This window comes from Tursiops truncatus, chromosome 2 (assembly GCF_011762595.2).
Source record: "Tursiops truncatus isolate mTurTru1 chromosome 2, mTurTru1.mat.Y, whole genome shotgun sequence".
NCBI classification, from domain to species: domain Eukaryota; kingdom Metazoa; phylum Chordata; class Mammalia; order Artiodactyla; family Delphinidae; genus Tursiops; species Tursiops truncatus.
Window position 1 is genome coordinate 1,115,562 of NC_047035.1, and position 55,517 is coordinate 1,171,078.

Genomic DNA, 55,517 nt, shown 5'->3' on the forward strand with positions numbered 1-55,517 from the left:
CCACCCGTTGGGTGCCCTCTGCTCTAAGGGGCCTCTCGCTCTCAGAAATACTCCGGGGAGTGGGCACTGTGTCCCGGAGTGCGGCCCGCCTTCAGGGAGGGTAAACCCAGCCCCCGCGGCTGGCTCTGCTCCGACGGGGTGGGTGCCGGAGGACTCCGCCGCTGGAGCGAGATGCCCATCTGTCGTGCGGGCACTTTGGACCGTGGAGCCCTCGCCAGGCCCTCGCCTTGCTCCAGGGCTGATGGGAAGCAGGGGCGCTGCCTCTGCCTGGACGCTGTGCGGCTCCCCCCCTACCCCATCTTCTCCGGGCTCAGGCAGGACAGGTCAGGGGTGGGGGCACGTGGCAGGAGGCCGGCGGCCCTGGGTGGCAGCTCTCAGCAGAACTTGTTTTGAAAGCGCAGGGAGGGGAGTCTGGGTCAGCTGCTCCAGCTCTCCTCAGGGTGTGGGGGCCTCACTGCTAACAGCAGACGCCACCACTCATACCTGGTTACACGTCCATCCGCGGCCCCCGCTCCACTCACCCGGTCACTGTTGCTCGGACGATGGGCTGGGGTCCTCACCTGCTGTATGCGTGTCCTGGGGCTGCTGTAACAAGGCACCACAAATCGGGGGCTTAACAGCAGTTTATTCTCTCTGCTGAAGGCCAGAAGTCCAACGTCAAGGTGTGGGCAGCGCCGTGCTCCCTCTGAAGGCTCTAGGGGAGCGTCCTCCCCGCCTCCTGCAGCTGCTGGGGCCGCTGTCAGCCTGGCCTTCCAGGGCTCGAAGCCGCAGCCCCTCCACGTCTGCCTCTGCCGTCACATGGCCTTCTCCCCTGGGGTCTGTGTCCAAATTTCCCTCATCTTATAAGGACACCAGCATATCGGATTGAGGCCCACCCTAGTAACGTCATCGTAACTTGACTACATCTGTAAAGGCCCTATTTCCAAATAAGGTCCCATTCGCAGGTACCGGGGGTTGGGACTTCAGCATAGCGTCTGGGGAGACACAATCCACCCCATAACAGTTGTGGATAAAGGAATCCACTCTAGCTTGTTTAAGCAGATATGGATTTATAAGGGGCTGTGAGAGGGCTCGAGGATCTAGCTAAGCTTCCAGGAACAGTACCCAAAACCCCTGCCAGGACTGGTCTGGGTTCAGGCTCTGCTGCCTCCACCACGCCCAGAGCTGCTGTGTCGGCAGCAGCAAGAAGCTGACACCACCCCCCGCCCCAGAAATAAGCTGCCTTTGCTGGGACCAGTCCAGCAAAACGGTCGCCCCAGCAGCCCACTGGGGTCCTGGTGCAGCCGCCCTCTCCCAGGTCAAGTCAGACATCTGCCCCTAGTGGTGAGGGGAGACTGACCAACGAAATTCTTCTGGATTCTAAGTGGGAGAGAAAGAATTCACGATGTGGGAACTACCAAACTGCAGAGAGGATATTCAAAATATGCTGGGCGGTCGCAATGCCAGACGTCCGCCACAGTCATAACTCCACGCTCTTCTCCCCTTCTCTCTTCCACTATAGACACCGGAAAAGCTTAGTGCCCCCTCCCCCAGCTGTGCTGCAGTAGCGCTGGTCATGGGACACAGTTCTGGCCGGTGAGATGTCACCGCCGGAAGCGGAATTTTGTTTCCATGATAAAAGAGATAGACATCCCTTTCACTATCCTTTCCCCTCTTTGTCCAGCCTGGGACATGGATGCGGTGTCTGGAGCTGTGGCAACCCTCTGTGAGCACAAAGGAAGCCTGGTATGATTGCAGAGATGCTGGTCTGACATGACTGGGCTGCTGAACTAACGCAGACTTTCCTGTCTCCAGGATTCTTGTTATGGGAGAAAAATAAACCCCTATTGGTTCAAACCACTGCACTTGTCATAATCTCTGCTACTTGAAGTTAAAAGTGCTTCTAACTGATATACTAGCCACCCATTCATCCCACGATCCATCCATGTATCTGTGAAAATTAATAATGGGAAGCCTCACTCAAATGGAATCAGGAGGCCAGAAAGAGGAGCTCACACACAGGTACTACTCAATACATGTACCACATCAACACAGATTCGGACAGGAAGAGCGGTACCTTCATCCCCAGCAGGAAGTGACACTGCTTTACCACTAGCAGAGGAAGGAAGATTTTTCTCCTTGCCTGGCAACAGCTCAGCCAATGAGAGACAGTCACAATCTGGCCAATGAAAACCCACCATACTCTGATCTCCCAGTTTCCTCCAACAGACTTTTTTTTTTTCTAACAGCCCATCCCAACTTCCCCTTCTCTAGAAAAGAGTGTCCTCTCCTTTGCCTTGCCAGACTTTCGTGTGGTTTGCCATAGTCGCAAGTCCTGAATTTCAATTCTTTACTGCTCCAGAATAAACTTGTTTTTCCGGTAAAGATAACTGGCTCTTTTGTTTTTGGTTAACATAGCCAACCATCCATCCATCCACCTAGAGTTAACAATGGTTTTAAGGAAATGAGGGACATCTGCTTAAATTTACTTGAGAGACTTGGAGGAGACAGGAGGCATAGAAACCAACCGGAAGTTAGAAGTGGGCATGGAGTAGGAGTTCATGCCAGGGATGTCCTCTGTAGCAAGTTGTTTACTGTCAGAGGTAAGATTAGGGAAATGGAAAGTTTTGAAGAATTCCTAGATTTGTACAAAACCAAGCTCTCCAATGGGGATACCACTTGCACTATAGCCGTCTAAAGTAGTGGAGGTTCTTCTCCTAGAGCTCACTTATCTCAGGCTTCGGAGATGGGTCAGAATTCCCCTCCATCCCATCGCGGCCTCTAACATTCTTTTGCCTCCTGGAGAGAAATCCACGCTCCACCGCAGCTTCCTGCAAGCTGGTTCCATCACCCAACCGCCCTGGTGAGCTCTCGGTGAGCCCAGCTGGGGACAAAACCAAGATGTCTCCCCAAAGCCGGGCCCAGTCAGGCCGTGGAAGGGTTCCCATTTGGAGACTTGGACTTGGAAGTAAGAAATGCAGACTGCCTTGCTGAGAGTCAGAACAGAGCTGCCCTGCCCCTGTGCCCCAGGGCTGAGCAAGGACCAGCAGGACCACACGGTCGCTACTCATCTGTAGGGTTGGAGCTGCACACGGGAAGCAGGAGGGCTCAACAGGGGGTGCGAGGCCTGAACAAAGCCCTAGACTCAGCAGATCCCATCCGTGGGTAGGCTTTCGGTCTCTCCTCCAGTCACCCAGGACAGGCATTGGCCTGTCCCTTGCTGTCCTGCTGTCCCACGGGATGGCCCATCTACCATGCCCCTTATTCACGCCTCCAACATGAAGTGACCGTGCCGGACACTGACGGACAGGCCGGACAAGGCCGGCCACCGCCCGGTCAGTCGGTCAGCGAACGACTGAGCCTTCACTCCTGCAGCCGCCCACACTTAGCTTGCAGGACGTGCCGGGCACGGCGGGAGCCCAGCGGACGGTGGCGCTCAGACCACACACCGCGGCACACAGCGCCGTGGACGGGCCATGAACAACACGTTACCCACCGCCCACTGCCGCCGGCCGGAACCCGCCGCCCAGCGGCTCGCGTTTCCGGGGGAACTTCCCGGTGCGACTCGCGCGCCGTCCCACGTGACGCGCGAGCGCGCCGGGGGAGGGAGCGAGCATGCGCGGCCTGCGCCGGTCACTTCCGGGCGAGCTGCGGGCGGGGGTGCCTGATCGCTGCTTCCCGGGGCCTGCCAGGCCCACTGCCCGCCCCGCCCGCCCCGGCTGCTCCCTGCTGTTCTTATTTGGACTTGTCAGGGCGGCTTCTCCAGCCGCCCGCCTTTCGTCGCCACCCGTCTGGCTACAGGGTCAACTCGGGGAGGGGGGCGTGGCGAGTTGTCCCCTCTCGAACCTCCGCAGGTGGCACCAGAGGACAGGCAGGTCGTTCGTAATAGTGAGGAGGCAGCGGGTAACGTGGGACCTGGGGGGCGAGAAGGAGCGGGGTCCGCGGGCCCTCGAGCCCCAGCCCCCGGACCCCGGATCCCAGACCCTGGACCCCAGACCCCCGGTCCCGAATCCCAGTCCTCGGACCCTGGATCCCAGACCGCGGACCCCAGCCCCCACCCCGGCCACCCGTGAGCCGCTGCTAGGACAGCCATCCCCGCCAGAAAAAAACCCAGCCTGGCAGGAAAGCACCCAGCACGCTTAGGACCTGGGCCTGGGCTGTGACGCCAGGCCTCAGAGAGGAAAGGCTCCGGACGATGCTGGGAAATGAGGTCAGAGGGAGGGCAGGGGCTTGGTCACTCGGGGAGGAAGGAGATAGAATGTCTTTGCCAGTGCGGTGAGGAACCAGCGGGGGATTCTAAGCCACGGGGGGGAGTGTGTGGCGGATGTTTGCGCTTGGAGTAGGGTGTTGGCAGTGGAGGAGAGAGATTGGACCTCTGTTCTGCGGACAGGCTTCAGAAATCGCCTGGGCCGGGGGGAGTGAGGCGGAGGAGGGACCCAGGGGTGACATCCAGGCTCTCAGCTTGAACAGCAGGCTCGCTGATGCCCTCATTTACCGAATGGGGGCAGCCGGGTGAAGAGTGGGTTTGTGGGGGGAAGTACAGGTTTCACTTTGTGTTCCTGGAAGGCACTCAGGAGTTGTGTGGGTGTTGCATACGTGACTGGGCTCAGAGGGGAGCTCGTGACAGGCAGCGTCAGTTTAGGAGGCCCCAGCAAGACATGGCCTCCCGCAGGATGGGAAAGGATGAGATTCCCTAGGGAGGGGGCACTAACCGTGGCGGGGCCAGGGGTGGTGCCTAGGAGGGCTGCTGAGGAGAGCCAGCACGTACAGAGAGGGGACGGGGTGGAGAGCAGCCAGGGAGGTAGAGAGAAAACTGGGAGATGCTGTGGAGGAGCGTTTGAGGGGGGTGGTCAGCTGAGCCACGTGCTGCTGAGAAATTGGTACAGGGCACAATGACAGCAGGGCCTCTGACCTGGTGACCTGGAGTTTCGGTGGTGTGTTGGGAGAGAAGCTGCTTGGAGAGGATTACAGAATAAACAGCAGCTCTTCTCCCTGAACTAGATGAGCTGACTTGAGAGTTCAGTGGGAAATGAACAGGCAAAAATAGCCCCCTCCCCCCAAAAAAACAGAAAAAAAGAGAGATTGGAGCCGCTCGCCGTGCCAGATATCAGAACACGTGATGAGGCCCATTCAGTCCAGCCCTGGAGCTCGGCTGCGGGGACTGTGGGGTGGGAGAGCAGCGGGAGGGGCCAGACCTGGACGCGCCTGGGGATTTGTGGCGGGGCCGCTCTCCAGTCAGCGAAGGGGAAGGTGGACACTGCAGTAAAGTGTTGCTCGTGTGAAGAGTGAGAAAGTTAGACCCTCAGCTTGAGCATGTACCGTTAAAACGAAAATATTGATCAAAGATATAAATGTAAAAGAAGGGAAACCGTAGAAATGCTAGAAAGGACCGGGTGAATTCCTTAGCCTTGGGGTAGAAATGCCTGTGGGAACGTGGGCAGAGGGCTGAGCACAGGAAAGCAGGGAACCTCACACGTAACAAGAGACACGCAAATAAAACGAGTCCGAGAGGCTGCTTTTCACCTGTCAGATATTTTTAAATCCCAAAGTTTGAGACCACACTGGGCTGGCAAGGTGGTAGGGGAGCAGGTGCAGGGGGTGAAGGTAGGTGCGACCTCCACGGAGGCAGTTTGGCCCCTGATGGGACCATAGGTGCTTTCACCTACTGGGAGTGTACTCCGAATACCCCCTGTGCAGAAGGGTGCACGGTCAAGGTTATGAGCCGAAGCACTGCTGTGACACCGAAAGCATGGAGACCACCCAGGTGTCCATCTCTAGGCGACCAAATAATACAATAGTACAGCCCCACCAGGGGGCACCGAGCAGCCACTGACAAATAAAAGGGTCAAGGAAATTTTTGTGTGCTGACCCGGGAAGGTCTCTATGGTCCTTTTTTAAGTGAGAAAAGAAAACAAAAGCAACGTGCAGAACAGCATACATAGTATGCCACTTTTGGGGGGTGATAAAGAATATTTGCCTGTATTTACAAAAGAAACAATGGAGAATACACACAAGAAGTCCCCTGCCCCTGGACATTTAAGCCGTTCCCAGTGTTTTGCTACATTGAACAACGCTCGGATAAATACTCTTATACATAAGTCGTCGGCACATATGTGAGCCTATCTGTAGGACAGCTTCCTAGAACTTCTGGGTCCAAGCATTCATTGCCATTGTGACGTGGACAGTAGTTGTCAAGTCGCCCTCCACAGCAGACACGTGCCAGCCTGCACCCTGCCTGTCATGCCCACAGCCTCCCCAAGAAAGGGTGGTACCAGGCTGTTATCTTCGGCAGGCGGATGCAAAATGTATCTCTGTATTTTTTTTACTCTGAACATGTATTACGGGGGACTTCCCTGGTGGCGCAGTGGTTAAGAATCCGCCTGCCAATGCAGGGGACACAGTTTCAAGCCCTGGTCCGGGAAGATACCACATGCCGCGGAGCAGCTAAGCCTGTGCGCCACAACTAATGAGCCTGCGCTCTAGAGCCCGCGAGCCACAACTACTGAGCCCGCATGCTGCAACTACTGAAGCCTGCACACCTAGAGCCCGTGCTCCACAACAAGAGAAGCCACCTCAATGAGAAGCCCGTGCACCACAAGGAAGAGTAGCCCCCGCTCACCGCAACTAGAGAAAGCTCGCACACGGCAACGAAGACCCAAGGCAGCCAAAAATAAAATAAATTAAAAATTTTGAAAATAAACGTATTACGGAAAGTTTCAAATACACAAGTGTCTTTTAAGTACAATAAACTCCCTGTACCCGTCAACCAGTTTCAGCGACCACCCTCTTTCTGCCATTCTAGTTGTGTCTAGACCTTCACCTGCTCTTGTCCTCCTGCAACTGTTTTAGTCTTGACAGTACATGCGTTGAAATGCACAAAGCTTAATTGTAACTCTTGACAAACGCTACACCTGCACAGCACACCCCCAATAAGCTCTAGAAGTGTCCGTCGCCCCAGAAGGTTGCTTACATCCTGCCCAGTCCGTCCTTCCCCTCCGCCCAGACCCCCTTGGACAGCTGTTCCTGCCCTCAAGCTTCCTGCCGTCAGTGTGCGTGGCCGGCCGCCTTCTCCCCTCCGAACGGTGACGTTCACCCACATGGTGCCTTGCTCGCTGGTCCCCTTCGGGTCCGTCCTATGCCGTGGTGTGAGGGCGCTGCCATCACATTCCCAGGCATTTGGGCTGTTTCTAGCTTCCAGGTAATGGGGAAAAGCCACTGTGAACATCGGAGTCGGGCCCCTTCGTGCTCACGGGTGTCAGTTCTCCTGGGCTGCGCCCCGGAGCAGAGCTGACCTTGGTGAGAAACGCGATCCCTTTTGCACGCAGTGTGGGAGCATTCCGGAGGCTCCAAGTCCCCCACCCACGCTTGGTGGTGTCGGTCGTTGAGGTTCAGGATGGACGTGTGGTGACGGCTCGCTGTGGTTTTATTTCACACTCTTCCACGTGCCTCTCAGCCACTTATGTGTGTAACTTCCCTTGGGACGTGTCTAGACCCTGCGGCTACGAACGCACGCGTCTGGCTGGTTGCAGCTTCTGTTTTTCAAGGATGGGCTCCTGTCCAGTTTCTGCCTGCTTCTCTCGCTCTCCAGTGCCTTCAAGGTGTTATTTAAAACATATATTTCTGTCCAGCATTTCTGACTGTCATCTGTGGGGGTGGGCGGCAGTCCAGCCATGGTCCGCCAGCATCGCAGACGCTGTGAGATTCATCTGCATGTCTCTCTGTTACGATACCGTTATGAAGGAGGTCAGGCAGAGCCATCAGGCCTGCCTTTTCCCTGGACTCCACAGCGAAGGGAATGTTTACAGCCGACCAGGTTCTGGTTTTGCCCAGGAGTCTGACAGAAAAAGAGGGCCAGTGACTCAAGGTCTGGGCAGGGGGAGTGAGTAAAGAGGGCGGCAGGGTGGGAGACGTGGTGAGAAGATGGCAAGGTCAGGGGGTTCACAACCACGAGGCAGAAGAATTATTACAGAGAAGCTTGATCAGGTCAACGGGGAGCAAGGGAGTCTGAGGTTCAGATCCCAGAGCAGATGCTGTTGCTGGTGGCGACAGAGCCAGGAGTGGCCTGGGGGGCGATGGAATAGGCCCGGGAGCCCAGGGAAGGCACTGCGTTTCCTGCACAGGGTTGAATCTCAGAGGCCTTGGCAACGGGAGAGGGAGATGGCGGAGGGGAGACAGGCAGAGGTCCCAGAGGGGCAAGGATGGCACGAGCCTCCAGAGGGCTGGGGTCTTGTGAAGGGCGATGGGGACACATGTGCTTCCCTTCCTGGCCCGGCTGCTGGGGGCTGATGGGAGAAAAGGCTCGTCCGTGCCCCCTGAAGGAAAGCAGAGTCTGCGCGGGATGCTCAGGTGGGACCGGGCAAGGGGCCGCCCTGGGGAGGAGGAGTGCCCTGCGACGGAACGGGGGCGATGGCGGCCCCTGGAGGGGGTGTGGGCAGAATGGTGTCAGGCCTGCAGGCTCTTAGGAGGGCGATGTCCCCAAAGCTGTGGCTCTGAGTGCCGGGCGGCCCACAGCCCATGGGTTGGAGGGCAGAAATGGAAACATCAACACATGTCACTGACAAAAAACTGCAGTGACTCGTCTGGATCTGGGCAGAGCCAGGCTGGGATCTGGGCCTCCCGGCTCCTAGGCCAGGGTCCTCCGGCCTCCATGCCCTTCTGAAACACCAAAGGTGCGGGTTGGACTTTGTGCCCCAACTTCACATGTAGAAGCCCTGACCCCCGGGACCTCAGAACGTAACTGCATTTGGAGATGGGGTCTTTACAAAGGTAATCAAGTTAAACTGGGGTCACTAGGGTGGGCCCTAATCCAGTCTGACTCACAACCTTATAAGAGGAAGAGATGAGGTCAGAGACACGCACAGAGGGACGACCACGTGAGGACACGGAGAAGACAGCGTCTATGCGGCACGGAGCCAGGCCTCGGGAGAAGCCAGCCCTAAACCTCCAGGATCTGGGATTCCAGCCTCCAGGGTATCAGACAGTGATGCCTGTTGTCTAAGCCCCTGCCTGTGGTGCTGTGTGACAGCAGCCCTAGCAAACTAGCACCACCAGTGAAGAAGCCAATGACAAGCTATGATATTATGATTTATAATAAGAAATACAGGGAATTCCCTGGCTGTCCAGTCGTTAGGACTCTGCACTTTCACTGCCGAGGGCCCGGGTTCAATCCCTGGTTGGGGAACTAAGACCCCCCAAGCCACGCAGCGAGCGCAGCCAGAAAAAAAAAAGAAATACATATTTGGTCTTCGTCCCTGTTTCTGGCACAGAGCCCCTCAAACCCTCGGCATTTCCTAGGTGAAGAGAGTCGTCAAGGTGTCTTCTGTTGTGCGAATGAGGTGACTTTGGAAGCACCTGAGGGTGGGGACTGGTTGCCAGGAGAACCAGCCACGTGATGACAGGGGTGGAACTGCCAGTCCCCACCCCCCCACCCCCCATCCCTGACCTCCGGGGAGGGGAGAGGGGCTGGAGGTGGAATCAACGGTCAATGGCCAGGGACTTCCCTGGTGGCGCAGTGGGTAAGACTCTACGCTCCCAACGCAGGGGGCGGGCTCGGGTGAGATCTCTGGTCAGGGAACTAGCTCCCAAATGCATGCCACAACTAAGGAGCCTGCGAGCTGCAACTAAGACCCGGTGCAACCAAATAAATAAATATAAAAAAAAATCGATAGCCAATGTTTTCATCAATCATGCCCACACATGCAGCCTCCACGATACCCCAGAAGGGCTTCCTGGCTGGTGAGCCCGTGGAGAATAGGGGAGAGTGGCTCATTCAGGGGGAGCCTGGAGGCTCACACCTTTCCCCACACCTCGTCCCGGCACCTCTTCCGTCTGGCTCTCCCTGAGTTGTATTCTTTTATAATAAGCCGGTGATCTAGTGAGGAAGCTTCTCTGGAGTTCTGGAGCTGCCCTAGCAAATCAATCAAACCCAGCGAGGGGTCGTGGGAACCTCTGCTCTATAGCCCGAGGGTTAGAAGCACAGGTGACGACCTGCGTCTCAAGTGGGTGGGCGGTCTGGTAGGGCTGAACCCTTAGCTGTGGGATCCGGCTTTACCTGGATAGATAGTGTCGGAATGGAGTTGAATTGCAGGACGCCCAGCCGGTGTTAGAGAATTGCTTGCTGGAGGAGTGCGAACGCCCCCCCCAACACACACACACACACACACACACACACACACACACACACACACACACACACACACACACACACACACACACACACACACACACACACACACACACACACACACACACACACACACACACACACACACACACACACACACACACACACACACACACACACACACACACACACACACACGGAATGGAGTTGGGTCCAGAACCTAACGTTCAAGGCCTCAGCTGTCTGCTCAAGGAGGCAAGGGAACAGGTTTCTCTTTACACAGATTTCTGTTCAAATTGGTGAAAACAAACCCATCTGGGTCCAACTCAGGGAGGCGAGGCCCTGCCCCCGGATTTCGCGAGATCCCTCAGGTCACTGACTTCTCTGCGGGGCTACCCGCTAGCCTGGCCGGAGCCGGGGTCAGGGGGCCTGGACACTGTCAGCCCAGCCGGTTTCCTCTCTGAACAGCCCCTGCCCGGCCCCCGCCCTCCTGCCAGCTGTCCTGGACTCCTCGGTCCGCGTCGCCCCCGACTCCAGAGCCCTCCGGGGGCCGGGCAGGGACAGCTGCGGGGGGAGCATGCAGGGTGGCCCAGGAGGCCTGGGGCCAATGGCGACGCTCCTCCAACTGCCCTCCCGTCACACTACGACGACCCAGCCTGGCCAGCACTCCAGGGACTGGCTTGCCTGCTCCGTGGGGCGCTGTGGCCAAGCCCTCCACCCTCTGCCCTGGGTGGCATTGTCAGCAGCAACGCTGCCCGTGTGCCCATCGGACGGTGCCCCAGTCTCCCCTCAGCAGCTGTCTGCCACGCCTCGGTGCCTGTTCTACAAGTGAGGACACGGAGAGGGGGAGAGGAAGGGACCCGGGGACAGGGACCGAGGAGGGCTTCTCTCCGTGCTGGTGCTGGGAGGCCAGGTGGCCTGCGTCGGGTGGGGAAGGCACAGACATCTTCCTTTCTGAGAGGGGGGTGGGGGGGGGAAGGGACTGAGAAGGTCCTGGAACTTGAGGGCGCAGGAAGCGGGGCGCAGATGCTGCAGCGCCACTGGGAGGACGTCACCGTCTCCGCCACTTCTCGACTTGCAGATATCGAGCACCGGGCCCTCAGCTTGGAAACTGGCCTAGATGAGGGGTCAGTTTCCGTGGGGACCCGCCACAAAGGCAGTGGTGGAGGTGACGGTGGACGTAGGGGAGGAGCGGGAGGGGAGGTATAGTGACCCTGACAATGACAATGGCCGTGCAGGGTCGGGCGTTGAGAAATGAACCACGCGGCTGAGGTGGGAAGAGGAGTGCCAGGGGCCCAGCGGAAGCTGGGAAGCAGGGCTGGAGCCGCGTCCGAAGCCTGTGCGTCTGTCCTCGGCTGTCTGAGGATGAACCTCCCTCAGCAGCGGGGATGAACCCAGGGAGGGGCGAGACCAGGTGTGGGGGAGTGGGCAGCTGGCTGAGCCCCCTGCGCGGGATGGAGGAAACTGGGGAGGGAGGCCTGAGGCTGGCCCAAGCTGCCCTGGCCTCTCCCTGCCTCAAAGCCGGTGGCTTCCCCGGAGCGCCCCGGCCGTCACAGCCCTGTGCCCGCTCGCACACGACCCCTCGCTCCGACGCCCCTGCAGCGGCGGCCCTCGGCCTGGAGCACCCATCTCCGCGTCCACCTGGAGCGTCCTGAGCGCTCACCCTGCCAGGGGGCCTTGGGGAGCCCCTCTTGCCCCGGAGTCCGACCCTCTGCACTCTCCGTGGGCTCCTCCGTACCGGGGGCCGCGTCCAGCACCGCCGGTGTTCCCGAAGTTTGTGCAAAGAGGGCCTGGCTTCGGGACTGCGGGCCAGCGGGCCCCTCCACGAGCCTCCCAGGGGCCAGGCTGGATGCCCTCCCCCCACCCCAGGAGCGGGGCAACAGCTTCGGGGGTGGGCGTGTCAGTGCGCAGAGTGCGAACGCAGCTGGCGCGGGGCTCTGAGAAGGCCTGGGCTGAGTCATGGGCCCAACTGGGAACATGACAGGGCCTCCCTGCAGGACAGTGGCTTAGGTCCAGGAGGGAGACTCCTAGGAGCCAGGCTGGGCCAGGGAGGGAAGGTGCCAGGTACAGCCTCCCAGAAGCAAGGCCTTGCACTTGGGGTCAGGACTGGGGAGGCCTCGAAGCTTGGCCCAAGAACCAGCAGCCCTTCTGGCACCAGCTCAGCTCGGGGCAACCTCTGGGGACCTCTAGGCAAGCAAGGTCCCCCCGCCCTGCCCTTGGGGTCTGTCTCAGCTCTTCCTGGAGGGTGTTTGGCCAGGACTAGGCCTGGGACACACGTAAGGCCATCTGCCATCTGTCCCGGGCCTGGTGAGGGAGGCACGGCTCCCAGGAGGCTCAGGGAAGCACCAACTTCACGCCCCTCCGTGAAGCCGCGGGGTGGGGGGTGGTGGGCCCTGGAACACCCGTACACACCTGCCCATCAGCCCGGGCACCAGCTGGGCTGGCTCGGGGATCCTGGAACCACCAAGGGGCCAGGCCCGCCCAGCCACCCAGCCAGCCTGACCCCCCGGCCCTCTCGACATCAAGCTGGGCTCCACGGGGTGGGGATGGGGGGCAGCAGGCAGACAGCCCCCTCCCAGGCCTGCCCACCTCTCGTGAGGACCCATCCCGCCCAGAGGGAGGGAGAGGCACAAATGAGGTGTGGAGGGAGGGGAGGGGGGGGAGGGGGGAGGGGGGAAGGGGAGGGGAGGGGGGGAGGGGGGAGGGGGGAAGGGGAGGGGAGGGGGGAGGGGGGGAGGGGAGGGGGAGAGGGCACAGGGTGGGCTTGGGGAGGGGAGGGGGGGAGGGCACAGGGTGGGCTTGGGGAGGGGAGGGGGGAGGGCACAGGGTGGGCTTGGGGAGGGGAGGGGGGGGAGAGGGCACAGGGTGGGCTTGGGGAGGGGGGGGGGGGGAGAGGGCACAGGGTGGGCTTGGGGAGGGGAGGGGGGGAGGGCACAGGGTGGGCTTGGGGAGGGGAGGGGGGAGGGCACAGGGTGGGCTTGGGGAGGGGAGGGGGGGAGAGGGCACAGGGTGGGCTTGGGGAGGGGGAGGGGGGGAGAGGGCACAGGGTGGGCTTGGGGAGGGGAGGGGGGAGGGCACAGGGTGGGCTTGGGGAGGGGGGGGAGAGGGCACAGGGTGGGCTTGGGGAGGGGAGGGAGGGGAGAGGGCAGGGGAGCTGGGGCTGCCTCTGGATGCAGGGGGACAGGAAGATCCAGAACCACAGGACTGGGAGCCTCAGATCTGAGTCCCAGGGCCTGCGGGTGCTCAGAAGTCACCCCAAGCGAGAAGCCACGAGGCCTCTCACCAGGTCCCAAGCCGCACCCTGCTCCCCGGGACTCCCCTCCCCCAATTCAGGGTTAACGGGGTACAAATCTGGGGAGAGAGTGTCTGTCACCTGTCCACGCCCTGCCCCAGTCCACTCCACCCATGAGACACAGCAGGTAGCATCTGGGACGGGGTGCCCAGACTGCCCACCACCCCCACCTGGGTCCCCCGCAAGACCGGCAGTGCCCCCAATTCCCACACGCACTCCTGTCCCCAGGAATAATCACGGCCATCTCCACCTGGGGTGGGCTTTATTACCACTGTCACTGAGACGATGATGAGAACATGGGAAGACAGCACTGATTTCCAGACCTTCACAGCAGGCGGGCACGTGCACACAAAACCCCCCGCGGAACGCTAAGCATCAACTGTCCCCCGGGCACCAGAGCCACCCCCAGGGGCAGGACAGCAGTGACCGAGGGGCAGGAGGCCGGGCCGCCCAGGAGGACCCCACACGGCAGGCTCCACCCGAAGTGCATTTACACACGTCTGTGCTACACGATGGCACACGATTAGCGTCTTAAATATACTTGTGTGTGTGTGTACATCTATTTTATCTGAACCGCGGCAGCTATTAAATGTAAAACTGACCACTTCTCTGTACGTTAACTTCACAGTAACTGTTTGCAAAAGACAATGAATCCAGTGTTGATAACTCAGGGCAGGCTTCCTGCCCCAGGAAAATAAATTTCTTCCCCGGTGGAAACTCCTTGGGGAAAACCAGGCCCGACGCTCACCTCCCCGCTGCCTGCTGGGGTGGGTGCGCGGCTGCTGGTCCGGCTCAGGCCCCGCCTTTGCTGGACACAGGTGCCCACACAGGCAGACTCACACTCACACACACACACACACACACACACACACACACACACACGGAAATCCGATCATGAAGCACATCACGCCAAGTGTGAGGTCCCACCAGCCCTTCCAGAGGTGGGGGGGGCAGGACAGTCAGAAGCGGAGGTCCCCTTCCCCCAGCTCTCTCTCTGGTCCGCAGGCCAGTTGCCCACACACCGGGAGAGCCGAGGGCTTGCAGGGAGACGGTCCCCGCCTGTCCACCTGCTGCAAAGGCCAATGGTCTTCTCACTCCAGACCAGGCAAACAAATAAATACGACATCAAGTGTTGTCAGGGGCCGAGAAGATCACTTAAACTTGAACTCTGACCTCAGCGCCACTTCCAGTCACAGCAGAAAGAGCCCATGCAGTCTGGGGAAACCAGGAGCCCAGGTGGCTCTGCCACCTGCGGGACCCCCAGAAGCTGGGGCAGCCCCACCCCTGCCCACCCCCTCGGGTTCCAGCAGCGAGCCCTGCTGGGTGAGCAGGCAGGCAGGGCGGGGTGCTCCGCCCCGAGCACGAATGTGGTGGCCTTTTGCGTTTTAGGAGCTTCAGCCCAGAGGCCCCCCGCCGCCCCTCCTCGCGAGACGGCTGCTCTCACCCAGGCCCCGCCGTAGGGAAGGGAATCGCTGCAAACACGGCTCCTGGTAAAGACAGCAGCCTTCGGCCCCCCTGCTCAGTGCTCTGGAAATGACCAGCAGCTCCAGGGAGACCCTGAGCAGGCGAAGTGACCTTCGAGGTCAGGCCTACCGCTGACCTGCGGTACTCAAGGCGGGCAGCTGCGTTCCCAGCCCCCTCAGTCCCGCCCTGGGGAGACTCAGAGGCACCCTGGATCCTGTGCTCAGGCAGGGGAGCGGCATGGCCCATCACCCACGGGCAGACATCTGGCAACCTCCGGGGCTCCTTCTGCATCTAGAGAGAATCGTTTCCAAGTCCCCACTTTCTCTGCCCTGTGACACGCTGCAGTCAGGGCCGAAAGCTCTGGAGGGCCGACCTGCCACCCCAGCGCCGGTAACGCGCAGCTTCTGCTGCCCTGGGGACCCTGCTGGGGCCTGCACCCCCGTCACGCCAGCTGCGCCCGGCTGGCTCTCACGGTGCCCGGGGCCTCCCTCACAGGGGCTTCCACTGCCACCCACCAGGAGTAGCCGGTTCCATCAGAGCTCCCTGTCGGGGCCTCCCACTGGCAGCAGCTGTGAGTGTGCATCCGTCACCGAGCGTGGTGCCAGGCTCGCAGGGTACCCCTGAGCCTGCTGGGGAGCTGGTCAGGAAAGGCCCGGGTGGAGGGCCAACGGGCCTGCTCGAGCTGGGGACACTCCTCGGGACTGGCTGAGGGGACGGAGAGGAGGACGGTGTCTGGTCAGGGCACGGCCGGGAGCAGAAGTGAGTTGGCGGAGGCACAAGGCTGGAGAAGGGCTGTCCGTGGGGCTCCCAGTCGGCCCAAGTCTGAGGCCGCGCTCCCAGGGAAGCAGGGTTCTTTACCCCTGGCGGGCCCAGCCTCAGGGGCTTCACCTGCTGAGCTCCGGTCCCTCACACTCCATCCTCACGCCTGCAGCGAAGGTCACACCAGCAGGGACTTGACCAGGCCACAGTGGAACTTGCGGACGTGGCGGTAGAGGTCCCCCGACTGCGTGAAGCGGCGCTCGCACCAGCGGCAGGCGTGGGGTTTCTCGCGCGTGTGCACCACGGCGTGGCGGCTCAGGTTATGCGAGTACTGGAAGCTCTTGCCGCACTGCACACACGTGTAGGGCTTCTCGCCCGAGTGCGTGCGCTCGTGCCTCTTCAGCGTGTAAGTGCAGGAGAAGGTCTTCCTGCAGAGCGGGCAGGTGGGCACTGCGCCGTCGGGCGAGAGCCGGGCGCGGCCGCCGTCCCGCTCGCGGAAGTGGGCGCTGAGGTGCAGCTGCAGCACGTGGGCGCTGGGGAACAGCTTGCCACACAGCGGGCAGAGGCAGAGGCGCCCGGCCGGCCGCAGCACATCCTCGATCGCCCCCCGCTCTGCCTCCAGCTCCAGTTCCCCACTGCCCACTTCGCTGACCGGCAGCGGCTCCAAGCCTCCGGCCAGGCGCGGGGCTGCAGGAACACAGGGCGGCTGCAGGGGGCTGTGGGGGCACCGAGGGCTTCTGCTGTCCCCTTGCTCGGACAGTGAGTCTGACTCGTCCTTCACGATCGGCTGGGCCCCTGGCTGCATCTGGCTGCAAGGGGGTGTCTGGAGGACGCAGGGTGGGTGGATTGGCTCCCGCCTCGGGCCAGGCTTCAGCGACAGGTCCAGGGCCCGGTCTAACTCTCCAGGAGCCTGCCAGGGGGGAGGCCCCCGTGCCAGTGGAGGGCGCGTGGCCTTGACCCCAGCGGGAGGGAGCCTGGCCTTCTGGGCGGCTGGACAGAGTGCAGGGGACCAGGCAGACAAGGGCCCTGGGGGCTGGCCAGGCAGCTCTGCCCCAGGGGCAGGCGTCTCCAGGGGCAGTGCGCGCTCCTTCTCCCGGAGCCTGTTCTTGCAGACCTTGACGATGTCGTACATGTGCAGGTAGCTGGCCGCAGCCAGGACGTCCTCGATGGGCAGGCTGCGCAGGTCCAGGCGGCCCTCGTACATGAAGTCCAGCAGACGGCCGAAGGCGGGCGCCGTGACGATGTCGCCGTTGAGCCGCACCGTGTCGCGGCTGCCCGCGGGCCGGTCCCTGTAGAAGAGATGGAAGTAGACGCTGCACGCGGCCAGCACGGCGCGGTGGGCCGGGAAGCGCGCGTCGCCCACCAGCACGGTGCAGTCGCACAGGAAGCCCAGCTCACGCTGCTGCCTCAGGCGGCCCAGCAGCCGCCCGCCGTGCTCCGGGAACTCCATGCCGCCGCGGTCATCACCTGGGCACAAACGGGACTCCCGTGAGCGCGCCTGGAGACGCCGCGGCCGCCGCTCACCCCCAGTCTCCCGACCAGCCCCCAGCCCTTCCCAGGTGCGGGCAGCGCGGGGAGAGGGGCGCGGGGCTCCGCGCGCAACTGCCCGCCTGGAGCCGCCCTGGGCACCTGCCCGGAGCAGGAAAAACTCGATCGAAAGTAAACAGGAGCCGCTCCGCCGCGGGGGCGGGTCCCGGGACGCGGGCGGAGGGGGCCGGAGTCGCGCGAACCTGCGCGCGTCCCCGCCAGGAGTGCCCCTCCCCGCCAGGGCGCCTCTGAACTTCACTCCCGGGCGGCCGCCTGCCGCGTCCCCCGACGCCAGAGTCGCCGCGCCACCGCCACCCCCGGCCCGCGCCCCCGCGCCGCCTCCAGCTGCTGCCCGGCCCGCCAGATGCAGCCGCCGCCGCCGTGGGCCCCATTTATGGCAGCGCGGCCGCGGGGAGCGGGCCGGCGGGCGGGGCGGGCAGAGCCGGGCGCCCGCCCCCCGCGCTCACCTCCGCCGCCCCGAGCTTCTCTCCGGCCGCTGCCCGCGCCGCACGCCCTCCCCGGTGCCGCCCCGGCGCGCGCGGAGCTGCGGGCAGCGCGCCCCGGCGGGGAGGGCGCGGGGACGGGGAGGGCGCCGGGCGGGGCGCGCTCCAACTTGGCTGGCCGGGCAGCACCCGCCGCTCGCCCCGCCCCGGAGAGAGCGAAACTCGGGGCGGGGGCTGGAGGGGGCGGGCCGAGGCGACTTCCCGGAGCGGCGGAACCGCTGAGGTCACCCACGCCACCCCTTCCCTGTCCGCCCCGCCCGGCCGGGCCCCGCGCGCCGCCATCTGGGGCGCTGGGGTGGGAGGGGACGCGGGGCGCGGCGCGGGGGGGCGGGAGGGGGCTCTCTCGCGATACTTGCCGTCTCGTCCTCAGGGTACCCCCCCCGCATGGGGTCCCAACTGCGCCCGTCTGTTAAGGGACCCCTTCCGAGGACCGGCTCCTCTCCCGGCCAGCGCTGAAGCAAATCACCCGAAGGCACAGACGGGACACGGCCTCCTGCCACCTCGCGGGGCGCCTGCCCTGGGATGGAGCAGGGAGGAGTGGGGGGTCGTAAATATGGAAAAGCTGACACCCCCTTTTCGTTGAAAGCCTCGTTTTGAATTCAGGTTAATTTAGCTGGGACCCTCTTCCAAACAGCCGGGTTCTCGACCTTGGAGTCTTGAACAGAGAACTCTCATCTTGTCAGCCCACCCAGCAAAGCGTCTGCTGGGAGCCAGGCGCTGAGTGGTGTACTGGGAAAGCATTGGGGGCTGGGCACGTCCCAGAAGAAGTGATGGGGGTGAGGGGACCATCGCGGTGATGGAGACAGAGGAATGTGCACCCCGACCCCAGAGCCAGCGGGAAAGCGTTCAGGGAGAGGAGACGCCTTGGAGGGGCTGGGTTGGCGCCCCCCGGGGCTTGGCGATTCAGGCGCAAGGGCACCGTGAAGGTGTGAGGGGACACCCAGATCTGCTGCGTGAAGGAAAGAGCCCGAGAAAAATAGAAGTGACTTTGGAGAGGTTGGGGCCCCTGGGACGGGGTGTGCTGTTGGTGGGGGTCTTTTCCCAGCCACCCTGCGCAGAGCAGGACTGAGGCACTGCGGACCATTGCTCAGCTCTTCACAGCAATCCTGCTAGTCAGGTACTCTGCTTATGACACCTGTTTAGGTGGAGGTTCGCTAAGGTGCCCAGGGCCACGCAGCAGGCAGTGAGTTGTTGAACCAGGATTCAGAGCTGGCAGTGTCCTCAATTCTCACCTGCACAGCCCAGCAGCCGGGGAGGAGTAGAAAGGGGGCCTTGACCAGAAGTGGGCGTGGTGTTGGGGGAGGGGCTGGATTACAAAGGCCGGGACCCCACTGGCCAGGTATGCCAGGGCAGAGGAAGCGGCAAGAGGTGTGGGAGCCCTCCAGCCACACTCCTGCAAGGCTGGGACCCCTGGGAGGAGGGGGTTCCCGGCTGTGAGGTGGGGTGGGAGCCCCCAGGGATCCTATTCAAACCCTGGTGGGCTGGGGGCCTGAGGCGTGGCCAGAGGCCCCAGGGCCCACCGCAGTTAGGACCAAAAGTCTGAGGGAAGGAAAGCCACGTTCTTATACTAAAATACTGTTCCTTATCTACCTGAAATTCAAACTTGACCGGACAGCTTGCATTTTTATTTCCTAGGTTCGGCAGTCTCAGCTTGGAACCCTGGACTCACACTGTGCTCAGAGCCACAGAGACTGCCCTGGCTCCCACGGCCCAGGCGCTCTGGGGGTCCCTTCCTGAGGAGGGCCAACCTCCTCCCCCACACCCACGCCCCCCCACCCCAGCGGGGGGAGCTGATTTCAAGTCAGCTCAGAGTGAACCTGGAGGGGACTGCCTCCTGGGGTCTTGCCTGCATCAGAGCCCTGCCCCTGCCCCCTCCCAGCCTTGGGCATGACCCTTAACCTCTTCGAACCTTAATATTCTCACCTGCAGAATGGGTAGATTAACTGCGGGGCCTGGCACACAGCAAGACTCCAGGCCCTTTCACGGCCAGTCCTCAGGTTCCACACTTTTCTCCCCGGAGAGCCCTTCCCGGCTCCTCCCCAGTCCTGTCTCTGCACCAGCATCACCCCCTGGGAGTGGTCCTTCCTGATCACCCCCGCTCAGGTCCCCCCAAACCCACAATCTCCTCTGTGGCCTTAGCCTTCTCCAGAGTGCTCCCCATGTCAATGTGACCTTGGCACCCCCCACTCCCCGCTGTATCCTTGCTGCTGAGAAGTTGGCGTGGCACAAAGTGCGGGTGCCGTTGTGTCTCTTGAGTGAAAGCGGGGCAGAGGCATCTGTGCGGGATGCCCACGGGTGCTGCCAACCTAACCCCGGCTGCCCCGTCGTGCCCACCTCCCCAGCCAGGCGAGGAGTGAGGCCCTGGGGCGGGCAGGGTGTCCTGGCCTGCCCTGCTTGGCTGGTGGGACAGAGGGCTCCTTGGGGCCCTGACAGAGGTTGTGGGGCATGGACAGGGATCGCAGCAGCAGCAGCAGGGGACGCTGCCAGCAAGAGGCTGGGGTTGTGCTGGGTAGGGATGGCTAAAGGAGGAGAAACCTCACTGGGAGGAGGGGATGGGGGAGAGAGGCCCCTGCCTTTTTCTGGTCGGAGGGTCTTAAGTCTTCCTGGAGTTAAGTCTTCCTTAAGGCCCAGGAGGGGCCGTCCCAGGCAGCCCCGAGATGGCACTCGGCAGCGAGCAGCCCCCGGCTCCCAGATCCCCTCTTTGGCCTGGTACGGTCTCGGGTACCAGGATGACAGGAGGCTGTCGCAGTGGTGCGGGCACAGCTTCCCTGAACGCAGCCAGCCAGGCGGCCATCTGGCCCGGGAGCTGCCTGGAGGCCCCGCCCTGCAGCTGCTGCTGAGACTAGGCAGCCCGGGGCTCCGGCCCCCGAGTCCTGCCCGATGGCCGGCAGCTGCGGAAGGTGACAGGGCCGGAGGACCCTGTGCTCTAGGAGGGGGCAGGTGGCCTTCCTCCCCAGGGGCCGGTGCAGCAGTTTTTGTTGCAAACATCTGTCTAATGGGCTCCTCCGTGGCCTGAGCCTCAGCCAGGGTGGCCGGTGGGTCTGGGTCCGCTCCTTGACATTCTGTCTGGGGGGGGCGGGCAGGAGGTGTTCTAGAGAGGGACTCTGCTTTACCTCCGGAGGCCAGAGGAGGGCGCTGGCCCTGCCCGAAGAGATGCCCCAGCCACAGGGCAGGTTCATGTAGGCGCTGCACGGAATGGGGTGTGGGGCTCACTGCAGGTCACGGGCCCTTGGTGGGCGCACCAGGCAGGGAGGCCTCCTGGAGATGGGCCAGCGGTGAGGAAGCCTGGAGGTTTTGCACCACCGTGATGACACCTCTGGCCAAGATGCTGTCTTCAAATGGCCAGCAGGCCCGAGGACAGCCTAGGGAGTCGCCACGTTATCCACGAGAGGGCGCCCTCCCGGGGCCCCCAGTGGCCCTCGAGGCCACCGGGCCTCCTCTGCCTTCCCCTCAGCGTTGCCAGCGCAGGATGGGTGGTGGGTGCGGAAACCCCTCCTGGGAGAACGGTGGGTGGGTGGGATGGCCCCAGAAGGGGGTGAGCGACGGCCAGGTGCCCCAGCAGCACGCGCCAGTCGGGCCTCTCCCCTGGCCCCTGGAGGCGGGGCCTGGGGGTGCACATTCAGAGCCCACGCAGCTGGCTGGGGTGGGAGGGCGGGGTGCCAAGGGGAGAGGCCCAGAACTGGGTGTCCTCCCCCGGAGGAGCGAGTGTCCCCCCGAGCAGGGGAGGCAGTCCTTCCCTCAGGAGCGGCCTTCTCTCGGTCAGCCCCAAGAGGAAGGGACGGCGGAGCCCCAGTGCCGGCTGCGGACGCTGTCCTGGGTGCTCAGCTGCTCCTACCTCTGACCCAGATGAAGTGTCTATACCCCCCAGGCTGAACTCTGACCCTGGACGAGGGACAAAAATGTCCTCCTCCCCCCAAATACATACCAACCCCAGAAAGGTAGCCCACAAGTCTTCCTTTTACAAAAGGCTTACCATCAACTTGGAGGCCTCAGGGTTGGGGGGAGGGGCAGCTGTTGGAGAAACTTGCGATCGACAGGGCCCAGGGAGGGGTCAGGGTGGGGAGTTGTCTGCAGTGTCCTGCTGGCCCCTTAGCTGTCCCCCAGTGGACCGTGAGTGCCTGGGGCCCAACCAGACATTAGGGAGGATCCTGGGCTGCCTCAGCCGTGACCGCTCTTCTCTGGAGTCTGCCCCCTCCAGCAGCCCGTCTGGGTGTCTGTGCCCGACTCGGGGCGGCCACTCCAGGCCAGCGGTGCTGGATGAAGCGGTGCCAGTTGGACGCCCGTCCACTGGCCCCTGTGGCCCTCTTCTCCCTCTGTCACCACATGAAGTCCCCGTCCACTTTCGTAGCTGCCAGGTGTCAGTATTTTCCTTTCGGGGAAGGCGAGCTCCTGGCAGACCCCAACCAGGGAGCAGGCCTCGCACTGCCGGTCACTCCAGGGCGAGACCCACAGTAGGCCTTCGGCACACAGACAGATGACCGATCGCCCACCTTCCAGCCAGCCTCCTGCACGACCCCCAGGGGACCTGCACTAGTTAGGGTCCTTGGATTGGGTCTTTTAGGACCATCCCGGCCCCTGCAGCCCTCAGCTCCCGAGCTTCAACTACCCACTTGGGGCACATTCTAAAAGTCACACTAACCTACACCCCAACCCCATCCCCGCCCGACGGAGGCAGAAGCCCAGGATTTGTCCCAGACTGGCCCTTTTAACAGAGTCGGGGCAGTACTGGGCCGAGAAGTGCGGGCTCACCGGACAAACTGGGAAACCAAGGCCAGAGAGGACGTGGCCTGGGGACAGGCCCCGCGGAGGAGCGCAGCGGTCCCCGTCCCCGAGGGCCGCCCGCTGCGCGCTCCCGCTCCCGGCGCCGCGCCCTCGCTCGGCCCACGGTGGGGCCGCCCCGAGCGGCGGAGGCGGATGTGGGCGGGCGGCCGGGCGGGGCGGGCGCGGGGCGGGGAGAGGGCGAGCCGGCGGGACCGAGCGCGGCGGGCGGGCGGCCGGCCCAGCGCAGCAGCGCAGCCAGCGCAGCCCGGAGGAGCCAGCCGGCGGCCGCGCACGAGCTCCGGGTCCGGCGGCGCGCGAGGCCCGCCCGAGCAGCGCCCGCCGCGGCCTCCAGCCCGGCCCCGCCCGGCCGGCCCGCGGGGATGCGGAGCGGCGGGCGCCGGAGGCCGCGGCCCGGCTAGGCCCGCGCTCGCGCCGGACGCGGCGCCCGGTGAGTCCCCGCCCGCCCGCCGCCCGCCGCCCGCCGCCGGGGCCCGGATTTCCTCCCTGCGGCCCGGCCGCTTTGTTCGCGGCCGCCGGGGCCGGGGCCAGGGCCGCGCGCGGCTGGAATGGAGGAGCGGGAGCAGGAAGTGGCCGAGCGCGGCCTGGGCGGGGAGGGCGCGGGCCGCGCCGGCGCTGGGGGTGCGTGCCTCCGGCCCCGGCCTCCCGCATGACCTTGGGGAAGCGGCTCCGCCGGGCGACGCCCGGGCCGGAGCGGAGGGGTGCGGTCGCGCGCGGGGGGCCCGGGCGCCCGGCCAGGGGGGCCCCGGCGCACAGTAGGTGCTCAGGGGGCCGAGGAAAAGGCTCGCCCCGGCCCTTGTTGAAGTTTGTGGGTGGGCCCTTGGAAGGGACCTCATTTTCCCATAGACAAAAAGTTGTCCATGGTGGCTGGGTGCCCAGGCCCTCCCACAAAGGACTGCAGCCCTCCTGGGCCCTGAGACTTGTTCCTGAGCTGGGTGGGTTCTGGAGGTGCTGCCCACCCAACCCAGAGGCCCGGGGCAGCTGATGAACTTGGTGGGTGGGATTGGTTCCCGAGTATTGGCGCGGTGGACAGAGTTGGGGCCCTGGGCCTGTGCTCTGTGGCCAGAGGGCCCCCGACATTCACTCCTGGCCCTCTCCCACCTTGCTCAGGCCACCCCTAACTGCTGTGAGCTCTGGTCCAGGTGAAGGGTGGGGTACACTTGTGGGGCTTGGTTCCCTGCCCCCCAGCTGAGCATCCGGTTCATAAACCAGTGTTCTGGACGCAGGGGGAGGGGGCCCTTCAGAGCACAAATTATTATTTTTTTAAGGTTGTGACTTAATAATAGCAGTAATTCACCTTTGTGGTGAAGTCACTCACAGGACAGAAGCGGCGGGAAGCAGAGGTCCCATCCGTGCCGCCCACCCTGTGCCCAGAGCAGCCCAGGCCTTGGCTCGGTGTGTGTGTTTCTGTGCACATGCACACCACCCTGTGTATGTGCAGATATATTTTTACATACGGGGCCGTCGGCAGCTGTCTGACTCTGTCAGCACCCGGCCCTGCTCAGGCCCGGGTGGGGGTAGGGGCACATCCAGAGGTCTTTGAGTCCAGCCCTCTGCCTCCAGGCCACGCCTACTCAAGTGTCACCAGAGCCCCCTGTGCCTGCCAGGTGGGGCTCAGAGCCCTGTCCTTGGTGGTACCTCTTCCAGTCTTACTTGCCATCCCTGCCTGTGGGCTTGCTGAGTGTGTTGGGCAAGGAGCGTCTTCCCTGTCCCAGACACAAGGCAGTGAGTGGGTCTTCCTGTCCTTCCAAATTTAGCCCAAGACAGTCAGTGCACAGCGGCCTTCTCTTGGTGCTTAGCCCATGCCTCAGGAGGCCAGTAAAGGGGGCTGCGGGAGAGTGTCTAGGTGGCTGTAGGAAGACCCATGTTGGAGGTACTCAGGGCCTCTGCCCGGCCTGGGTGTCCCCGAGAGGAGTCTTTCCTGGCCTGCCCTCATGAGTGCCCAACTGGAAGGGTAGCAGAGGACTGCTCATGGGGAGAGTGCTCTTTCCCAGGATGCTCGGAACCGGTGATGTGAGAACGGGGTTTTGAGGGATGCCTAGGAGTTCATCCAGCAGGGGAGCAATGGGGTGGGCCACAAAGGATCAATGGCCAAAGTGTCTGCTCAAGAGAAGGCTGCTGGTGGGCCTCCAAAGGGCGGGTGCCAGTGCCTCTGAGTTTGCACAGTCCTCCCCATTTGTTACCTCCTGGAAGCTGTAATTACGGGTCTGTAACCACCCTGGACTGGGTACTCCTTACAGACGGGACTCGTCGGAACCTCTCTTTGTCCCCAGTGCCCAGCGCTGAGCCTGGCAAAACCAGAGATGCCCGGCACATATTGGCCGAATGAATGAACCAGATTCAGACCGGCGGGGGCGCTGTGGTTTAGGAGGGGTTCGGCGTTTCTGTGGGATGGGTGTGTGTAGGGGGTTTTCGTGTCACCCTGGAGGGCTCTGGGCTCTCCTTTGTACCAATTACCTGCACTCCTGCCCCTGCCTTCTTGAGACGTCACGCTTGAATTTCTCTCCTTTCCCAGTCTGGGGCAGGGAAGAGGAGCTCTGGACTCTGCCTGGGAACCCCAGCCTCTGGGCAGGAACACCATGGACAGGGAGAACTGGGCACCCTCACCAGGGGATTGGGGAGGCTGAGTGGTGTGGGCTGAAGCAGTCAGAGGGGCTGCCTGGAAGAGGTGGCCTCCGCTGGGCCGGCAGGTTAGGGAGGCTGGGATATACCAGGAGGGCCTTTTGGGGACAGGAGTGATTTGTACAAAGGTCAGGGGAGGTGGGAATGGGTCGGTAAGGGGGGCAGTGAGCTCTGCGGGCTTGGGGTTCCAGGAGGGGTGGTGGCAGGGGCTTGAAGCCCAGGGGGAGGGGAGGCCTGGGCCCAGGGAGCAGTGTGAGTGACTTTGTATCAGGTGCCGTGGCGGGAAGGCAGAGCGGGGGCCAGCGGGGGCTCTGGATGCTAAGCGGGCACAGGTCGTGTGGGAAGGCACACCCAGGCTGAGTCCCCAGGCGCTACGGGCCTCCTGGGCTCACCTCGAGGTCCGAGGAGTGTCCCCAAGCCCAACACAGCCTCACACTTCCCTCTTCTTCCAGAGGCTGTTGACAGCCCGCTGGGCTCTGGGAGGACCCTGCTAGAGGCGTGTGAGCGAGGTCTGGGCCACGCAGGCCTGCGGGAGCCCCGGCACCATGAACGACGTGGCCATCGTGAAGGAGGGCTGGCTGCACAAACGAGGTCAGTGCCCGCGGGGCCGGCCGGGGGTGAGGGTCCCAAGTGGGCCTGCGGCTCCTCAGTGGCTGGGGGCGGCCTGGGCCGTGGCTGCCGGGCGAGCGAGGCCTCCCTGGGCTCCTGGACCCTCCTGGACCGGCCCGGGTGCGCTTTGGGGCCCAGTGTCCCCACGGCCGGGAGGGCATGGCCTCGTGGGACCTCCCGGGCGGGGACGTGTGCCCTGGGCCGGCGTGCAGCCCGTGAGTGGCTGCCTGGCTGGGGCCGTGGGCGGGAAGAGCCACCCGCTTTCCTGGAAGGCAGTGAGGACGCTGGGGCCGGTCCAAGGCCTGGCGCATTAGTGGCCCGGGGCGCTGCCCGAGGGCTCCTGAGGGCAGGGCAGGGCTGCTTGGCCTGGCTGTAGGCGGGAGGGGGCTCCGTGCCACCCAGTGGCCCAGCTCGGGGCGGGTTTACACTGGAGCTGCTGAGCCAGCTGGCCTGGAGCCCCCTCAGCCTCCCCTGTGCTCACTCATATGGCCCTGTGCCCAGGGAGGGGCTCAGTGAGGAGCTGCTGGGACGGGAGCTTGGGCCTGGGCCCCTCACCTTCTGGCCCTGCCTGCCCCACGGCCCTCTGTTGCTTAGCGGCCGGTGGTTGGGGGCTGGACAGGCCTCCTGTCCAGGTGCCTGAGTAAGTCACTCCCTCCTGCTCCAGGGCGGGGATTGGCCAGTCACCACCTGCTCCCCCAACTTGCTCTTCCTCCAGACCTGTTCCCTCCCAAAGCTCTGGCGATCCCATGCTAGCTAGCCACTAGCCACGCCACTCTTCATGCACACCCTCTGGTGAGGGTGTCCCCGTCCCCACCTCGGGATCCCACGGGCTGTTGGGAGGGGGAGCCTCAGACATAGGTGGAGCACACAGGGAGGCACGGCAAAAGTGGGTGTCACGAGACTGGGTTTTGTGGGATGCATAGGCGCCTCCCGGCAGAGCAGGCTGGGAAGCTGCAGGAGCTGCGGTGGGCAGCACAGGAGGGATGGAGCTGAGACCTCAAGGGGCTGCAGAGGGCGCGAAGCAGGGGATCAAGGATGTGGTCTGCTGTGTGTTTTTAGAGCTCACTTAGGCGGCTGCAGGGAGGACAGTGCACTGGGCCTCGAGACGGAGGTGAGGTGGCCGCAGGGGCCTGTGGTCCGTGGCGAGCCCCTCCAAGGTTTCCTGCACCCAGCGGCCTTCTGGATCCCCTCCCCCAATGTTTACCCCTTCCTGACCCCCAGGAGTACCACTTCTTGTGCCTGGAGCCTCCCACCCCTGCTCCCCATCGGGTCCTACTCTGTCTGCCTCACCTCAGCCCTCTTTGGTGGCAAGGATGCCCTCTCTGACCCTGGTCTCCGTCCTCCCCTGTGTGCCTGGTGGCAGCACAAGAGCACACGGGGACCGGTACCCCTTAATCCTTGGCTACTGTTAACTGACTGTTCGATTAAGGACTGACCTAGGAGATACCTAGGCCTCAGGGCTGCCAGGGCTCCTGTCCCAGTTACTGGGGCATCCGCTGGCCAGCCAGGCTCGGGTGGGAGTGCCCCTCTCACGCTGGGTGATGTTTAGACTGCCGCCCTGGGTTGTGCGCTGGGGGCTCGGGGTGTCGGGCCCAGCGGGGCATCCAGGGAGCTGGGCTTTGACCTGACTCGGCTGCCCCATCCCTGTGTCCTTCTCCAAGGGCAAGTCTGTTGACTCCGTGGGCCTTGGTTTCCCTACGGGTGCAGTGGGTGTGGTGGTGGGCAAGGGCCTGGTGGGGTCTGCCCTGGGGCAGAGTGCAGCCAGACTTGGGCCGGGACAGAGGGTCCTACGTGCCCACATGCCTCCACTCTTCTTTCTCCAGCCCACGTGCCAGCCCAGGCGGTGTGTGGGGCGGCGATGTGGCCCTGGCCCTCTTGTAGCCCGGGAGGGGCTGTGCCGTGTCCCACCTCCACTGCCTGCCCTCCGCTCCCCGTTCCCAGTGACCCCGTGGGAACCTCTGTGTGTTGCAGGCTCATTCCACTGCCCCCCACTGCTGTCTCGTTTTCTCTGTCCTCTTGTCCGTCTTTTACGAATCTGTGCTTTCCCACAAACGTGGGCTCTTCCTGTGTGCTGAACTTTGGGGTGACTGGGTGAAAGGAACAGGGGTCATGTGGCCGAGGGGTGGGAAATGGGTGGGCTTGGGTTAGATGTTGGGGGATCGAGGAGGACCCCGATTTGGGGCTGGAGGTACGCAGCGGTGCCGTTTCCTGAGACTGGGGTGGGGGGGCTCGCGTACCCTTCCTGGGTGTGGATAGCGTCCTGGCCTTGGTCGTGGGCGGGCGGACGTGCAGGCTGAACCCCGCGTCACGGGCAGGAGGGTGGACGGTTTGAAGATGCTTCTGTGTGCGTGCTCCGCTCCCAGAACCCTCCCTCACCTGCAGCGTCACGCCCACCCCCGGCCCTGCCCCCCGCCTCTCAGGACTGGCTGGAAGAGGGAGCCAGGCCTCCTGTGGGGTGGCTCTGGGTAGAGCTGGGGGGTCCCTGGGCTGGGAGCGGGCGGAGGGCTCCTGCAGCAGTGGTGTGAGGTGCCACCGCCGCCCTGCCCCCTTCCCCCGCCGGGGGTCTGATCCCCAGGGGGGTTTGGGGAGCTCCGGCTGTCCTCCAGCTCCTCGCAGACCCGAGGCCCCCCACGCTGTTGCTTCTTGTTACGTAGGTTGGGGGGCTGTTGTGGGATGAGGGCCTGCCTTGCCCACCGTGCTGTGTCTGCCCTGCGTCCAGCCCAGGCCCTGCACGTGAGGGGCGAAGGAACCTTCGGGGCTGAGTGGGTGTTGAGAGCTGACCCAACGGCCTGTTGGCCAGGGTCGGGGCAGGACAGACCCCCGGCCCCCAGCTCCTTCTCCCGCCCCTCAGGGACATGGGCTCCCTCCCTCCCATCTCTGGGGAGGGCCCGGGGCTGCGGCCCTGGTGTCCTGATGCGTGTACTCTGGGCCAGAGCCGCCGAGGGGCAGAGGAGAGCCCGGGCTGGCGGCTGACGCCGCAGCTCGAGTCCCAGCGCTGTGCTGCCCTGCGGCACCCAGCAGGCCCTCTGGGCCTCGGTGTCCCCGGCTGTCCCCAGGAGAGAGGGGTCCAGCTGCCCAAGGCTCAGAAGGTGGTGAGGAGGGCTGAGCCGGGTGGGGCCGCAGGGACCGTGTGCAGATGTCCCGCGAGACGGGTGGACAGCCCGAGCTATGGGTGGGTGTCCCCAGAGGTGGGCAGCCTTCCTGATAAAGCGGGACGTTCTGAGTGACAGGCAGGCATCCCGAGTGACGGGCAGACCCCCCAGGCTGTGGGTGGACAGCCCGAGCGGTGGGCAGCTGCCGTGCAGCTCCAGCCGCTGGTGCTGGGGGCCGGTGGGCTCGGTGTGGCTCAGAAAGTCGCCTTTCCAAAGGTTTGGTCTATTATGTGCACTCTCCTGATGTCTGAAGGTTGACAGTTTAAAAACCGTGTCCTCCTTCAGGATGCAGGTCTGGCTGGACTTGGCCTGCGGCCTCCAGTTTTGTCTTTAGGCTGTGTGCGGTGCGCGAGGCCACGGGCCTGAGTCCGTGCAGCTGCTCTGGGACGTGTCCCCAGGGCCCCGTCGTCCCTGCCCACTTGCCCTGGTGCCCGCCGGGCCGTGCACCACCTCGGCTGCAGCCCAGCCCCACGGAGAGCTGCCCCAGCAGAGCCCCACCTGCGGGTCCCACCCTTGGAGCCCGTGGAGGGCGCAGGGTCTGTGGGCGTCCTAGTCGTCTCCAGCCCATGGACGCGCCAGCTGGGCCACACGGGCCGGGAGAAGGGAGGACGGCAGCGAGAAGCTGTCCACGGGGTGAAGGAAGGGGCTGAGGGTCTGGGTGGGGGTGGGGCACCGGCCTCGGGGACCCCTGGGCTCATGTGGGCCAGCTGCTGGCCTGGCCAGGAGGGCCCGTTAGGGCAGCCACCACGCCGCAGCCCGGCAGGTGGGGGCTGAGGGGCGGGGTGCAGGAGAGCGGGCCTGTGGGCACGGGGTCCCCCGTCCAGGACCCTCCCTGGACGTGACCCCAAGTGAGGTCTGCCCGGTGCGCACACACGTGGGAGGCTAGCATCTGTGCGTCAGCTTAACTCCCCCCACCCCAGGAGCGGCAGGCCTGGTGGCGCCGTGTGTTCACGGGGCTCGGTGGGGCTGGTCCCTGGCACGTCTCAGGCCTGGCTGCCCCCCCCCCCCCCGCAGCCCATTTCTGGCCCAGACCCTCCCCCGGTTCCAGGCCCTTACCATCCTGCTGTGTGGGTCCCAGGCATCCTGGTGGGGGGCGGGCTTCCGGACTGCGGTGGCCCCTCCCCCCTACCCTCCCTTGGTCCTGGCCAGGTCCTGCTTCTGGCTGCGGCCCTGGGCTTCACCTGCCCCCCAGGTGGCTCTAAGCTGCTGACACAGACTCCCCCCATCCCCAGTCCTGGGCTTCCCATGGGGCGGGGCCGTGGAGGGGGCGCGGCTCTGCTGAGCCGACAGCAGGGGCCAAGGCCTGCAGGGGCCTGTTGAACCCACTTCTGAGCACACCTGCCTGGGGGCCCGTCGTTGGGAATCATCTGTGTGCACGGCCCCGGGCCACTCTGCCGGGCAAGGGGCTCACGGGACCGTCAGGGGAGGCAGGCTGCTCCCTTCGCCCGGTGCCCCAGGCTGGAGGTTGGAGCTGTCCTGGGCCCTCCTCCCCCTGCACCTCAGCGTCCCTGGCTCAGGCGAGGGATGCCCAGGTCCCCTCCATGTCTCGCTGCAGCGGCCGTGGCTTTGGTCCAGGGGGTCCCCTTGGTCCACTGAGGCAGGTGCGTGCAGGCGGCCGGCCCAAGGGTGGGGGCAGGTGCGGGGGCCTCTGCTCCGTAGGACGGTGCCTGGGAGGGGGGCACGTTCCTGGAGGGGTGCCCCTGAGCCCGCGGGCGGTGGCACGAGGCTGAGGCCGAGGCCTGCCGGCCTGTGTGGGACCAAGTTTCCTGTTTTGTGAGCCGGTTGAGTTTTCCCTTCAAAACAAACAACGAAAGAGGAAGCTCGGGCGTCCTTGCGCTGGGGGATGAGGGGTCACCGCTGCCCCGGGCCTGAGGGGCCCTGAGCGGGCCGTGTTCCTGTCTGCTTCCTGGTCCTGTGGTGGCGAGGAGGGGGCCTCTACCGGCCGCCCAGCCGCCCCAGGGAGCTGAGTGTGCGCCCTGTGCGTGGAGGGGAGGGGGCCCTGGGTCCGGGCCCTGCCCACTGCCAGCCCTCAGGAGGGGCCTGGGCCGGGTCGCGTCAGGCCAGTTCCTAGAAGTGCCCTGGGAGGGTGGGGGCGGGGGCGCCGGCGCGGCTGGCATCCCCTCTGCCCGGGCGCACCCGGCCAGCCTCGCTGCCAGCGCCCTCCCCGCGGGCCCTCCCGTAACTGCGGCCGCCTGCCGCCTCTGCACCCCCGCCCACTCACCCCCACGGGTAGGCCCCCAGCCCGGCCCCGACCTGGCCCCCAGCAGCTTGGCAGAGGGCCTCGTGCGCTCCCCCGGCCACGCCCACCCGGCCACGCCCCTGCTGCCTTTCTTCCTGCGTCACGCGGGGCTCCTTAACCGTCCGAAATAACGCTCGTGTTTCAGGAATGTTGGCATTGATGGGGGGTTGTCTGGTGCCTCTTCTGCCACCCCTGGGGGCCTTGGGGTGCGGTCCCCCTGGGCACTTGGTTTGGGCGCACAGATCCCAGAGCAGGCCCAGGACCACAGACCCCCGGCCCCCAGCCTCCTCCCGGCTGGTTTCGCCGGCCCAGAGGCCTCAGCCGGCTGTTCCTGGCAGGGGTGGGGGCCCCATGCTGGCGCTCCACCCCGGGCTGGGGGGCGGGGTATGCTGTGAGCTGGAGTTTGGGGGCTGTGATGAGCTCGATCGGGGCTGGGGCCAGGGTGGGTGTGGCCGGGAGCATGAGGTGACAGGGCTGGCAGCTGGGAGGATGCAGCCTGCCACCATGTCCCCATGTCCCCACCACGTCCCTAGCCAGGTCTCGCTGTCCTCACGGCTGTCGCACCACGACGTGGCTCCCAGTTAGGGAATAAGTAAATAAGAGCTGGGCGGCTGGGAGGTGGAAGGCCCTTTCTCTGGAGGGTCCCCCCGACCTGTCCCTCATTCCCTTGCCCCCTCCCCTGTGTAGGTGGTGCTTTTTCCTGGGGGAGGTGGAGTTGGTGCTTGGAGCCCCTCGTGCCCCGGGGAGGGCCCTGGCTCACGGAGGCTGGGGGTCACTTAGACGCCAGGGTCTTGCTCTGCCTCTTCTGAGGGTCTGCAGGGAGGGGGGTCTGGGCAGGGCCGGTGCCCACGGGGCTCTCCTTTCCTGCAGCTGTGTCTGCAGGGAGGGCTCTGCTGCCACCCCACCTGCTCTCCCGGGAGCCCGTGCTGCCCGTCTGTTCACTCTCACCACCCCCCTCTCCTCCTTGCCTCTGCCTTGCCCGGGGAGCCCCGACACCTCCCTTGGTTTCATTGGGTTTATCCTGGGCTCTCAGCACAGGAGTGAGAGGCATGTCCCTAGGGAAACATTCTGGAAACCTAGAACTTAAGTGCCGTGTGGCTTTGGGCAGACGCTGCCTGAGGGCCTGGGCCAGGACCGGTGGTGGCCAGAGTCCCCTCTGCCAGGGCCTGTGACCCAAGGGGCCAGCAGATGGGGGGAAGCTGGTGGACTGACAGGCCTGGGGGCTGCCTGCCCTGCCTCCCAGGCCCACCCGGCCTGGAAAGTGTAGGCCTCAGGTGCCCCTGCAGGCAGAGGTATGGCTGTGGCTGCCCTGAGCCCTGGGCCCAGCCCAGCTCTTTCCACGCAGCCCCCCTGAACCCTGCAGTGGTGAGGCCAGGTCACATCAGGCAGAGAGCGCGGGGGAGGCGGGTGGCGGGGCGGGCTGGGGTCGGGGTGGCCCCTTTTTCTGGCCTGTGCAGCAGGTGATGTGTGGTGCCCGAGGAGGAGGGTTTCCGAGGACGGCCAGGAGGGTGGGACGTCCAGGCCCAGGTGACATGCGGGCAGCTGCAGCGAGAGGGGCTGTTGGTCGTCGCTGGTGAGAGGCCTGAAAGCTGGCGCCGTCCTGGGGCAGCAGGAAGGGGCGGGGAGACCCCAGAGCTGTCTGCTGCACCGTGACGGTGGGGGGCGGGGCACAGCGCTGCTCCCTGACTGCATCCCTCCCTCCCACCCCGCCTCCCCACGTTCCTCTTGAGTCTGTGTGCCTTGGGCTGAGGCCTTGGGCCCCTGCCTGCCCGACGGCAGAACCAACGACCTGCGAAGAGTTCTCGGTTTGTGTCGAGGAGTGAGCCCCGCCTGGGCAGCCGGACCTGGGACTCTGGCCACCATCTGCCTCTCCGTGACCTTGAGAGCCCTCTCCCTTGGGCCTCGTTTTCCCCCGGGAGTGACTGGTCATAATGATCCCACCTTCTCGGCTTGCCAGGCAGCTTGGGGGCGGCCCAGCTGGGCTCGGGGGGCTGTGCCGGGGGAACCCCCGTCCTCCACCTGTCCCCCCGCTGCTGGGCCGGGAGTGGCCACCTCTCCTCTCCGTTGTCCACACTGGCCGTTCGTGCCCCCGTGAGGACCCCGAGAGAGCTGCCCTGGGAAAGCGTCCCCAGGAGCAGGCGGCGTGGCTCACCCGCCCGGCCTGGGCTCCGCTGAGTGGGGCGCGCCCCCTCCCTGGCACCGGTTCTCAGGCTTTTGCTGACTGTCCGTGGTCTGGTGTCCTGCCGGTGGGACGGGGGCACAGGGACGTGGGGACACGCGATGAGCCAGGCCCGCGCCCGCCCCGCGGCGCCGGGGAGGGGGGTGATGGCGTGCGGCAGCTGTCCATGAGCGACGGATGTGGCGGTGGCGGGGGACCGCGTGGTGGCCGCCGTCAGCTGGCACCCGCTCCCCCGGCCTGCTGGGGCTCCCTTCGCTGTGGAGAAACAGCTCAGCGCCGCCTGCCACCGCTGCGGCAAAGCGTGTATCCAGCAGTTTCCCCGGGAGCTGGGGACTCAGACCGTCCACGGAGCTCAGGGTGTGGCAGCCGCGGCCTGCGCTGGGGGCTTAGAGGGGCTGAGGTGCCAGGCAGGGGAGGACTCGCGGGTGGCAGGCCTGGGGTGCGGGGAGCCTGCGCGCTGCGCCCCTGGGGCCCCCAGCGGCTCGGGTCCTGGCCTCCGCGTCTCCTGCCGGGGGTGCCCTGACCCACAGCGCGGCCTGGGACCCGGGCTGGGAGGTGTAGAGGTGCAGGCTGTCAGCCGGCACCCTTCCTGTCCCTGATCCTGGCTGTGTGGCCCCGTCAGGGTGACTTGGGCTGTGGGAGGCACGTGATGCTGGCGAGGAATCCCCCTTCCTTGAGGGTCCTGCAGCCCCTTCCTGGGGATGAGCTGGGATGGCGGAAGGGCCCTCCCGCTGGACGACACACGGGGACGCTGAGGGGGCCGGGGCTGGGGTCTGGGAGTCCCAGGGGGGCAGGAGGAGGAGGGAAGCCCTGCCCTGGGCACAGGAGCCCGGCTGACCTGGGCGCCCCCCAACGCCCACCCCACCCAGGGCAGTTGCCTCCTCATCTGGAGCCTGGGAGGCAGGTGGCCAGGCCTGGGCATTCGGGGTTCAGGGGGCGTGGGTCCCCTTCGCTGGTGGCTGGGTGGGGCGCCAGTGTCTGGGAGGGGTGGGTGTGGTGCTGTAGGGCCCCTCCCCTGCCCTGGCCCAGGGCTGGGCTTCTGAAAGAGCCCCCCACCTCCGGGGGGGGGGGCTGAGGATGGACCCTCCAGGTGGGGGTGGGCGCCAGACCACGCGTGCCTCCAAGTGCCCACCCCCAGCTCCGGTCTCCCGACCGCGGTGCTGTCCTGCCCTGCACGGAGGGGAGCTGGGCCAGCTGTGATGTGGGGCTCCAGGGCCCCGGTCTGAAGCATTCGCTCAGGTGGGATGGGGTGGGTGGGAGTCCTGGGCTTGGGCGGGAGTGGCAGGGACGAGGGGACCCGACCTGGGCCCAGGTCCAGGCCAGTCCCTGCTGACCCCTGGTGTGGCCGCTGCTGGGAGGCCACCCGGTGGTGGGCGGTCATCTGGCCCCAGAGACCAGGGCCCCCCCCCACCCGCCAGTTTACGGCGCGGCATCTGAAGAGCAGACTGGGGCCTTCTCGCCTGTTCCCAGCAGGAGCCGTTTGTGTCTGTGCTGCCTCCTCCCCCTCGCTGGCCCACAGGTGTTACTGCCGCGAGGACAGAGCACAGCCGTGGCCAGGCACAGGGCGGCCACCTCCTCCCCTCGCCCCTCCTGTGTCCCCCCCGTCCCTGGACCGGCCACCCACCGGCGTCCTGTCCGCACTGAACTCGTTCAGATGCAGGCCACGGCCCAGGTTGCGGCTGGCGGCCACTTGGGGGCCTGGCTGGATGTCTGCAGGCGGGAGTGCCCCAGAGGCTGAAGAAAGGGGTCTGTGGGTCTCAGCGCCGTGGCCCTGGCCCCCCGGCCTCCCCCGCCCGTCCCCCCGCCCGTTCCCCCCGCCCCCGCCGCGGTCCTGGCTTCTCCTCCGGGGGTCTGGATGCCGGCTGCTGAGGGCCAGGGCCCGAGTGGGGCTGCCTCCCCGCCTGTCGCTTCCACCCGTGTGTTGCCCAGCTCCCGTCGCCTGGCCCCCCTTCAGCGCCCTGGGTGGGCTTGTGGGGTGAAAGCTGGAGGGCGGGTGCAGGGTCACGTGGCTGGGGGCGGGTCCCCCTCCCAGGGCCTCAGCCACAGTGGGGTCCGAGGCCCAGGCCGGGGCGTGCGGGTCCTGCCGAGCGCGGACGCCTCTGTGGGCACACACGCGCCGACTGCCCGCGTGGGGTGCGGCGCTGGGGGGCCGCCATGCTGGGCACGGTGGGGGCCGCCAGCAGTTGGTGATCAAGATGGATTCTCAGGGCTGCACGGATGAGGCACTCATCACTCTCCCCGCGCACTTAGCGTCCCGGGGAGCGGCAGCTGGCGGGATGGGAGGCACTCCATCAGGGGCCGACAGCTCCAGACGAGCGCAGGCGGGTGGGAGTGAGCAGCGGGCGCCCGGGATGGAGCGGGGTGGGCCGCCTTCAGCCCCCGGAACCAGCTCTGCTCCACCCTGCGCCGGGCGGGGAGGCTGGCTGGGACCAGTGGCCAGGGGGCGGTCCCCGGGCCCGGGACGGGAGGCAGCATTCAAGGGTGGCCTCACCACCTTCCCAGCCCACGTCCCCAGGGGTCTGGGGGGCTCAGACCTGGGTGGAGACCCCGCTAAATGCTGTCGGGGTGAGGGCAGGTTACCGGCCGACGCTCGGGTCCTCCCTGGCCCAGTGGTGTCTGGCCCGGTGGGGACCCCTGCCTGGGCTCCCTGGGGAAGGAAGGGAGTGGTTGGAGGCCCCGACTGCCCAGCAGCCCCCAGAGGCCCTGGGTCGTGCAGGGTGGGAGCTGGGCGGTGAGGCGGGGGGAGGGGCAGAGCGGACCGAGGCGCGGGGCGCTGGGCCTTTGCTCGCCCTCCAGGTGGCTGCGTGCGGGGCTCAGCTCGTGGGGAAAGTCCGGCCCCCTCCCCTCCTGCTGCCCGGTGGCCCTCTGCTGAAGCGGGCGCCTAATTAGTAAGTTCTTCGGCGGTGTTCAAACTCCTGGCTCGGCAAAATGTAAATGAGGCGTTTTTTCCGGGTGTCAATGTGAAAAATGGCACTGCCGGCGCGTCGCAGAGGACATCTGCTCTGCCTCCTGAGCGCGAGCGCCTGTTCACGGCTGATGCTGCAGAGCTTCGGGGAGAGCGTTCTGGGCACCTGGGTGACCCGTGGGTGGGTGCGGGGGCCCAGGACGGCAGGTCCCAGCCCGAGGACCACACAGCCGCCTCTGGGTCTGGCTTCACAACAGCGCTCAGGGCCCCTGGACAGCAAGTGTTGTCACGCGGGCAGAGGGGGCTCTGTCCCGAGTGCCCATCCTGGGGACGTGCTGCAGGTGGGCTCGTGTCTGCCAGGCAAGCCCCCGTGATCGCACTCTGAGTGTGATGCTGGCCCCTCACTGCTGGATGCTAGCTAGGCTCCATCCTCTTGGCGGGGGCCAGTTGCGGTGGGCAGCCCAGTCGCCACGGTCATCACAGTAGCTGCCGCATCCACCCCCTGGCGGCACCCAGGGTGGGTGGGGAGGCCTCTTGGCCCTGAAGCCCCTGGCGGGTGGCTGTAGCTGGTCCCCGCGCTCTGGTTGGAGACCGGCTGGTTTGGCACCACCTCCTCCAGGAAGGCCCTCTGGATCGGGCCGGCCTCCTGTCAGTCGTACCGCTTCCCCCAGGCCCAGGTGCCGGCCTGGCCCCCTTTCAATCACAGGTTCAGGGTTCGCACTTGGTCAGAGGCGGTGCTTTCATACAGTGAAACCCGTCTTCCCACCCACCCTCTGATTGCCCCAGGGGAATCGGGGTCAGTGCCCGGAGTTGGGGCATCCTGGGTGCATCTGTCCCGGCACAACCAGCTGTGACTTACCCCGGGGAGCGGGCTGTGTAGGGGGAGCGTGGTCCGGCGGCTGCAGCCCCTCAGTGCTGCCCGCCCGCCTGTCCTCAGGTGAGTACATCAAGACCTGGCGGCCCCGGTACTTCCTCCTGAAGAACGACGGCACCTTCATCGGCTACAAGGAGCGGCCGCAGGACGTGGAGCAGCGCGAGTCGCCCCTGAACAACTTCTCCGTGGCGCGTAAGTGTGCCGGCGGCCGCCCTGGGTCGGGATGAGGGCGCTGGGCCGGTGGGTGGGGCGGAGAGAGCCCTCTGGGCCCAGCGGCCCCACGTGGGGTCCCCCCGGCCGCTGTGTCTGGGGCCAGCAGCCCTCCGGGGACCAGGCTGGGCCTGAGGCCCTGTGTCACCTCAGGGACCGCTCAGTGGTCGGCTCCGGCTGCCAGGGATCTCCGAGCCGAGCCCAACGCTGTTCCGGGTGGACTTCTGGAGACCGGAGGGCCTGGCCTGGGGCAGCTGGCCGACCTGGGCCCCTCCTCCAGTGGGGGCCAGACGAGCCCACCAGGGCCTCTTTCCCCAAAGCCCCCGGCAGAGGCAGGAAGAGGGTGTGGGGGTGGGGGGCAGCCAGCTTCCCGGGGCCTCCGTCGCCCCAGCACGAGTGCCCACCACAGGTTTTCAGAGACCCCAGTCCACTGTGGCAGTGCGTTTGTTCCCACCCTCAGCTGGGGTGCCAGGTGGGTGGGTGCAGCACTGCTGGCCTGGGGCGTCTCAGGACGCTGAACAAACTTGCACGTTTTCTAAACCAAGTGCTACTGTGGGCTCGTTACGTACCTGCAGGGGGACGGCAGGTGTGACCCTACCCATGGTGGGGGGCACCCAGGCATGGGGACGGGTGGGTGGGTGGGATGCTGGGCCGGGCGGGCCTTCCGGCCTGGTCCCTGTTCCCGGTGCTCTGCCCGGGCTGGCCCGGGACACGGGCCTGATGGGTGAGTTAGTGATGGGCTTGTCGACCAGCACACCCCGGGGTCCGCCTGGGCTGCTGTCTGGGGTGCAGAGCACAGTCCTGGCTCCACCCCAGGCTCCTTCATTCAACCCCCACCCTCCGGCTGGCTCTGCCCTCCCTGCCACGTGCCTGGGAGCTCGGGGTCCTCTGGGTGCACGCACACCCCCTGCCGCCAGACCGCAGGTTCTGGTCCAGGGTCTCAGGAGGGGGCATAGCACAGGGGGCCCGTCCTCGGCTGACGGGGAAGGATTCCCAGCCTCCGCGCCTGCAGATATTCTGAGATGGGGGCCGTCCTGCCCACCCCCTGGTGTGCCTGGCCCCGTGCTGCAGGGCTTCTAGTGGGAGGAGCAGAGGCCCTGCGCCACAAGGGAGGCTCCCTTGGGAGTGCTTTAGCAGGGCCTGGTCCCTGTGAGCCCTGAACCCCCTCCCGGGCTCCTCAAGTCTCAGCAAAGCAGCAGGTAGAACGGGGGCCTGGGGGTGAGGGGAGGCCAAGGAGGCAGACCCCCGTCCCCGCAGCCTTGTGGCCGCGTGGGAGCCTCACTGCAGTGTGTCTGGCTCCCCGCAGGGCCTCCTGGGTCAGCCTGGGGGCTTCCGGGCTTGGGAAGGATCCTCGGCCAGAGGGATGCTGCCTTGCTGGGGGGCTGAGGCCCCTCGGGAGTGTTCCCCAGGCTGAATGCAGGGGAGCACAGGGGGGGGGGCTCTCAGGAGGCGCGTGGGAGGTGGGCACCGCCCAGAGGGGCTTCCTGAGCAGTGGGTGGGACTGGGGCCCTGACCCGGGCATTAGGCCAGCAGGGGCTTCAGGCGCAGGAGCAGAGGCTTGCGGGAGGGGGGAGCGGCTCTGCGGGGGCCTCTGTGCCAGGGGCTCTTCCTTGGGAATGGGTTCCAGGGTGGAGAGATGAGAAGTCAGGCCCTGGGTGGGTGTCAGGCGCCTGAGCCCTGGGGGCTCCTGGTGGTCTCCGATGGGCTGAGCGAGTGGGAGGGGGCATGTGGGGACCCAGAAGGCTGGCCGCACAGGTTTTCCTCTCTCCCTGCCCCGTGTAGACACAGGCCTCCCTCCGCGTAAGGCTGGGCCCCAGCCCCCTCCTGGCCCCGCGGCCTGGCAGACCATTCCTCGCTCCCTTGCGCTTGGCTGAGCCCGGCCGGGGCCCCTCGCGGTTGCCAGGGCCTAGATGCTGGAATGTCGGAGACCCCTGCGCTGGCCCCGCGGCCCCTCCCGCCTCATACAGGCTGGGCTGGAATCCAGCCCCTCTCCGGGCCTGGGGCACCTCCACGGTTCCTCGGCTGCAGGTGTGCGTGTTCCAGGTGTGCATGTGCCTGTTTTCACTCCCGTGTGCACCTGGGGGCATGGGCAGCAGTGTGGGGAGGGTGCAGCCCAAGTGGCCTCGGGGGTGGACAGGCAGCTTCTCCGGAGGGTGAGTCACTATCCCCCTCTGTTCTGGGACTGGCCCTGCGCCGAGAGGGGGCAGGCAGAGCGCTGGTCATCGTGAGGCTGGGAAAGTGGTGGGATGGTTCTGCTCGGGGAGGGCGAGCTGCCCTCCCAAACCCCTCACCCTCCGGCTGGTTGAAGGCCGTGTCCTGGCTGGCAGGGGGGCTTGGAGACCCAAGGAAGGACCACGGAGGGTTGACCGGCCCCCAGACACCCCCTGAGGGGCGCCGCTGAGCTCTCTGAGCAGGGTCCCAGCTGGAGTGGGGGTCCTGGCCCCCTTTTACAGGGCTGGGCTGTGGCGGGTGGGCCGGGGCTCAGTGCAGACAGATGCTCGCCTGCCCCCAGAATGCCAGCTGATGAAGACGGAGCGGCCGCGGCCCAACACCTTCATCATCCGCTGTCTGCAGTGGACCACGGTCATCGAGCGCACGTTCCACGTAGAGACCCCCGAGGAGCGGTACGCGCTGGAGACGAGTCCCGGTGCCCCAAGCCCAGGGGCCTCGGCGGGGGAGGCCCCAGGCCTGGGCGGGGCTGGGGCCTCAGCTGACTGACTGCCCTGCAGGGAGGAGTGGACAACCGCCATCCAGACGGTGGCCGACGGGCTCAAGAGGCAGGAGGAGGAGATGATGGACTTCCGGTCGGGCTCGCCTGGCGAGAACTCAGGGGCCGAGGAGATGGAGGTGGCGCTGGCCAAGCCCAAGCACCGCGTGGTGAGGCCCGGCCCTGCCCTTGGGGCCCTGCCCCGCCCAGCTCCTCGCACAGGAGTGAGGGAGGGACGCCAGGTTCGGGAAGGCCCGGGTGCCCTTGCTCCCACCGTCCCCCCGAACCCCAGGGCTCCAAGTCGGGGTGCACAGCCCGTGATCTCCCACGAGCCCTGGACCCCTCGGGCCCCACCTGTGCTCGGCCCCGAGGCTGGCCGCGGTGGCCCCGGCCTCTGGCACCCCTCACCACTGTTGGGCCTCCAGCACTCACCATGCTGCCCCCTGACCCTGGTGCCTGCCCGCTACCCCCAGACCATGAATGAGTTTGAGTACCTGAAGCTGCTGGGCAAAGGCACCTTCGGGAAGGTGATCCTGGTGAAGGAGAAGGCCACGGGCCGCTACTATGCCATGAAGATCCTGAAGAAGGAGGTCATTGTGGCCAAGGTAGGGCCAGGGCCGGGGCGGGGGCCGGCGCCGGGCCAGGCGGGGCGGGCGGCTCAGTGGGCTCTGTTTTCCAGGACGAGGTGGCCCACACGCTCACGGAGAACCGCGTCCTCCAGAACTCCCGGCACCCCTTCCTGACGGTGAGTCCCCTCTGGACCCCGGGGGGACGGCTCGGGCACCAGGTGCTGGGGTCGCGCGGTCACTCGCACCAACCCCTCCTCCCCTGTGAATCTGGCGGGCTCAGGGCCCCGTGGACGGCGGGCGGGCCTCCAGGAGGGGCGGGTGGAGGTGCGTGGTGCGGGGTCGCTGGTGCACAGAGCGGGCAGGAGGCCTGGCCTGCCCTCTGACCTGCTGAGACCCTGGGGGGCCACGCCCCCCATGCCCACCCTTCTGCACGGTCTTGCACTGCTTCCCCTTTGAGGCTCCCTCCGGGAGGTCCCTGTCCCGGGGGAACCTGGGCCAGGAGGGGTGTATGGAAAACCCCTGGCCTTCTGGAGCAACAGGGAAGTGCCCGGAATTAGGCTGCCAGGCCCAGCCAGCTCCGCCCCCAGAAGGTCAGCAGTCAGGCGGACAGGGCTCAGGACTCAGGCCTTGGGCGACCCGGCGCCGGCCTCTGAGGTCTTGTGCCCGGGAGCACTGTGGGCCTGTCCCCTCCGCTCAGCACAGGTGTCCTTGCTCCAGGGGACGGCCTGATCCGAAGCAGGGGCAGAGCAGTGGTCAGGCTTGCAGCGATGTTTTTCCTGAGACGTTTTCTTATGAGAAACATGACTTCAAGAGCAGACATCGTGTTTGCTCGTCCAGATGTTACGCGTCACCGTGGCTTTGCCTCGTCTGCTTCATTTTGCCCTTTTTCCCTCTGTCTGGCTGGAGGATTGTGAGGAAAAGGCCCGGCTCTGTCGTGCCCTCCACCCTCCAGTGGATCCCCGTACGGGACGCTAACATCGCGTTCCGCAGATTCCCTGGTCGGTGCGGCCGGCCTGGCCGTGCGGGAGCCCAGAGCCGGGGAGGATCTCCCGTCCGTGTTTCTGTGAGCAAGCGGTCATCAGCGGGCCTTTCTTTTAAAGCGAGGCCGCCTGTGGTTTGAGGTGTGAGGGCAGCAAGGCGGCCCTAGAGGGGCGCCGCCTCTCGGTCCCTGGACGTGCAGCCACTCGTCCTCGGGCGCGGCCGGTGGGGCAGCGGGGTATCCCCCGCCCTGAACAGGGCGAAGCTCCTGCCCAGCTTGAGGGCCGGGTTCCAGCTCTGCTTCCCTCACAGGCCCTGAAGTACTCCTTCCAGACCCACGACCGCCTGTGCTTCGTCATGGAGTACGCCAACGGAGGCGAGGTAGGGCCCGGTCCCGGGGCGGCCCTTTCTGAGCCTCGGGTGTCTGGGTGGCTGCCCTCCCAGCTCCCCGCCTGGTTAGGGTCTCCGCCCCGTGACCCTGGCCCAGGTCGCCGGCCCCGCTCAGGCTCCCCGTCCCGCAGCTCTTCTTCCACCTGTCCCGGGAGCGGGTGTTCCCCGAGGACCGGGCCCGGTTCTACGGCGCCGAGATCGTGTCTGCCCTGGACTACCTGCACTCGGAGAAGAACGTGGTGTACCGGGACCTCAAGGTGGGCGGGGCCGGGGATTTGGGGCGGGGCTGGGGCGGGGCTGGGGCGGGGTGTGGAGGCGGGCTGACCCGGAGGCCGCCTCCTGCAGCTGGAGAACCTCATGCTGGACAAGGACGGGCACATCAAGATCACGGACTTCGGGCTGTGCAAGGAGGGCATCAAGGATGGCGCCACCATGAAGACCTTCTGCGGGACGCCCGAGTACCTGGCCCCCGAGGTGCGCGTCTGCCGCGCCCCGAGCCCCCCCTCCCCCCTCCCGACCCCCGAGTCCCCGTGTCTCAGGTGCCCTCTGAGCCCGTGCCCTGCAACCCCAGGTGCTGGAGGACAACGACTACGGCCGGGCGGTGGACTGGTGGGGACTGGGCGTGGTCATGTACGAGATGATGTGCGGCCGCCTGCCCTTCTACAACCAGGACCACGAGAAGCTTTTCGAGCTCATCCTCATGGAGGAGATCCGCTTCCCACGCACGCTCAGCCCTGAGGCCAAGTCCCTGCTCTCAGGGCTGCTCAAGAAGGACCCCAAGCAGCGGTGAGCCCTGCCCTGGGCTGTCCCCCGAAACCCCCAGGGAACGACCGTGCTGGTGGCCATGTGTGATGTCCTCGGCTTGGGCTGGCCCGGGCAGAGGGCCTGCTCACACCTGCTCGGGAAGAGCCGGCCCTGCCGGCAGCTCCTGCCCACCCAGCACCCTGCAGCTGCCCGGGCTGCTGCCTGGCGGCCGACCTCAGCCTGTGGGAGGAGGGGTCCGAACCTTGGGCCCCCCCGCAGGTGGCGACCCCGTCACCGTGGCCTCCGTCTCCCCGCAGGCTCGGTGGGGGCTCCGAGGACGCCAAGGAGATCATGCAGCACCGCTTCTTCGCCAGCATCGTGTGGCAGGATGTGTATGAGAAGAAGGTGCGTGGGGCCTGTGTACACCCCTCCCCCCGCACACGCCCGCTCACACCCACCTGCTCACACACATACCTGCTTACATACCCCACAAGCACACGTGAGGAGGCCTCCGAGGAGCGAGGCAGCTGCTTCCTGCACGTGTGCCTCTGCACTTTGCCCTCGGAGGGACCTGGGAGCCCCAGGCCCTGGCCCGTGCTGGTGGGGTGGCCAGCAGGCTCAGGACGGTTGCCCCTAGGCTTGCTGGGTGCCTGTCTCCAAGCATGCGTCCACCCCGTTTCCAGCCCCCCCCCCCCCCCCCCCCCCGCAGGCCACACATGGCCGGCTGGGCCTTTGTCCCTGTGAGACAGGGCTCTCCACCCTGCTCTGCTCCAGCCAGGGTCCTGCCGCCCCCTGGGCCTGCCCTCCAAGCGCTCTAGTCCCAGCCCCGACCCGAGAGACCCCCTGCTAGTTGCTGCTAGTTCCCAGGCAGCCCTGCACCTGGGCCCGGGGTCGGGGGAGTGGGGGTCCTTCCTCCCGCCAGCCTGTCCCTCTGCAGTTGCCCTTGCGTCCTGCGTTGTGGTGAGTCCTCTCTGTGGCCTGACGCTGCCGGGCCACTCTGCCATCCGGGGGCCGCGAGTGAGGCCGGTGGCCCCGCAGGTGGATCCCTGAAGGGCGAGGCCCCAGATGGGACGTGGGCAGAGGAAGGCCTGGCCCCAGCCTTGGCTCCTGGGTGGGTCCTGAGTTGGGTCCGGGTCCAGGTCCAGGTCCAGGTCCAGGTGCGCCGGGCAGTACAGGGTGAGACCTGTAACGCAGCCCCCTTCCTGCAGCTCAGCCCACCCTTCAAGCCTCAGGTCACGTCCGAGACGGACACCAGGTATTTTGACGAAGAGTTCACAGCCCAGATTATCACCATCACGCCGCCCGACCGAGGTGAGGGGACCTCCCTGCCGACGCCTTCCTCCTCTCCGGGCAACAGATCTCCGTGCTCAGCATTTTACTGGGAAGGCTCCCTCACGGGTGGCCGTCAGGGCGGGAGGGCCGCGGCCCCCGGCCCTGGGATCGTGGGATGGGGGCTCGCTGAGGCTGGATGCGGAGTCTGGGAGGCGAGCCCTGGGGCCGGCCGGCCTCACTTGCCCGGTGCCCGGAGCTGAACCGCTCCTCCCGCCCGCAGACGACAGCATGGAGGGCGTGGACAGCGAGCGGAGGCCTCACTTCCCCCAGTTCTCCTACTCGGCCAGCGGCACGGCCTGAGGGGCCAGCCGGCGTGCTTGGGACGCAGCCGTGGGCAGCCACGTGCTCCGGACGAGGGCTTGGAAGACTCGGGAGGAAGCCTCGCACGGATGATCTGTATTTAATGTTTCTTATTTCCGGATGCGTTTGGGCGGAACCATTGCTGTCCTCCAACACGGATGGGAAGATGCCTCGTGCTGTGGGCAGGGCTGCCCGCCTTGGGGGCGGTGTCCTCTCGGCCAGCCAGGTCGGGAGGAAGACATCCTGCGGTTTTTCTTAATTTATTCATCCAGTTCTCCAGACGTGGCCGCGGCCTTCGGAACAATTAGATTCACGTAGGAAAACGTTGAGGACTTCTGCAGCCAAGTGCAATCGGGCCTGGGTGGGCCCTGCCCGCGGCCCCTCCGTCCCTCTCGCCGGCTGTCCCTGGCTGCCCCTGCCTCGGCCCAGCCCGGCCCGGGGGCCCCAGAAGCCACCTTGCCGTGGTGCGCTGGCCTGGCCCCCTCTCGCTCTGGGTGGGGCACGCAGCAGCCCCAGCACTGAGGCTGGAGGAGGGTGGCCCCTGCAATGGGGTTGGGCCGGGGTTCGCCGGCAAGATAGAAGAGCCAGGTGACATCTGTTGCCGAGTATTATGCTGTTCACGTGCATACTGGGGTTTCTAATCTCAGGAGAGGGCCCTCACTCCGCCCCCTTCCCCATTGGGACCGTCTCACCCGATGGCTTCCCCTGGTAGCACCTGTCCTTATAGAAGCTTCACTCTCCTGCTGTTGCCCTGGCCCCACCTGACACCCTTCGGAGGGGCCGTCGCTGCACCCTCCGTGTCTCCCGGCTGGACGCTGCGCTGCACCGTGGCGTTTTTTTATACTCAACTTTAGTATTTTTACTATTATGAGACTTTCCCTCCAAATTCTTCAATAAAAATTGCTTTTCAACTCTGTGGCTTGTTTTGCTGGGTGGCAGGTGAAGGAGCATGTGGCCGGTCCGCTTGCGGGGAGCGCCCTGTCCTTCCTGCCCAGAGGCCCCAGGGATGACCTTTGAGGGACGATGTCCCCCCACCCCACTCCGGCGGGACTCACCGGAGCGGGGGATGCCCTGGCCGTCCCTGTCTCCACCTGGCTTCACCCCAGCCCCATGCCCCAAGGAAGCCACCCAGACTGCACAGCCGTCTGCCTACCAGCTCTGTCCATGCAATGCCGCAGACCCCGACCACCAGGAAGGACCAGCCATCCTGCAGGGCCCCGAGCTGGCCAAGGCCGAGACTCGGGTCACTGCCAGGCCCTAGGGCCCGAGGAGGACCGAGAGAGCGGCCTGCCGGCGGTCACACCGCAAGCCTGGGTCAGGCGGGACAGGCGGGAGTGGGTCCGGGGCGCCCGAGCAGCCCAGCGGGACGTGCCGCGGGCGCCACCTGGTGGGTGCGGAGAGGAGCCGGCTGCCGGCGCTGGCCCGCGCGTCGGCCTCCAGGCGCCTGCCCAGAGAGGGGTGGGCGGAGCCTCAGCTCCTCCTCTCTCACGGGGACTCAACCCCGCAGGCGTGGCCGGGACGGGGCCGGACCTTTCACTGGGCCTGGCGCCTGGGCCCGGGGGAGGGGGCAGAGCAGCCTGCTTCTCCAGGCTCCGGGGCCCGTGACCCTGACAAGACATTCCTTGGGGCGGGGTGGCTGCCCCTTCTGCTGGAAGGGGCGCCTGCGCGGGGCATGAGGTGGGTGGGGTCAGTCAGGCCTGCGGGTGCCTCTCTGGGCGGTGCCCGATTGCTCAGTGTTGATAGGCTCTGAACTATTTCACTCCCACAGCTTTTTTGGAAACCACAAACACACCAAACGTTACCTGCTAAATGATGCTTTGGATCCAGATTTCAGATACGTAAAAACGTCCTTCAAATTGGAAGCCTGTGCACTGTGGGTAGGAATGTAAAATGGCTCAGCCTCCGGAAAACAGTATGGAAGTTCCTCAAAAAAATAAAAACAACTACCATGTGACCCAGCAATTCCACTCCTGGGTACACATATACCCCAAAGAGCTGAAGGCAGGGTCTTGAAGAGGTGTGTATTTTAACACATAAAAAAAGGGGGAAAAATGTATATTGTAGACACCAGAACCTACAGCAGTACCTTTCCATTATCCTCGAACTTCGAGCAAATGGTACCCCAAAGCGTCAGATGTGGTGTGGAAAACCGGGAGGTGCCTCTGAAGCTGGAGCTGGGGCATGTGGGGGGGTGGCGGCCAGCTGGCCAGGCGGAGGGGCACGAGCTGCGCTGCGCTTTCTCGTGGGGCCTCCTTGGGTGATGATGGGGGGATGGTTGGGGGATAACGGGGATGCGGGTGATGGCCTTAGGGACGTTCCTTGGCCTGGGACAGGCTTCAAGGTCATGGGCATGGACATGAGCACAAACTTACCCTGATGGTGTGTCCCATCCGGGTGGGTGGGGCCGAGAAGGAAAGAGCCGAGGCCGGAGACCCCAGGGCCTCCCAGCCTTCGCGGAGGTGGGGCTGCGCAGGCGCCTCGGGGTGGAGTGGTAGGGGTGCAGGGAGACCGGCACTTCGGGGAGGAAACTCCTGGGCGCTATCCGGTCCCGGCCGCAGGGCCAGAGCAGAGCCGGAGGGGCCTGGTGAACAGCGGCCTGGGGCAGTGAGGACCAGCAGGGTGGAGGTCCCACGGCCTGGCCTGCACGGGGGCCGAACGCCCTCCCATGTCGCACCCAGCCCTTCCAAGCAGCAGGCCGGGCCTCCGGAGGGACAGCAAGACAGGAACAGAGGTGCCTTTAGCACCTGTAGTGCCCACGTTTCAGCAGGCATGGCTGCGTGCTGTAGCCGAGGCCCTGGGGGCTGCGGGTAGGTCAGCAGCTCCCAGCAAGGAGCCAGCCAGGCTGGGGTGTCGGACGGCATGGGGGCGGGGTCTGCCTCCCAGTAAATGCCACTCGGGGGATGTCTGCTCAAAGACGGGTCATCATTCAACAGGTAGTCTACCCTGTCCCTTTGAATTTGCTTGTCTTCATACTCAAGGTGAATTTGTTGCAGACAACAGAGCTGGCTGGGTCTCAACTGTTGTTTTGACGATCTGTGGGTCTCCACCCCTCGGGGGCGCTTAGGTCACGTACAGGAGTGGGATCTAGACGTGGCTGAGCTTAAACGTCACCTTGCTGTTCCTCTGTGCGTCCCTTTAGATCTTTGTGCCTTCCTTCCTCTTTTTCACCCTCATTTTGGATTAAATAACTATTTTTTAACAACCCATTTTATCTTTTTAAAAAAAAATTTCATTTTTTTGGCCACGTCAGGTCTTAGTTGCGGCACGTGGGCTTCTCTCCAGTTGTGGCATGTGGGTTCTCTCTCTCCGGTTGTGGCACTCGGGCTCCAGGGCGCGTGGGCCCTGTAGGTTGCAGCACGTGGGCTCTCTTGTTGAGGCGCGCGAGCGCCGGAGTTGTGGCGCGCAGGCTTAGTTCCTCCTCAGCATGTGGGATCTTAGTTCCCTGACCAGGGATCGAACCCACGTCCCCTGTATTGGAAGGCGGATTCTTCACCCCTGGACGACCAGGGAAGTCCCCCATTTTCTCTCTTTTACTGGCTTATTTTGACTTTACCAACTCTCTCACTGATGTTCCTTTTCTGTTCCAGGATCCAACCCAGGATCCTATGTGGAATTTAGAACAAATCTCTCCCGAAGGAACGACTGTAGCCACGGCCTGTCGATGTCAGTCCATAACTCACTCAGCAGCCTGCCTTGGAGTGAAATTCAGCCCTTCACACGCACGGTCCTCAGAACACACACCTCCACTTGCCGTCTCCGTGCTGTGGACACTTTTGTTTCCACATGTTCAAAATCCCCAACACACATTATTAGTTTTGCCTTCAACAATTGTCTTTTTAACATTTTAAATATTCTTACTTGGTAAAATATATGTAAAACTTAGCGCTTTAACCATTTTTAAGTGGCCAGTTCAGTGGCATTAAATGCATTCACGTGGCTGTGGCACCAGCACCACCACCGTCTCCAGAACTTTTCATCTTCACAAACTAAAACTCTGCTCCTCTTCAACACTCACTGCCCCTCCCCCGGCCCCACCCTTCCCGTCTGTCTCCGTGAACCCCACGGCTCTAAGGACCTCACAGGAGTGGAATCACACAGGGCCTTCCTTTGTGACTGGCTACTTCACCCGGCCTGACGTCCTCCAGGTCCATCCGTGCTGCAGTCTGCGTCAGGACCTCCTTCCTTTTTAAGGCCAAATCATATTCCATCGTATGGATGGACCATGATCTGCTTATCCATTCATCCCTTCGTGGACACGTGGTTTGTTTCCACATTTTTACTCTTGTGGACGCTATTGCGATGAACACAGGCGTACAGACATCTGCTCGAATCCCTGCTGGGTATTTGCCATTCTGCTCCACAGAGGCCGCGTCCCCTTGCATCCCCACAGCAGCGCACAGGGCTCCCGGGTCCGCACGGCCCCGCCGGCCCTTGTTCTCTGTTGGACAGCAGCCCCCTGCCGGGGGTGAGGCAGCATCTCTTGTTACTGAGCTGTGTTTCCCTAATGCTGAGCGACGCTGAGCATCTCTTCACGTGCTCGCTGGGGTCGTGGTCTGCAGGTGGGCACTGGGACGGAGGCCCAGGGCCTCTACAGGAAGCAGGTGAGGGGAGGTGACCCCACGATGAGGGCTCGTGCTGGAGAGGCCTCTGAATGTTCTCAGCTCAGGGAGACCCATGGGGTCACTTGCAGCCGCCCCCAAGACCTCATGCCTCCCTGTGGCCCGCCCCCGCTCCTGCTTCAGGGGTCCTAGGCTGTGCACTTGGGGGCAAACCCCACCCTGGCCCAGCCCCCTCCAAGAGTCAGTCACTTGACCCTCCAACAGTGGGTGCCCCCGCTGCCCACCCCAGAGAACCTCTCTTCCCCTCCAGGGTTTCTTGGAGGGGCTGGGACTGACTACCCACGGACTCACCCTGAGGGCCTGGGCCCATGGCGCCGCAAGGACCCCGTGCGTGGGAACCGGGCCCGAGACCCAGGTGAGGAGGCCCCGTGCAGGGCTGTGCCCCTCCCTTCCCCCTCTCGTCCACTGCCCTCCCTCGGGCCACACGGGCCGCACCACCCAGACGGAACTGGCAGGCAGGTCACCCGGGGCCCAGCCACCCAGACAGCGGCGCATGACAGTGGCATTTCAGGGACAGCCTGGGACGCGGCCCCACCCCCGAGGGGCACTGAAGCCCCACCTGGGCTCACACGCTCTGGACTTCAGTGTCCCCACCTGTCAACGGGGCGATTGGCGGCACCTGGCATGAAGCTCAGGGCGCTGCCAGGTGGGAGCCGGGCAGACCACGGGCCCCAGGGGCGCTGACGAGTGAGTCCTCTTGTCCAAATATAAAGGGTTTATTCTCTTCTGTGGTCAGGAGAACAAAATACGAAATAGAAAGGCTGTCCCTTCCCGCCCCTCCCCCAGTCCCTCAGCGTGGACGGCGGCGAGGTCGTCCAGGCAGGGCTGCCGTCCTCTCCTGGCCTCAGGCCTCGAACATGGTGCAGCTGGCGCACAGCACTTTCTCGTGGAGGTCACTGCAGCTGCGACACCGCGAGGTTGGGGGAGAGGAGCTGGCATTAGGGCTGAGTTCCACGGGAGCTGCCGACCCCACCTGGTCCCTCGACTTTATCTGGAGGCGGGGCTGTTGGCCCAGACAGAACCAGTTAAGAAGAGGCCCCACTGCCGCAGGGGGCCGGGCCCACAGGGCCGGGTCCTTGGAGAAGGACACCCGCAGAGGGGGGCGGTTCGAGGGCCCGGGGAGAGGCCGGAGCACGGAACCTGCAGAGTGCGGGACTCCAGGAGCAGCCCCCCCGACAGGCATCTGCCTCGAGCACGAGGGGAAACGTCTGGGGTGCTTGCCGGAGCCGCCCTCACGGACTGACAGCTAAGGAGCCCCCGGGGCTCAGCCCCGGTCTCACGGTGGTCAGGTGTGCAGCAGGGGTGACTGGCCCCGGATGGCTCACAGGGGCAGCAGCTCAGGTAGGGTAGGGACATGGCAACTCAGCGAATGGCAGGGGACACGCTTCGGGAGACATGCTGAAAGGAGACGGCAGCACGCCTGAGGTGCAGCGGCAAAGGGTCCACGTCCAGGGCTAGGAGCTTGGCTCCAGCTCCTGGTGGCGATGCCCCACCCGCGGCCGTGCCTGACCCTGGGGACGAGGCAGCCACCAGGTGCGGGCAGGATGCCCGCTTCCAGGGTGGCGCTGAAGCTCGGAGGCCTGAGGCGTGGCCTCCAGAGGGGACCCCGAACGTGTCGTCTGTTTCTCACCCGGGTCAGAGAGCCCCGCCCGCCGGGGCCCGAGAAACAGGCAGGTGCCTGGCGGGCTCTGCGGGTGCCTGGGGGCCAGGCAGCAGAGAGCAGGGGCGGGGGAGGCAGCCACGGGAGTCCCTGAGGATGCGGACGGCCCCGGGGAGGGAAGCAGCTGCCAGTAGGTGGGGCGCCCACCTGGCCCCTCAGCTGGCCCTTGTGCTGTGCTCAGCTCCCCCTCCAGGGAAAAGCCACTGGCAAGGCCCTGCCCGTCTCAGCTTACATATAAATAGGAAGAAAAGAAAACTGAGTTGGCAAAGTCAATAGAAAGAGTATTCCACACCCATGACTCGCCCAGCACCTGACCCCTGAACCGGCCAGCACGGGAGGCCCACGCCTGGCCTCCATCCTTCTGTCCAGCGCGTCCCAACCGTGGAGCAACCCACCTCTCGGGAGGCGTGTTTTTAACTTTCCACAGTTGGGGTTGTTTTTTTTTTTTTTTTTTTTTTTTTGGCGGTGGGGGGGTGAGTTGGTTTTAAAGGCCATTGGGACTAAACTGGTTTGAGATCTGCAGAACTTTTCTTACGGGGCACTGCCCATCCCCACCCGTCAGCCGGGAGTGGCCGCTGGGACGAGGACAGCGCCCGAAACCTCCTGGGCAGGGATGGGGCCCACCGGCTGTGGCGGATGCGCTCACCCAAGCCACAGACAAAACACTTACTTCCTGCCCTCACCTGTCAGGTGTCCTCCGCTAATGAGCGCGCGACACAGGAAGGCCATGTGAGGCTTCCTGATGCCAGGGCTCAAAGGACTAGAGCACAAATGGTCTGGGACAGACCACAGACAGCGCAGAGCTGACCTACAAGGTCTGGACTTCCTCCAGAAAGGATCTCAAGGTCTTGGAAAAACTCAAGCTGAGCAAAGCATTTACTGGCATCACATCGTCCCACCGGGCAATGAGGGATGGGCCTGCCGCCCCCACTCCCCGACAGGGCCCGCACTCACTCCACGAGGGCACACAGGGTGCAGGCCACAGCCCCACAGCCGCAGCAGGTGCGCACGCAGCGCCCGCACAGGGCCCGCTCGCACTGGCCGCACGCCGCCTTCCCGTCCACAGCCCGCACGCACGACGAGCAGGCTCCCGATGCCGCCATGGCTGGGTCTGTGGGGAAGAAACACCCATCAGTCCAAGGGGGACCTGGAGCGCTGGGGCTGGGGGCCACCCTCCTTCCTGCGCCTGACTGACCACTAGGTCCTAAGACGACAACCTGTGCATAAGCACAGCACCCAGACCCGTTCACCAGGGAGAGATCCCAGCTGGCTTCCGTGACTCCCACCTACAATTCCCACCACCCAAATGTCGGTACCTAAGGGTCAGCCCTTCTCCTGACCGCCTGCATCAGAAGTCGCTAGGCCTTCGTCCCTTGTGTGTCTCCCAGCTGCATCTCAAAGCGTGGTCCCTGCATCACGGGTTAACACAGGGGTCCCTTTGCCCCACCCAGACCCGGGGGCGGGAGAGTTTTTAACCAGCGACACAGGTGACAGTCTGAGACGCACACCACACTGCACAGGGACCCGAACAGGCTTTTCCCACCCAGCCAGGTGGGACTCCGTGGGAGAGCTTCAGGTGGAAAGCATGCAGGACACCCAGAAGGGTCACCCAGAGGGGTCTCTGTTCCTTTCTGATCCAACAGTTAGAAGCTGTTTGCAGCTACCAGACGTGGATGTTGGTGACAGCAGAGCCTCCTAATGTCAGGAGCCTGCAGGCCCTCGCCCTGTTCGTATTGTCAGACTCGGGCCCCGCCCCCTCCAGCCCAGGTAGGAAAAGCCCCTGCCACACCCCATCCTTAGCACACAGCTGGGAAGCGCCTGCCGTGGGCCTCACTCACCAGCTTCGGAGGCCTGGGCTCGACTCCTGGTCAGTCGGCCGTCGGGCCCGATCAGCATCTGCCCGCGTGCGGCCCGAGGGGCTTCTGTGGGGCCAGGCTTCGGGGACTCCGGGGTATGGACGATGGCGCAGGCTTCCTCCCACGCGGGGTCCATGCAGGCCTGGGCCCCGCGGAAGAGGAGCTGCGTGGTCTTTTCTGCGGAGGCAACCATTTCCCCGCTTATATCGCTGCAGCACGGAAGCACCTGCATGGCCACCTTGTCCCTCGAGCTGCGCGTGGCCGGGCCTCTGGTTACCCAGCCACCCCAGAGCACGCTGCTCCCTGGCGAGCTGGGTCCCACCCTGGCCTCCTGCCTGGGCTCAGCGGCCACCTCCTCCAGGAAGGTTCCGGACGCTGCAGCCCCACCTGGGCTCCCTGTGCTATCACTCTGCTCATTTTCCACACGGGTGGCCTCACCTCCTTGCCATTCATCTCCTTCCCAGCACCCACAAGCCGGCTTCATCCAGCAGACGAAGCTCTGCGCTGTGGAGTGCTAACCAACGCACAGCCGAGAGACTCAGGGCTGAGCCCACACCCCAGCCAGCACGCACCCCTTCACTGACCACGGGGCTGCTGGCAGAAGGCGTGGCAGCAACCAGCTCGGAACAAGGTGCCCCAAGAACTTTCCAGACCTCTGTGGGCCCTGGACACCCCCCCGACCCCAGAGCTGAGGTGGTTTCTCAGCAACCAGAGCAGTGGCTTTCCATCAGGGCACTGGGGGCTTTCACAAGGTCAAATGCCAGGCGCCAGCCCCAGAAATGCTTTGTTTGTGGTGTTCTGCCCTGTCCCAACAGAGCCAGGGTGGAGACCTTAGAAGCTGTTGGTGCTAAGTGAAACCGACAGAAACACACAGTTGGGTAACTCAAATGGAGTGGCTGATGACAGCCCCGTCACACCCAGTTCCTCTTCCTCCAATCCCCCCCATCCCCATTTATAATAGGGTGGGACTGCAGGGAGGTCATGTGGTGAGGCTAAGACTTGTCTTCAAGGGCCTGTGGTCTGTTCAAGATAAAGAGACCAGGGTTCAGGCTTGGAATTCATTAAACACGAGTTCACGCTGGCCTACGTCCTGCCCTTCTTAGATGTCCAGGGAGCCTCGCACTCCCTCTGTGACGGGGCCCTGCGAAGGACAAGCCCCTGCAAATGCTCCAGAACATCGTGGTCAAGAGCTAGACTGACTTAGCCCGCGTTTATTTTTAATTCTTCTCTCTGTCTGCAGTGTTTACATTTTTTGAAGGTCCTGAGAGGATAACACTTGCAGTCTGGCCATAGTACTCACAGCTTCACTCATTTTTATCACCTGCACGGCCTCGAAAGGCATTTGCATTTGCAACCCTGCATGTGCAAGAAAAGAAAGGGCACAGCAGCTGCTGATGGGGGCAGCGGGGTGGGGAGCAGCAGGACAAAGAGAAGCAGGGTCTCCCCAGGTTAGGCGCTTCGCCACATCCCTAGTACACGGCAGCACCACTCAGTCAGACACCCAGGTAACCATCTGACTGTTCCACACGCACAAACCTCGTGCCTCCAACCACTAGTTAAGGTAAATTCCACTCTGTAGTTACCCCAGGGTATTAAGCCCCCCAAAGCGATGATCAATAATATCAATGCGCCCAAAAACCTGCATGAAGCAGCCAGAGAAGGCTTCCTAGGTCAGTGTCCTTACATCTCTGGAACTGGACACTCCAGCCACAATGAACCGGACAGCACTCTCCGGCTTCCCGGCTTCTGCATAGGCTGTTCCCTCTGCCTGGAATTCCCTTCCTCTCCCTCTCTGCCTGCCTAATCCTGAAGGATTCGCCTTCGACCCTGTTCCTCCACGAGACCTCTAACAGCCTGCAGGTGGTCCTGCAGCGACCCATGCCTGCCCTGATGACCTCTGGAGAGTCCTTCTCTGGCTGGCCCCCCAGTAGACAGCAAGGCAGGGTCTCCCGCAGCCGCAGCGCCTGGCAAGGAAGGCGCGCTCCACAAACGCCTCTCGGGTCAGAACGGGTGCTTCTACCGGCTTATTCCACCGGGACATCCCACTCCCCGGCCTCTCGCTGGGCTGGTCAGACCAGGGCTGGCTCCTGCGCGAGTCCAGCATTCCCAAAGGACAGAGCCACGTCTCGGCCCCACGCGGAGGCCGCCTGTTTCGGGAAGGTGGAGGGCGGGGACAGGTCGTGGACGCGGGCGCATTCACAGCGCCCAAATTGCTGCTCCCAAACCCGGCCGGGCGACTGGCCCCGGCCCCCGGCTCCAGGGGGCGCGGCCTGCGGAAACCGCCTGCCCGACCCCGCTACCCCTCACTCACCGAAGATCTCCCGCGTGAGGCGCTCGGCGCACACGCCGCGACTCAGCTCCCTCCGGCCCACACGCACCTTGAGCTGCAGCGGGGCCGCGTCCGCGAAGGGGCAGCCCCGCTTGGGCATGGCCGCGGCCCGCAGCGGCGCAGCTCCGCGGCCGCGCCTCGCCTGCCCGTGACGTCACAGCCGTGCGCCAACCCCTGCGCGGGGCGGGGGCGGGGCTAGTGCGCGGCGCGACGCGGGATAGGCCCGGGAAGAGGGCGGGGGGCGGGGCTGCTGCACGGCGCGGCGCGGGATAGGCCCGGGGAGGGGGCGGGGCTCGTGCGCCGGGAGGCGGGACTCGGAGACGCGGGAAAGTCCGGGAAAGGGCGAGGGTCGGAGTGGGCGCCCCGGGGGCGTGGAAGCGGGAAGGCGGTGTGGTGCGCACGCGCCGCAGGATGGGCTGGGGGCGACATCGGGGGCGGGACTCGTGTGAGGGGTGGCTCGTGATAGGTCGGAGGCGACATGTGGGAGGGACTCGTACGAGGATGCGGAAGGGAAGGGCGTCTCAGCTGTTTTATTTTTTTTTCTTTTTGCGGTACGCGGGCCTCTCACTGTTGCGGCCTCTCCCGTTGCGGAGCACAGGCTCCGGACGCGCAGGCTCAGCGGCCATGGCCCACGGGCCCAGCCGCTCCGCGGCATGTGGGATCTTCCCGGACCGGGGCACGAACCCGTGTCCCCTGCATCGGCAGGCGGACTCTCAACCACTGCGCCACCAGGGAAGCCCTCGGCTGCTTTAAATTTTGCTCCCCAAACAACTCTCGAAACTGGTTATACTTCTCCGTTTAAATCACCAAAAGTTCG

General features: G+C 64.8%; 3 protein-coding genes across 11 annotated transcripts; 1 reads left to right on the forward strand and 2 right to left on the reverse strand.

Moving 5' to 3' along the window:
• Positions 1-13,639: 13,639 nt before the first annotated feature.
• On the reverse strand, positions 13,640-19,693 carry ZBTB42 (zinc finger and BTB domain containing 42). 3 transcript variants are annotated; one of them, XM_019933802.3, is made up of 3 exons: positions 19,571-19,693; positions 17,612-18,164; positions 13,640-17,084 (listed from the first exon to the last, which is right to left on the reverse strand). In XM_019933802.3, the coding sequence occupies exon 3, from the start codon at positions 17,065-17,067 to the stop codon at positions 15,796-15,798; it is 1,272 nt and encodes a 423-aa protein (XP_019789361.1). In that variant the 5' UTR covers positions 17,068-17,084; positions 17,612-18,164; positions 19,571-19,693; the 3' UTR covers positions 13,640-15,795. The 3 variants fall into 3 exon arrangements, with proteins under 3 accessions (XP_019789361.1, XP_073656095.1, XP_019789363.1); XM_073799994.1 differs by lacking the exon at positions 19,571-19,693 and having other exon boundaries at positions 13,640-16,906; positions 17,612-17,750; XM_019933804.3 differs by lacking the exons at positions 17,612-18,164; positions 19,571-19,693 and adding an exon at positions 17,085-17,592 and having other exon boundaries at positions 13,640-16,906.
• A 3,015-nt stretch (positions 19,694-22,708) lies between these two features.
• On the forward strand, positions 22,709-45,147 carry AKT1 (AKT serine/threonine kinase 1). 4 transcript variants are annotated; one of them, XR_012329807.1, is made up of 15 exons: positions 22,710-22,856; positions 25,501-25,639; positions 37,070-37,198; positions 39,729-39,840; positions 39,946-40,093; positions 40,397-40,528; positions 40,603-40,668; positions 41,783-41,851; positions 41,992-42,117; positions 42,206-42,334; positions 42,432-42,646; positions 42,922-43,009; positions 43,813-43,915; positions 44,157-44,332; positions 44,509-45,147. XR_012329807.1 is itself a non-coding variant. In XM_073799993.1 (14 exons), exons 2-14 carry the CDS (start codon positions 25,594-25,596, stop codon positions 44,234-44,236), a joined length of 1,344 nt encoding a protein of 447 aa, XP_073656094.1. In that variant the 5' UTR covers positions 22,709-22,856; positions 25,501-25,593; the 3' UTR covers positions 44,237-45,147. The 4 variants fall into 4 exon arrangements, 3 of the variants coding, with proteins under 3 accessions (XP_073656094.1, XP_033706428.1, XP_033706429.1); XM_073799993.1 differs by having other exon boundaries at positions 22,709-22,856; positions 42,531-42,646; positions 44,157-45,147; XM_033850537.2 differs by having other exon boundaries at positions 22,711-22,856; positions 44,157-45,147.
• A 4,405-nt stretch (positions 45,148-49,552) lies between these two features.
• Positions 49,553-54,851, reverse strand: SIVA1 (SIVA1 apoptosis inducing factor). Of its 4 annotated transcripts, none has more exons than XR_012329809.1 (5): positions 54,683-54,851; positions 52,354-52,548; positions 51,470-51,626; positions 50,663-50,742; positions 49,553-49,757 (listed from the first exon to the last, which is right to left on the reverse strand). XR_012329809.1 is itself a non-coding variant. In XM_004322704.4 (4 exons), exons 1-4 carry the CDS (start codon positions 54,798-54,800, stop codon positions 49,700-49,702), a joined length of 528 nt encoding a protein of 175 aa, XP_004322752.1. In that variant the 5' UTR covers positions 54,801-54,847; the 3' UTR covers positions 49,553-49,699. The 4 variants fall into 4 exon arrangements, 2 of the variants coding, with proteins under 2 accessions (XP_004322752.1, XP_019789364.1); XR_012329810.1 differs by having other exon boundaries at positions 49,721-49,858; XM_004322704.4 differs by lacking the exon at positions 50,663-50,742 and having other exon boundaries at positions 54,683-54,847.
• Between the last annotated feature and the right edge of the window lie 666 nt (positions 54,852-55,517).

Excerpts from the sequence above, each read along its gene's own strand:
- ZBTB42 (XM_019933802.3), bottom strand. The coding sequence starts at position 17,067 with ATGGAGTTCCCGGAGCACGGCGGGCGGCTGCTGGGCCGCCTGAGGCAG.
- SIVA1 (XM_004322704.4), bottom strand. The coding sequence starts at position 54,800 with ATGCCCAAGCGGGGCTGCCCCTTCGCGGACGCGGCCCCGCTGCAGCTC. Across the intron at positions 52,549-54,682 it reads CCTCACGCGGGAGATCTTCG|AAAAGACCACGCAGCTCCTC; the intron begins GTGAGTGAGGGG and ends TTGCCTCCGCAG. Across the intron at positions 49,758-51,469 it reads ACCCTGTGTGCCCTCGTGGA|CTGCAGTGACCTCCACGAGA; the intron begins GTGAGTGCGGGC and ends GCGGTGTCGCAG.
- AKT1 (XM_033850537.2), top strand. The coding sequence starts at position 25,594 with ATGAACGACGTGGCCATCGTGAAGGAGGGCTGGCTGCACAAACGAG. Across the intron at positions 42,118-42,205 it reads TGGTGTACCGGGACCTCAAG|CTGGAGAACCTCATGCTGGA; the intron begins GTGGGCGGGGCC and ends CGCCTCCTGCAG. Across the intron at positions 42,335-42,431 it reads CCGAGTACCTGGCCCCCGAG|GTGCTGGAGGACAACGACTA; the intron begins GTGCGCGTCTGC and ends CTGCAACCCCAG.